Raw genomic sequence first — 72,089 nt, forward strand, 5'->3', positions numbered from 1 at the left:
ATCAGCCACCACAGGAGAAGCCACCATTGAGTTACTTTGACCCCTGCACCCAGGAAGAGGAGAGAGGCCCCACAGCACATATTCTGGCATCATACTAACCACCACAGGAGAAGCCACCATTGAGTTACTTTGACCCCTGCACCCAGGAAGAGGAGAGAGGCCCCACAGCACATATTCTGGCATCATATCAGCCACCACAGGAGAAGCCACCATTGAGTTACTTTGACCCCCGCACCCAGGAAGAGGAGAGAGGCACCACAGCACATATTCTGGCATCATATCAGCCACCACAGGAGAAGCCACCATTGAGTTACTTTGACCCCTGCACCCAGGAAGAGGAGAGAGGCCCCACAGCACATATTCTGGCATCATACTAACCACCACAGGAGAAGCCACCATTGAGTTACTTTGACCCCTGCACCCAGGAAGAGGAGAGAGGCCCCACAGCACATATTCTGGCATCATATCAGCCACCACAGGAGAAGCCACCATTGAGTTACTTTGACCCCCGCACCCAGGAAGAGGAGAGAGGCACCACAGCACATATTCTGGCATCATATCAGCCACCACAGGAGAAGCCACATTGAGTTACTTTGACCCCCGCACCCAGGAAGAGGAGAGAGGCACCACAGCACATATTCAGGCATCATATCACACACCACAGGAGAAGGCCTCTTTCAGTGATTTAGGCCTTTGGACCCAGACAGAGGAGAGAGGCACCACAGCACATATTCTGGCATCATATCAGCCACCACAGGAGAAGCCACCATTGAGTTACTTTGACCCCTGCACCCAGGAAGAGGAGAGAGGCCCCACAGCACATATTCTGGCATCATATCAGCCACCACAGGAGAAGCCACCATTGAGTTACTTTGACCCCTGCACCCAGGAAGAGGAGAGAGGCCCCACAGCACATATTCTGGCATCATACTAACCACCACAGGAGAAGCCACCATTGAGTTACTTTGACCCCTGCACCCAGGAAGAGGAGAGAGGCCCCACAGCACATATTCTGGCATCATATCAGCCACCACAGGAGAAGCCACCATTGAGTTACTTTGACCCCCGCACCCAGGAAGAGGAGAGAGGCACCACAGCACATATTCTGGCATCATATCAGCCACCACAGGAGAAGCCACCATTGAGTTACTTTGACCCCTGCACCCAGGAAGAGGAGAGAGGCCCCACAGCACATATTCTGGCATCATACTAACCACCACAGGAGAAGCCACCATTGAGTTACTTTGACCCCTGCACCCAGGAAGAGGAGAGAGGCCCCACAGCACATATTCTGGCATCATATCAGCCACCACAGGAGAAGCCACCATTGAGTTACTTTGACCCCCGCACCCAGGAAGAGGAGAGAGGCACCACAGCACATATTCTGGCATCATATCAGCCACCACAGGAGAAGCCACATTGAGTTACTTTGACCCCCGCACCCAGGAAGAGGAGAGAGGCACCACAGCACATATTCAGGCATCATATCACACACCACAGGAGAAGGCCTCTTTCAGTGATTTAGGCTTTTGGACCCAGACAGAGGAGAGAGGCACCACAGCACATATTCTGGCATCATATCAGCCACCACAGGAGAAGCCACCATTGAGTTACTTTGACCCCTGCACCCAGGAAGAGGAGAGAGGCCCCACAGCACATATTCTGGCATCATATCAGCCACCACAGGAGAAGCCACCATTTAGTTACTTTGACCCCTGCACCCAGGAAGAGGAGAGAGGCACCACAGCACATATTCTGGCATCATATCAGCCACCACAGGAGAAGCCACCATTTAGTTACTTTGACCCCTTCACCCAAACAGAGGAGAGAGGTTCCACATCAGAGAATCAGGCATCATATCAACCACCACAGGAGTAGGCCACAATTTAGTTTATTTGACCCCTGCACCCAGGAAGAGGAGAGAGGCCCCACAGCACATATTCTGGCATCATATCACACACCACAGGAGAAGGCCTCTTTCAGTGATTTAGGCCTTTGGACCCAGACAGAGGAGAGAGGTCAGAGATTAGCTTCATATCCCCCAGCACAGCAGAAGACCGCTTTATTTGACTTAGGCCTCAGCACCCAGACAGAAGACAGAGGTAGCATGGCAGAGGTTATGGCTTCATGTCACCCGTTAGTTTAACCGGCCACTTTCATCTGGTTAGGCCCCGGCGCCCAGACAGAGAAGAGTTTCATTCAACTGTGGGTTTCATAAAATTTGTATCAAATAAAGAAGTGGCCCGTAGCACAACAAGACATGTTTTAGGCAGTTAATAAGGACTACTCTGCACAAGGGAGGGACAGGTCCTGTGGGATCCATGCCTGGTTCATCTTTATGAAGGTCAGCTTGTCCACGTTGGCTGTGGACAGGCGGCTGCGCTTGTCAGTAATGACGCCCCCTGCCGTGCTGAATACGCGTTCAGATAAAACGCTGGCCGCCGGGCAGGAAAGCACCTCCAAGGCATAACATGCTAACTCTGGCCACGTGGACAATTTCGAAACCCAGTAGTTGAATGGGGCCGAACCATCCGTCAGGATGTGGAGGGGTGTGCAGACATACTGTTCAACCATGTTAGTGAAATGCTGCCTCCTGCTAACACGTTCCGTATCAGGTGTCGGTGCAGATAGCTGTGGCGTGGAGACAAAACTTTTCCACATTTCTGCCATGCTAACCCTGCCCTCAGATGAGCTGGCCGTGACACAGCTGCGTTGGCGACCTCTTGCCACTCCTCTGCCTTCACCTTCCACCTGTTCCCCTGTAACATGTGGGAATGCTCTCAAGAGCGCCTCTATCAGCGTGCGCTTGTACTCGCGCATCTTACGGTCGCGCTCCAGTTCAGGAATTAAAGTGGGCACATTGTCTTTATACCGGGGATCCAGCAGGGTGGCCACCCAGTAGTCTGCACACGTTAAAACGTGGGCAACTCTGCTGTCGTTGCGCAGGCATTGGAGCATATATTCGCTCATGTGGGCCAGGCTACCCATGGGTAAGGACAAGCTGTCCTCTGTGGGAGGCGTATCGTCATCGTCCACCGTATCCCCCCAGCCACGCACCAGTGATGGGCCTGGGCTGCCACCCCGCTGTGAACTTGCGTCATCCTCGTCCCCCTCCACCTCCTCCTCCTCATCCTCCTCGTCCTCCAGTACAGTGCCTTGGCTGGCGACTTGTGAACCTGTCCTCTGCTGCTTAAACAAACCTCCCTCTGAGCCACTTCGAACAGACTGGCCCGAAAGTGTTAGAAACGAGCCCTCATCCTCCTCCTCCTCCTCCACCTGGGCCACCTCCTCTAACATCATTGCCCTAAGTGTTTTCTCAAGGAGACATAGAAGTGGTATTGTAACGCTGATAACAGTGTCATCGCCACTGGCCATGTTGGTGGAGTACTCGAAACAGCGCAGCAGGGCACACAGGTCTCGCATGGAGGCCCAATCATTGGTGGTGAAGTGGTGCTGTTCGGCAGTACGACTGACGCGAGCGTGCTGCAGCTGAAACTCCACTATGGCCTGCTGCTGCTCGCACAGTCTCTCCAGCATGTGCAAGGTGGAGTTCCACCGGGTGGGCACGTCGCATATGAGGCGGTGAGCGGGAAGGCCGAAGTTCCGCTGTAGCGCAGACAGGCGAGCAGCGGCAGGATGTGAACGGCGGAAGCGCGCACAGACGGCCCGCACTTTATGCAGCAGCTCTGACATGTTGGGGTAGTGGTGAATGAACCTCTGCACCACCAAGTTCAGCACATGCGCCAGGCAAGGGATGTGCGTCAAACCGGCTAGTCCCAGAGCTGCCACGAGATTTCGCCCATTATCGCATACCACCAGGCCTGGCTTGAGGCCCACCGGCAGAAACCACTCGTCGGTCTGTTGTTCAATACCCCGCCACAACTCCTTTGCGCTGTGGGGCCTGTCCCCCAAACATATGAGTTTCAGAATGGCCTGCTGACGTTTACCCCGGGCTGTGCTGAAGTTGGTGGTGAAGGTGTGTGGCTGACCGGATGAGCTGGTGGAAGCAGTGAAGGAGGAAGCCGAGTAGGAGGAGGAGGCTACAGGAGGCAGAGAATGATGCCCTGCGATCCTAGGGGGCGGAAGGACGTGCGCCAAGGAACTGTCCGCCGGGGGCCCAGCCGCCACTACATTCATCCAGTGTGCAGTTAGTGAGATATAGCGTCCCTGGCCGTGCTTACTGGTCCACGTATCTGTGGTTAGGTGGACCTTGCCACAAATGGCATTGCGCAGTGCACACTTGATTTTATCGGACACTTGCATGTGCAGGGAAGGCACGGCTGTCTTGGAGAAGTAGTGGCGGCTGGGAACCACATACTGCGGGACAGCCATGGCCATCAGCTGTTTGAAGCTGTCTGTGTCCACCAGCCGGAATGACAGCATTTCAAAGGCCAGCAGTTTAGAAATGCTGGCGTTCAGGCCAAGGGCTCGAGGGTGACTCGGGGGGAATTTGCGCTTCCTCTCTAAGGTTTGAGATATTGAGAGCTGAACGCTGCTGTGTGATATAGTGGAGACGCTAGTTGACGGTGGCGGTGGTGGTGGTGTCGGTGGCACATCCTCTGTTTGCTGCTCGGCAGGTGGCAACATTCCTCTCGAGGCGGAAGCCGAGGCAGCAGCGGTAGAGGGAGCAGGGGGAGCCTCAGCGAGTGCCTGGTTTTTAAGGTGTGTACCCCACTGCAGTTCATGCTTTGCATGTAGATGCCTGGTCATGCAGGTTGTGCTGAGGTTCAGAACGTTAATGCCTCGCCTCAGGCTCTGATGGCAGAGCGTGCAAGTCACTCGGGTCTTGTCGGTAGGACATTGTTTAAAGAAGTGCCATGCCAGGGAACTCTTTGAAGCTGCCTTTGTGGGGCTGGGTCCCTGTTGGCGATGTCCAGTAGCAGGCGAACTCTGGGGGCGGCGGCTCGTCTGCTTTGGCCCCCTGCTCCCTCTTTGGCTTCGCTGTTGTCTCGGTCTCACCACTACCTCTTCCTCTGAACTGTGAAAGTCATCGCCACGACCTTCAGTCCATGTGGGGTCTAAGACCTCATCGTCCTCTGCATCGTCTTCCACCCAGTCTCCCTCCCTGACCTCCTCCTGTTCAGTCTGCACACTGCAAAAAGACGCGGCAGTGGGCACCTGTGTTTCGTCATCATCAGAGAGTCGGTGACTCTGCTGTGGTGGTATTCCCATGTCCTCTTCATCTGGAGACATAAGTGGTTGTGCGTCAGTGCATGGTATGTCTTCCTCCACTGGGGAAGGGCTAGGTGGACGCCCCTGGGAAACCCTGGAAGCAGAGTCTTCAAACAGAAGAAGAGACTGCTGCATAACTTGTGGCTCAGACCGTTTCCCTGATATGCTTGGGGGTGATGTGACAGACTGATGGGCTTGGTTTTCAGGTGCCACCTGTGCGCTTTCCGCAGAAGACTGGGTGGAAGACCATGTGGTGAACGTGCTGGAAGCACTGTCGGCCACCCAATCGATTAATGCCTGTACCTGCTCAGGCCTTACCATCCTAAGAGCGGCATTGGGCCCCACGAGATATTGCGGTACATTCTGCCGGCTAGTTGAGGGAGTTCGTTCCCTACTGTGTGCGCCTGGGGCCGAACGGCCACGTCCTCTACCAGCAACAGAGGCTCCACGGACACCACCACGACCGCGTCCTCGTCCCTTAATAGTATTTTTCTTCATTGTTGCGATTCAACTCGCACCACAATGAAATATATTATTTTTTATAAGCAAAATCCCCTCACTGGAATACTTTCAGTCTTTTGACTGTATGGATTACAGATGGAATGACTGTTATATGTGAGTACCGCTTTCTTTGACAGATTCTAGTATGGGTACATATATGTTTTCCCAACCCCAGCACATTAGTTTGCTAATTCCAGATGTATGAAACGCAGGCCTAACTGTATCTAGGATATTGAACGCCAGATAAACTAACCTGGCCTTTTTTAAATAAAAAAAAAATTCCCTCACTGGAATACTTTCAGTCTTTTGACTGTATGGATTACAGATGGAATGACTGTTATATGTGAGTACCGCTTTCTTTGACAGATTCTAGTATGGGTACATATATGTTTTCCCAACCCCAGCACATTAGTTTGCTAATTCCAGATGTATGAAACGCAGGCCTAACTGTATCTAGTATATTGAACGCCAGATAAACTAACTTGGCCTTTTTTAAATAAAAAAAAAATTCCCTCACTGGAATACTTTCAGTCTTTTGACTGTATGGATTACAGATGGAATGACTGTTATATGTGAGTACCGCTTTCTTTGACAGATTCTAGTATGGGTACATATATGTTTTCCCAACCCCAGCACATTAGTTTGCTAATTCCAGATGTATGAAACGCAGGCCTAACTGTATCTAGTATATTGAACGCCAGATAAACTAACTTGGCCTTTTTTAAATAAAAAAAATCCCCTCACTGGAATACTTTCAGTCTTTTAACTGTATGGATTACAGATGGAATGACTGTTATATGTGAGTACCGCTTTCTTTGACAGATTCTAGTATGGGTACATATATGTTTTCCCAACCCCAGCACATTAGTTTGCTAATTCCAGATGTATGAAACGCAGGCCTAACTGTATCTAGTATATTGAACGCCAGATAAACTAACTTGGCCTTTTTTAAATAAAATAAAAATTCCCTCACTGGAATACTTTCAGTCTTTTGACTGTATGGATTACAGATGGAATGACTGTTATATGTGAGTACCGCTTTCTTTGACAGATTCTAGTATGGGTACATATATGTTTTCCCAACCCCAGCACATTAGTTTGCTAATTCCAGATGTATGAAACGCAGGCCTAACTGTATCTAGTATATTGAACGCCAGATAAACTAACTTGGCCTTTTTTAAATAAAAAAAATTCCCTCACTGGAATACTTTCAGTCTTTTGACTGTATGGATTACAGATGGAATGACTGTTATATGTGAGTACCGCTTTCTTTGACAGATTCTAGTATGGGTACATATATGTTTTCCCAACCCCAGCACATTAGTTTGCTAATTCCAGATGTATGAAACGCAGGCCTAACTGTATCTAGTATATTGAACGCCAGATAAACTAACTTGGCCTTTTTTAAATAAAAAAAATTCCCTCACTGGAATACTTTCAGTCTTTTGACTGTATGGATTACAGATGGAATGACTGTTATATGTGAGTACCGCTTTCTTTGACAGATTCTAGTATGGGTACATATATGTTTTCCCAACCCCAGCACATTAGTTTGCTAATTCCAGATGTATGAAACGCAGGCCTAACTGTATCTAGTATATTGAACGCCAGATAAACTAACTTGGCCTTTTTTAAATAAAAAAAAAATTCCCTCACTGGAATACTTTCAGTCTTTTGACTGTATGGATTACAGATGGAATGACTGTTATATGTGAGTACCGCTTTCTTTGACAGATTCTAGTATGGGTACATATATGTTTTCCCAACCCCAGCACATTAGTTTGCTAATTCCAGATGTATGAAACGCAGGCCTAACTGTATCTAGTATATTGAACGCCAGATAAACTAACTTGGCCTTTTTTAAATAAAAAAAATTCCCTCACTGGAATACTTTCAGTCTTTTGACTGTATGGATTACAGATGGAATGACTGTTATATGTGAGTACCGCTTTCTTTGACAGATTCTAGTATGGGTACATATATGTTTTCCCAACCCCAGCACATTAGTTTGCTAATTCCAGATGTATGAAACGCAGGCCTAACTGTATCTAGTATATTGAACGCCAGATAAACTAACTTGGCCTTTTTTAAATAAAAAAAATCCCCTCACTGGAATACTTTCAGTCTTTTGACTGTATGGATTACAGATGGAATGACTGTTATATGTGAGTACCGCTTTCTTTGACAGATTCTAGTATGGGTACATATATGTTTTCCCAACCCCAGCACATTAGTTTGCTAATTCCAGATGTATGAAACGCAGGCCTAACTGTATCTAGTATATTGAACGCCAGATAAACTAACTTGGCCTTTTATAAATAAAAAAAATTCCCTCACTGGAATACTTTCAGTCTTTTGACTGTATGGATTACAGATGGAATGACTGTTATATGTGAGTACCGCTTTCTTTGACAGATTCTAGTATGGGTACATATATGTTTTCCCAACCCCAGCACATTAGTTTGCTAATTCCAGATGTATGAAACGCAGGCCTAACTGTATCTAGTATATTGAACGCCAGATAAACTAACTTGGCCTTTTTTAAATAAAAAAAATTCCCTCACTGGAATACTTTCAGTCTTTTGACTGTATGGATTACAGATGGAATGACTGTTATATGTGAGTACCGCTTTCTTTGACAGATTCTAGTATGGGTACATATATGTTTTCCCAACCCCAGCACATTAGTTTGCTAATTCCAGATGTATGAAACGCAGGCCTAACTGTATCTAGTATATTGAACGCCAGATAAACTAACTTGGCCTTTTTTAAATAAAAAAAAAATTCCCTCACTGGAATACTTTATGGCTTTTCACTGTATGGATTACAGGTGGACTGGTATTAGTAGGGGTGACACAAGCACACCCAAGTCCCTGATGTAGGATTTCTATGGCACAGACCACTATTACAAGTGATTAATGGACGTTGGGAGAGATTGTGCTGCAGCACTAGTCCCAAGATGGCCGCCGCCTATCAGCCCAGTAACATGTGCCACAAAATGGTCTGCACAACCTTTAAAAAAAATAGCCTTGGACTGTGCTGCTAAATCGCTATTGGTCTGAATCCCAGGTGTAGATGTCTGACTTGTTTGGAGCTTTGGAATGCACACTGTGGCAGCTTCTGCTGCAGCACTACAAGTCGCAAAATGGCGGCCGGCGGTCAGCCCAGGTACATGTGGATGGAAAAATCACTCTGGCCACTCTAAAAATAGCCAATCCCTATCAAAAAAGCAGCTCAGCTGCAGTTGTTCAGATGAATCACAGGTGGAGGAGAGAAATTTGCTTCCAGTTATTCAATTATCCCTGCCTATTCTCGCCCTAGCATCAGCTGCGTCTATCCCTGTTCTATTCACATCGGGAGTGAGCACGTCCCGACGTGCGCACAAGCTTATAAAGAGGCTGAGTCACATGCTGCACTTGGCCAATCACAGCCTTGCCAATAGTAGGCATGGCTGCGATGGCATCTTAGGGCAAGTAGTATGATGCATGTTGATTGGCTGCTTTGCAGCCTTTCAAAATGCGCCAAAATACATGCCGAACGACGAACCCGAACCCGAACTTTTACGAAAAAGTTCGGGTTCGGGTCCGTGTCACGAACACCCCAAAATTCGGTACGGACCCGAACTATGCTCGAACTGTTCGCTCAACACTAGTTCTATGTTTTGCGGAGCTGCGGACCTGAAGATCTGAAGATCGGGGCCGCGCTCCGCAAATGCGGATGCTGACAGCACACTGTGTGCTGTCCGCATCCATTCCGTCACCATAGAAAATAAATGGGTCCGCACCCATTCTGCAAAATTGCGGAACGGATGCGGACCCATTTGCGGACGTGTGAATGGAGCCTTATGCCTATCCTTGTCCGCAAGCTAGAAAAAAATAGGACATGCACTATTTTTTTTGCAGAGCAACGGAGCGGACATACTGATGCGGACAGCACACAGTGTGCTGTCCGCATTTTTTTGCGGACCCATTGAAATGAATGGGTCCGCATCCTATCCGCAAAAAAAACGGAACGGACATGGAAACAAAATATGGTCGTGTGCATGAGGCCTTAAAGCGATTTTTTCTCTTTCTGAAATTGACACTGCATATCTGACAGTCAAATAAAACCAGTAAATACTGCTGTTACATTGTCGGTTGACAAATTCCCATTTTTTGCCCTAGAAAGGAAATATTTTGGCCTACACTGCATTTCTGGAAGTCCAATAAAACCAGTAAATACTGCTGTAACATTGTTAGTTGAAAAAAAAAATCACACTTTTTGTGCTAGATAGTACATTTGCAGCCGCCACTGCATTTCTGACAATACTGCTGTTACATTGTCGGTTGAAAAAAACTCATTTTGTGCTAGATAGTACATTTGCGGCCTGCGCTGCATTTCTGACAGTGACGACAAGACACAAGTGGTTTGTACGCTGTGCAATCAGAGCCTGAAGCGAGGCAAAAACATTCTAAACCTGAGCACAACCTGCATGACCAGGCATCTAAGTACAAAGCACGAGCTGCAGTAAAATGGTCACCTCAAAAACCAAGAAAGGTCTCTGGCTCCCCCTGCTTCCTCTTCTGCTACAGTCTCGGCCTCTTCATCTCCCTCTGGAGTGACAGTGGCACCTGCCACCACGCAAACAGTGGATGTGACAGCAACGCCACCACCTTGGTCTTCAAGCATTTCCACAGAGTCCCATGGAAGCTTTCAGCTGTGTATCTCCCAAACATTGGAGCGAAAGAGGAAGTACCCCCCTACCCACCCGCGATCCCTGGCCCTGAATGGCAGCATTTCCAAATTCCTGGCCTTTGAAATGCTGTCATTCCGTATGGTGGACACAGACAGTTTTAAGAATCTGATAGCGGTGGCTGTCCCACAGTCTGTTGTGCCCCGCTGCCACTACTTTTCCAGGTGAGCCATTCCTTCCCTGCACAAACAAGTGGGGGGAAAAATCAGGTGTGCACTGCACAACACCATCTGTGGCAAGGTCCACCTAACTACGGATATGTGGACCAGTAAGCACGGTCAGGGACTTTATATCTTCATAACAGCACACTGGGTAAATGCAGTGGCAGCTGGGCCTGAGGTGGATAGCAGTTTGGCGCATGTCCTTCCACCACCGAGGATTGCAGGGTGTTTCTCTTTGCATCCTGTTGCTTCCTCCTCCTACTCCGCTTCCTCATCCTCTACCGCCTCCTCATCTGGTCAGCGTAACACCTTTACCACCAACTTCAGCACAGCCAGGGGTAAACGACAGCAGGCAATTTTGAAACGTATCTGTTTGGGGGACAAACCCCACACCACGCAGGAGCTGTGGACAGGCATGGAACAACAGACCGATTAGTGGTTGGTGCCAGTGAGCCTCAAGCCCAGCCTGGTGGTGTGCGACAATGGGCGAAATCTCGTAGCAGCCTAGCCAGTTCGACGCACATCCCTTGCCTGGTGCACGTGCTGAATTTAATTTAATAACTTTACCCACCCTCTCCTCCCAATCAGATTTCAGCCACTGACCTACCTTTGATGTGGTATCCCTTTCTCAGGCTCCCTCTCCGGAATGGAACCCGTGATCATCATGATAGGCGCATAAAAGAACAACAAGAAAGTTGATAGAGAAATTATCCAATTGGATCGTGTACGTCACGGTGACGTGCGACATGGTGGAGCAGTATACAGTGGGGGAAATAATTATTTGACCCCTCACTGATTTTGTAAGTTTGTCCAATGACAAAGAAATGAAAAGTCTCAGAACAGTATCATTTCAATGGTAGGTTTATTGTAACAGTGGCAGATAGCACATCAAAAGGAAAATCGAAAAAATAACTTTAAATAAAAGATAGCAACTGATTTGCATTTCATTGAGTGAAATAAGTATTTGAACCCTCTAACAAAAAAAGACTTAATACTTGGTGGAAAAACCCTTGTTTGCAAGCACAGAGGTCAAACGTTTCTTGTAATTGATGACCAAGTTTGCGCACATTTTAGGAGGAATGTTGGTCCACTCCTCTTTGCAGATCATCTCTAAATCCCTAAGGTTTCGAGGCTGTCTCTGTGCAACTCTGAGCTTGAGCTCCCTCCATAGGTTTTCGATTGGATTAAGGTCCGGAGACTGACTAGGCCACTCCATGACCTTAATGTGCTTCTTCTTGAGCCACTCCTTTGTTGCCTTTGCTGTATGTTTTGGGTCATTGTCGTGCTGGAACACCCATCCACGACCCATTTTCAGTTTCCTGGCAGAGGGAAGGAGGTTGTCGCTCAGGATTTCACGATACATGGCTCCGTCCATTTTCCCGTTTATGCGAATAAGTTGTCCTGTGCCCTTAGCAGAAAAACACCCCCAAAGCAAAATGTTTCCACCCCCATGCTTGACGGTGGGGACGGTGTTTTGGGGGTCATAGGCTGCATTTTTCTTCCTCCAAACACAGCGAGTTGAGTTAATGCCAAAGAGCTCTATTTTGGTCTCATCAGACCACAGCACCTTCTCCCAGTCACTCTCTGAATCATTCAGGTGTTCATTGGCAAACTTCAGACGGGCCTGCACATGTGCCTTCCTGAGCAGGGGGACCTTGCAAGCCCTGCAGGATTTTAATCCATTGCGGTGTAATGTGTTTCCAATGGTTTTCTTGGTGACTGTGGTCCCTGCTAATTTGAGGTCATTAACTAACTCCTCCCGTGTAGTTCTAGGATGCTTTTTCACCTTTCTCAGAACCATTGACACCCCACGAGGTGAGATCTTGCGTGGAGCCCCAGAGCGAGGTCGATTGATGGTCATTTTGTGCTCCTTCCATTTTCGAACAATCGCACCAACAGTTGTCACCTTCTCTCCCAGCTTCTTGCTAATGGTTTTGTAGCCCATTCCAGCCTTGTGCAGGTCTACAATTTTGTCTCTGACATCCTTGGACAGCTCTTTGGTCTTTCCCATGTTGGAGAGTTTGGAGTCTGCTTGATTGATTGATTCTGTGGACAGGTGTCTTTTATACAGGTGACTAGTTAAGACAGGTGTCCTTAATGAGGGTGACTAATTGAGTAGAAGTGTCTAACCACTCTGTGGGAGCCAGAACTCTTAATGGTTGGTAGGGGTTCAAATACTTATTTCACTCAATGAAATGCAAATCAGTTGCTATCTTTTATTTAAAGTTATTTTTTCGATTTTCCTTTTGATGTGCTATCTGCCACTGTTACAATAAACCTACCATTGAAATGATACTGTTCTGAGACTTTTCATTTCTTTGTCATTGGACAAACTTACAAAATCAGTGAGGGGTCAAATAATTATTTCCCCCACTGTATATGCACATGCCTACACGTACTGACTGATGGGTCTGCTCCTTTCAACTTCTGGGTCTCCAAATTGGGCACATGGCCTGAGGTTGCCCTTTACGCGTTGGAGGTGCTGGCCTGCCCTGCAGCCAGTGTATTGTCTGAACGTTTGTTTAGCATGGCAGGAGGGGATTATCACAGACAAGCACAGCCAATGTGGACCAGCTCACATTCATTAACCACCTCCCGTCCGCCCATAGACTATAAACGTCCGGGAGGTGGTTCTCTATTTCTAAATGGACGTTCCAGAACGTCCGTTCAGAAACTGCAGCTGCACTCTAGTCGTGCAGCTGCTGATCGGGTTGCCCGCTGTCAGTGACAGCAGGGCAACCCAGAGAGAAGGCAGGGACAGTGCCCAGGTGTCCCTGCCTTCTGGATCGCTGCATACACAGCGCTCACCGAGCTATGCGCTTCCTGTTCCGGCCTGGCGGTCATGTGACCGCCGGGACCGGAGAGTGCCGGAGCTGTGTGAGGTCTTTCACAGACCTCGATCAGCCCTGCACTGAGGCTGTACAGTGCAGTATATCGCTGTACATACTCTCTGGGCGGTGCATTTCTCCTGTAACTGGGGATACTATGTCAGCCCCAGTTACAGGAGAAATCAACAGTGAAAAAAAAAAGAAAGAAAAGTGAAGTAAATGTCCCCCAGAGGTCTTGTATGACCTTATGGGGGACAAAAAGTGTAAAATAAAAAATTAAAAAATAAAGTGTTAAAAAAATAAAATAGAAAAAAGGTTTCACATGTAAAAAAAAAAATTCCCCAAGTAAGGAATAAAAAAAAAAGTTAAAAATAGAAAAAATTAAATAAAATAGACATATTTGGTATTGCCGCGTCCGTGACGGTCGGCTCTATAAATATATCACATAATTGACCCAGTCCAATAAACACCATAAAATTAAATAACTGTCAAAACAAGCAATTTTTGTCACCTTACATCACAAAAAGTGCAACACCAAGTGATTAAAAAGGCGTATGTCCCACAAAATGGTACCAATAAAACCATCGCCTCATCCCGCAAAAAATGAGCCCCTACATAAGAAAATCTCTCTCAAAAAAATAAAAACTATAGCTCTTAGAACATGGAGACACTAAAACATAATTTTTTGGGTTTCAAAAATGCTATTATTGTATTAAAGGGAAATAAATAAAAAAAGTATATATTTTAGGTATTGCCGCGTCCGTAAAAACCAGCTCTATAAAAATATCACATGACCTAACCCCTCGGGTGAACACCGTAAAAAAAAAAAAAAAAAATGTCATAACAAGCAATTTTTGTCACCTTACATAACAAAAAGTGCAACATCAAGTGATTAAAAAGGCGTATGTCCCACAAAATGGTACCAATAAAACCGTCACCTCATCCCGCAAAAAATTAGCCCCTACATAAGAAATTCTCTCAAAAATAAAAAAAACTATAGCTCATAATTTTTTTGTTTCAAAAATGCTATTATTGTGTAAAACTTTAATAAATAAGAAAAAGTATACATATTATGTATCGCCACGTCCGTAACAATCTGCTCTATAAAAATGTCACTTGACCAAACCCCTCAGGTGAACGCTGTAAAAATAAATAAATAAAAACTGTGCTAAAACATCCAATTTTTTGTTCACCTTGCCCCATAAAGTGTTATAATGAATGATCAAAAAATCATATGTACCCAAAAATAGTACCAATAAAACTGGCACCTTATCCCCTAGTTTCCAAAATGGGATCACTTCTTGGGAGTTTCTACTGAAAGGGTGCATCAGGGGGGCTTCAAATGGGACATGGCATTTAAAAACCATGTGGAGTTCCTTTTCTTCTGCGCCCTGCCGTGTGCCCATACAGCAGTTTATGACCACATGTGTGGTGTTTCTGTAAACCGCAAAATCTGGGTAATAAATATTGAGTTTTGTTTGGCTGTTAACCATCGATGTGTTAAAGAAAAAATTGGATTAAAATGGAAAATCTGCCAAAAAAGTGAAATTTAAAAATTTGATCTCCATTTTCCTTTAATTCTTGTGGAACGCCTAAAGGGTTAACAAAGTTTGTAAAATCGGTTTTAAGTACCTGGAGGGGTGTTGTTTCTACAATAGGGTCATTTATGAAGGCCCCACAAAGTGACTTCAGACCTGAGCTGGTCCTTAAAAAGTGGGTTTTGGCAATTTTCTTAAAAATTTTAAGAAATGCTTCTAAACTTCTAAGCCTTCTAGCGTCCTAAAAAAATAAAATGACATTTCCAAAATGATGCCAACATAAAGTAGACATATTGGGAATGTTAAGTAATAAATATTTTATGAGGTATCACTTTCTGTTTTAAAAGCAGAGAAATTGAAATTTAGAAAATTGTGAATTTTTCTAAATTTTTGGTAAATTTGGGATTTTTTCATAAATAAAGGTGAAATATATTGACTCAAATTTATGACTATCATGAAGTACAATATTTCACGAGAAAACAATCTCTGAATGACTTGGATAAGTAAAGGCGTTCCATAGTCATTACCACATAAAGTGAGATATGTCAGTTTTGCAAAATTAGGCCTGGTCAGGAAGGGGGCAAATGGCCCAGATGGGAAGTGGTTAAAATGAACCAGGCAGGCATCCCACAGGACTTTTCCGTACCTTGTCTAGAATAGGCATGTATACCGGTCTCACACAGCCATTGTTGTACTCTAACACACTTTATCTTTGTTTTATTTTTTATATTTCCTAATGTTTTGGGGTTTACCCAAATTTAAACCAAAAAAAGTTAATAAAATAAAAAACAAATACCAGTGTTGGCTACCTCCTCCACCGCCGCTTCCACCTACACCGCCACATCCACCGCCTCCTCAACCTCCTATTCCATATGGACCTCCTCCTCCTAGATCAAGAATATTTTTTTCATTTTTACGTATTTTATGTTATTTTAAATCATTTCCCTATCCACATTTGTTTTCAGAGCACTTGCCATGCTCCTAACCAAAGTTTTCTGCCTTTTGCAGCCCTCTAGCCCTTTCCATTACTTTTTTAGAGCCATTTTAGTGCTCCAAAGTTCGGGTCCCCATTGACTACAATGGGGTTCGGGGTTAAGTTCGGGTCCCAAACTCAAATTTTTTTGCGAAGTTCCAGGTGTCCGCTTAACTCTTATACTGACTGGTTTTCTGACCCCTCCCCCCCCAGTAAGGCAAAACTGTGCACATTTCAGAGTGGTCTTTTATTTTGTGCAGTCTAAGGCCCACCTATGCAATATTCATGCTGTCTAATCAGCACCTTGATGTGCCACACCTGTGAGGCGGGATGGATTACATTGGCAAAGGAAAAGTGCTCACTAACACAGATGTAGACAGATTTGTGAACAATATTTGAGTGTAATGGGTCTTTTGTGTATGTAGAAAATGTTTCAGATCTTTGAGCTCAGCTCATGCAAAATGGGAGCAAAACCAAAAGTGTTGAGTTAATATTTTTGTTTAGTGTATATATGAATGCATTTTAAGCGGAGATATTCTTTCATATATGAATTTGCTATTAATAACAACTGCCAGAAAAAAATTTGAGGATTGTTATAAATTACTAAGAAATAACTTACATCTATTATAGTTTCTTAGTTTTACTAACTACTTACATTCTCAATGTGAAAACAATTCAACCATTAATTGTGGTGTGTCCCTTCACAATCTGCTATGGCAGCATTGATTGGACAGTGTCCTAATGTAAAGGGAAACTAGTAAGACCCATTTGGACCTTTATTGCAGACTGTTTCTTTTATATAATTCTAAAATAAAAAATTAAGTAATGACACAACATACAGTTATATAAAAAGAACTCCAGAATTGTTTAAAAAAGGAATGCATGTTGTTACCAAACCAGGCATGTCAGGATAAGTAACAGGTCCTCTTTAATACCAAAGTTTATTGCTAACGCGTGTTCTTATTGCATACTAAAGACCATTTTCTTTCTGTGTTATAGCATGATGAATTGTTTGAATGCATTGTTGTAGACATTTCTGAATTTTTTTTTTTTTTTTTTTTTTTTTTTTTTTGAACAATAGTTTTTATTAACTTTTTCAACAGTAGGTTACAAATGAATGCATTCAGTCACATGTAAAAAGTTATATGAAATCTTTTTAAAGCTCTTGTTATGATGTTAATGGTGGTCATTAGCAAAGTAATTTGAAAAAAGCTCTAACATAAAGTTTTACTGTTATTCTTACTATAAAGATAGTATGCAAAGTTACAGCAAGCCACAGACAGTTAGAAATTATGGAAAGGAATAAAAGTTATTGCTGCATTTCTATAGTTTTGTTGTATAGATAAATACTGTATGTTCCTGACTAATATGCTGGTGCTGTAGTCTTTTCCACCTTAAGGACCAGGCCATTTTTTGCAAATCTGACATGTGCCACTTTATGTGGTGATAACTTTAAAATGCTTTTACTTATCCAAGCCATTCTGAGATTGTTTTCTCATCACATATTGTACTTCATGACAGTGGTAAATTTCAGACAAAATATTTCATTTTTATTTATAAAAAAAATACCAAATTTACAAATAATTTGGAAACATTAGCAATTTTCAAAATTGTCACTTTTCTGCTTTTAAAACAGATAGTGATACCTCCTAAATAGTTATTACTTTACATTTTCTATATGTCTACTTCATGTTTGGATCATTTTGTAAATTACATTTTCTTTTTTTTGGGACGTTAGAAGGCTTAGAAGTTTAGAAGCAAATCTTAAAATTTATAAGACAATTTCCAAAACCCAATTTTAAGAACCGGTTCAGGTCCGGAGTCACTTTGTGGGGCTTACATAATAGAAACCACCCAAAAATGAACCCATTTTAGAAACTACACCACTCAAGGTATTCAACACTGATTTTACAAACTTTGCTAACCTTTTTTCTAATCCACAAGAATTAAATGAAAATGTAGATGAAATTTCAGAATGTCACTTTTTTGGCAGATTTTCCATTTTAACCCCTTTTTTTACGCTAACAAAGCAAGGGTTAACAACCAAACAAAACTCAATATTTATTACCCTGAATCTGTAGTTTACAGGAACGCCATATGGTTTTTGGAAGGCAGATTTCACTGGGATAATTTTAAGTTGTCATGTGATTTGAAGACCCTAGTGTTGATGCACCCCTAGAGTAGAAACTCCAAAAAAGTGACCCCATTTTGGAAACTACAGGATAAGGTGGCAGTTTTGTTGGCACTATTTTAGGGTACACATGATTTTTGGTTCCTCCTTTTTGTGAGGCAAGGTATAAAAAAAACAGCTGTTCTGGCAGAGTTTTTTTTTTTTTTTTTACAATGTTCATCTGACAGTTTAGATCATGTGCTATTTTTATAGAGCAGGTTGTTACGGATGCGACAATACATGTTTCAGTTTTACATAATAATGCATTTTTTAAAATATATATTTTAGTGTCTCCATATTCTGAAAGCCATAGTTTTTTGTTAGGGGCTCATTTCTTTTGGTATAAGATGACGGTTTGATTGGTACTATTTTCAGGTGCATATGACTTTTTGATCGCTTGGTATTATACTTTTTGTGATTTAAGGTGAAAAAAATGTCTTTTTTGACAAAGTTTTTTTATAATTTTTTTTTACGGTGTTCACCTGAGAGGTTAGGTCATGTGATATTTTTATATAGCAGGTTCTTATGGATGCAGCGATACTGAATATGTATATTTTTTTATTTATTTAAGTTTTACACAATAACAGCATTTTTGAAACTAAAAAAAAATCATGTTTTACTGTCTCCATATTCTGAGAGCCATAGTTTTTTAAATTTTTTGCCCTATTGTTTCATTTAGGGGTGCATTCTTTGCGGGAAGAGGTAACGGTTTGATTGGTACTATTTTGGGGGGAATACGCATTTTTGATGGCTTGGTGTTGCGCTTTTTGTGATGTAAGGAGACAAAAAAATTATTGTTTTAGCAGTTTTTATTTAATTTTTTCTACAGCGTTCAGGTGAGTGGGTGGATCATGTGATATTTTTGTAGAGCCGGTCGTTACGGAGTCGTCAATACCCAATATGTCAGGTTTTTGGGGGTTTTTTCAATTTTTTTAAAATAATTTTATATGTTTTATTTGGGGATTTTTTTTTTACTTGAAACTTTATTTTTTTGTTATGAAAAACTTTTTAAACTTTTTTTTTACTTTTTATTTTTGTCCTACTCTGGGACTTCTGGGGTCTGATCCCCTCTGCAATGCATTACAATACAACCTGTATTGTAATGCATTGGCTGTCAGCTTTTATGCTGACAGCCTGCCTGTGAGACCCAGCCTAAGGTCTGGATATCACAGGATTCCAGAGAAGGCAAGCTTCGATGATGCCTTCTCTGCCATTGGGTCCCCGCCACTGCAGCGTGGTGATCCAAAGGGGAAGCGGAGGGCTTCTTATTGTGGGAAGTCTAAGGCACTTTTGTGCAATATTCATGCTGTCTAATCAGCTCCTTGATATGCCACTTCTGTGAGGTGGGATGGATTATCTCGGCAAAAGAGAAGTGCTCACTAACACAGATTTAGACAAATTTGTGAACAATGTTTGAGAGTAATGGGTCTTTTGTGTATGTAGAAAATGTTTCAGATCTTTGAGTTCAGTTCATACAAAATAGGAGCAAAACCAAAAGTGTTGCATTTATATTTTTGTTCAGTGTATTAAAATCTATCTCTACAGCACCACCTGCTGTTTGCTCGTTGTCTTATTTTTGTGTATACCTTGCTGAGGTGGACTTACATGCAAAGTTCCATCCTTTAACTGCTACCAGCTTCATCTACTATTAGGAGTTGTTAGAAGGAGAGAGCTGCAGCATAAAAAAACATGCCTTCAAGCTGTGATAGGCAGAGCTGCAGCAGAAAGGACACCAACTAAGCTACCAGCTTGAAATAAATCTAGTAGAGCAATTGCAGCAATGATTGGGGAGCTCTCTGGATTCATGTCAGTTACATGGATGGTTTGAGCTTTATTAGAAAGAGATTGTCGTACTATGGGGGAGATTTATCAAGACCAGTGCTTTTGCTCCTAAAACCCCATCCTCCAGCAGTCCATGCGCCTAAACAGAAATCTACAACATCTCAGAGCTTTCGCAGATTTCTGGCTTAATTTGCACCAGAAACCTGGCATAAATGAAGATAAATTTGAAGTTAAACAGCGATTGATTGGGGAGCTCTCTGGATTCATGTCAGTTACATGGATGGTTTGAGCTTTATTAGAAAGAGATTGTCGTACTATGGGGGAGATTTATCAAGACCAGTGCTTTTGCTCCTAAAACCCCATCCTCCAGCAGTCCATGCGCCTAAACAGAAATCTACAACATCTCAGAGCTTTCGCAGATTTCTGGCTTAATTTGCACCAGAAACCTGGCATAAATGAAGATAAATTTGAAGTTAAACAGCGATTTTTTAAAGCCACTTTTGTGGTACAACGGAGATGATAAATCTCCCTCTATATGTCAAATATTTTTTTAAATATTATTAATCATGGGATATCCCCTTTAAACACTAGAAGAGGAAGTTACAGCTCACTGTATATAGGGGAGGTGCTGGTAATAGGTTCCCGAACTCCTATGCATAACTAAAGAACAGAAGTGGACAACAGAAGTAACATAACTCCATGTTGAGTTCTGTATACCTAGAATTATCATTAGTTAACTGCCCATTGCATTACATTGTATTGCATTATTAAAAGTCCAGCTCACCTGTCCATATTTCTAGCACGTGCATGGGAAGTTGCAGGAACAAGTAATAAACCTATTCAGTGTAGAAAGGGGTACAGGAAAACTTTACTCCATCAGCTTAAAACATACTCCAGTATCATAAACAGTGTACTAGAATTACTAAGCAATTCTAGCACAGTGCTATCCTTGACAATGTTTTAAGCTGTTGGAATGAAATGGAAGTTTTACTGGACTCCTTCTCTGTGCGGGATATGTTTATTAATTGCATTGTGTTACGTATTGCATTGCAATATATTGCAATTTAGTACATTAGATATCTTATAAAAACTATGCTTAGATTTCATTATGTGTGTGTGTTGAATGTAGAATTCACAGAGGATTAGTATAATACTTCCAGATATAGAAGAAATGCCTTTAAACTATTTAAAACCTCCTGCTGATGCACCCTCTGACTCAGAGTCTAAGTGCACGGCACAGGAAGCATGGTACCTTTCATTAACACTTGCTTAAAATAGGCTACCATTATTTCAGATACAATTTAATGCAAGGCATAGGTGGAGATAGAAAGCAAAAATCTGAAAATCCATACTACAGCTTTTCATAAAAGGTGAGTTACTAGTTAAAATGGGTCAATGGTTGTTATTTTAACAGAATAAATCAATGAAAGTTGCTTTTATATTTTTTTGTATTTCACATTTGTTAAAATAGTAAAAAAAATAACAAAAAGGTATTCTTTGGATTAATCTATGCTATATTACAGAAATGATATCTTTCATTTGGATATAAATCAGGAAAACTGGATATCTGGGTGCTGAAGATGCTTCATAGAGCTGAAACTGCAAATACAAAAAGTCCATTAGTGTTATCCTGCTGCCTGCTTTATACAGAATTAAAATAAAAAGAGAAGGCACAGCATATGTAACACATGTAGTAAGTACAGACTGATCAATGGATTAAAATAATTGGGTGTTTATTTGTACGGTATATATGCATATTCCTATAGATAATTGTTGTCCTAATTAGATCCATAGTGTAGCACTTGTGTATGGATCCTATGACCCACTTATCAAAGTTTAAAATATGTACATCTGCAATTTTAAATCAAAGTAATTTTATTTGGTAACTATACATTTGACATAAATATTTGTAAAGGCTGAGCACTCACCACCTGGGCCACAAGGAGAATAAAAGTTGCCTGAGTGATAGTTAAACACCTGAGTGGTTTATTATTAAAAAATGCATATATATGACATAAATTGATAAATATTCAAAAACATAAAATACACAAAAAATTACAATAAATATAGTGTAATATAAAATCTCAAATAAAGCTGAGGTAGTTTATAGCAGCAGTATATATTGACAGTGTGGAATTGATGAGCATGAATTAAATCACTGCTTCATTGTGGAGCAGTGTATGTATTCCAATTTATTATTGGATTGTTCAGTTCTGAGACATCGATGTTAGATGGTAATTGTGATCGTGACTTATATCACATATAGTATTGCCAGCTTTGTTATTTACCATCAATATGATAGCAATAGAGGATCAGGCATAAGATCACTGACTTGTATATTGTAGTTACACTTCTCAATGCATATTTTGAGTGTGACTCCAAATCCAGACCTCCATGGGTTGAAAATTTTGATTTCCATTTTTTTTATTTTTGTGTGATTTTGTTGTCAGCACATTCAACTATTTCAGAAGAATATTTAATTAACTCAGATCTAGGATGTGTTATTTTTGTGTTCCCTTTATTTTTTTGAGCAGTGTACTATAAGAACATAAAGGAACATCACTGAAACCCACTATATCTCTAACATGTCAAACAAGTATACCATATTATTTTTTTTGCTTCAAAAATGTATTAGAAGCAAGAGCTATACCTACTTCACATTTCCAAATCTTGACTATTAAAAACCTGGAATAATATTGTTTCAAATTATCTGGAAAACAGATTTGATTAGGATTAGAGATGAGCAAATCCATTCGTAATGAACCAGGTTCATTACAAACTTCCCCAAAATTAATCCACAAAATGAACCTACAATTTTTCAGTCCACTTCGAACAAATCCAGTAAAATGGAATGGAGCACCATATTACTGCACATGTCCGCTGGAAAAAGCACAAAGAAGAAGGATGCTCACATGACCCTAAGAGGAAATGGGGTAAGGGCTTGCCCTGATAGATCACAGTAGGCAGACAGCCTAGATGACCCAATCACTGCTGCAGCAGGCAGGGAAATGCTCATGCAGAACGAGCAGAATATCATTCTGTGCTGGGCTGTGAATGAGGGTGGATTGGTCTATGCAGTTTCTGACAGAAAATGATCTTAGACACAGTATGCAGTCACAAGCTTCTATTCTATTTTCAGGGACAGTTTAGATAAAGGCTAGAAAGAAGAATAATTGTGTAGAATAGGGAAAGGCAGGGAAAGCTTTTAGCCAGGGAAGGTTTTTTCACCCCAAAATAGCAAGTGTATTTTAAATCTCAGTGAAAATACCTGAAATAGTATACTGAAATCAGTGACCGGGCATCTCCAGACAGTTCAAGTGTTTTTTGTTTTGTGAAAATAGCAATCCAAGTGTACAACGCATGTTTTACAATTTAAAGAGTAACGTTTTAAACCTCTGAGTAAAAACACTTAAAATAATAGTCTGAAATCTGGGACAGAGCATCTCCAGAGAGTCCAAGTTAAAAAAAAATGAAAATAGCATATGCAATAGCAATGGTAGGGCATCTCCAGACAGTTCAAGTGTTGGTGTGTGTGTGTGTGTGTGTGTGTGTGTGTGTGGGGGGGGGGTAATCGTATAGTAGGTTGACTACATGTGAACCTGTGAATTCTGTTAGTGGTGCCAATACTGCATTATTTCCAAAATAAATTTTCAGTAGCAGGGTGTTTAGTGTCTTTGTAGAAATGGAAGGATATTTTATTGTGCCTCTCTGTCTTTAAGTTCCAGAAGATAGACTAGCAAACCGTTCCATACTTTGTGTAACTGTGTACATTAGGTCAAATGTCTGGAATGTGGAACGTTTCCAAACAAAAGACCGAGGCCAGACCTTGTCCTCCTAGAGCCAGAATGTGGATAGTAGCAGCACTAGCTATACCGCCAGAAGTAGTAGTAGTAGGCTAAAATTCTCTCTGGCTTTGGAAAGGCGCAACATAATTGAGGAGAAAGAGGTTGAGATTGTGGATTGGATGGCTCATTCCTCCTCTCAGTCACAGCATGATGACATAGAAATGACTTCTGAGCCTGACACAATTCCTTGTGCAAGGGGTCACAGCATTCCTTCTGCCCTTCCTCCTCACAGCTTTTTGCATGTTTTTTTTTGGTGAGGCAGCATCCTAGTTAAAGGCCAGGTCCTTTTGACACTCCCATAATTGTGTCAGCCTGGCTTCCAGAGGCACTTATCTGCCTCCTCCACCTCCTTTTCCATGGACACTCTTCTGTCTCGAACAGCACCAGGACACAGCGTTACTCCCACTCCTCCTCTTTCCTATCTTGTGTGTTAAATTAACCACTGGCATTCAGTGTTAGAGCTAATTGGTCTGGGCAAGGGTAGCCACACAGGCAAGCAGTTGCTAAAGTACATCAAGCAGCAAACACCCCTCTGGCTGTCACCCTAAAAAATCCAAATGGGCAAGGTAGTCAGAGACAATGGCCATAATATAGTGGCTGTGTGGAACCTGGGGCAAATAACACATGTTCCCTGCATGGCTCACATAACCTATTTGTGCTAGTACACTGGCTTGGGCAAGGTGCTAGGAAGTTGTGTTAAATTTAGAAGTGCCGATGGATACACCGAAGTTATGTAGAGGCTTCTTCATAACTTCGATTGATTCACCGCCGCTGCAGGGCTTTATTAAGACCGACGTCAAAAATTTCAGTCTTAATAAATATGCCCCTAAGTACTTAAGTAATGATCTTTAAATTGGTTTTAAAACAGAAAAGTTGTCATTCCTCCTTCCTTATCTTCTTTATCTTTATGACTTTTTGGGTTGATACAGTGGGGTGGGGCTTAGTGGAAAGGTCACATCCTATCCTGCTGGATTATTGGAGATAAATGAATGGTTGATAAAGGAAGTAGACTGCAATATGAAAACTTTCAGATGCGTTTCTTTGTTATCTCAACATCTTTCTCAGTGGTATAAACAAGTCTGGGAGTTTTCATATGGCAGACTACTTCATTCTCTATCAAAGGGGTTGTCCGGGTTCAGAGCTGAACCCGGACAAACCTATATTTTAAACCAGACAGCCCTCCTGACTTGAGCATCGGAGCAGTTCATGCTCTGATGCTCTCCTTTGTGCTGCGCTAAATCGCGCAGGGAAAAGGCTCTTTTGTTTACAATAACACACTGCCTGGCAGAGGCTTCCGCCTGGCAGTGTGTTCGGTGACATCACCGGATCTGATGGGCAGGCTTTAGCGCTGCCCTAGCCATTTTACCGGTGACGTCACTGGGCTCCCTGAGCAGCCGTAAGAAGAGGCTTCAGCGCTCCTGCAAGGGACCCGGTATGTCACTGAGTCTAAGAAAAGTTCACTTGCGGCAAAGAATTTCCTATAAGAAAACGGGGCTTCAGAAACATGTGGAAAAGGTAGGACATGGATTTATGTTATTTGTATGTTTGTGTCACGGTGGGGAGTGGGGAAAACCCCCCACCGTACAATGTCACCAATTACTAAGCTATAAGCAGGAAAAAGGGACCTGGTCACCTCCTAAAGCTTCCCTCAATTATCCCTAGTCTCCTAGCTGTATGAGCCGCCTTCAATGGTAAGGGGGCTCATACCCACGAACCTTTAAGTCTAGGAATCCCTGCATCACCCTCAACATCGTGTCAGGGCAGAGACCTCCTGTTCATCCATAGGCGTCTCCAGAGGCCCAGTAGCTGACAGGGAGAAAGACAGAATGCAGCAACTGCACAGCAGGTAAGTACACAGTGAAACAACAGAACACTAGCAACAACCAACACTTACCTGCCGCAGCAGAGATGGAAAGATGGCACCAACATCTACCCGTACCTCCATGCGAACACCGGATGCACAGAAGCTCAAGGCAGCGCTGCATTCAGGCTTATGGTTCACCCCTCCGGTAAACCAGCCCCATTTCGGAGGTATAAACATACAGGGTAACGTATAGCATACATGCAGGGACATGCAACAACAAACAAGACGTACAACAAACCTCCAACTCAAACCTACACCAAAAACAACACACCAGGAGGGGAAGGAAGACAAGGAGGAAACACACAGTATGACATCGCAGATGACATTGCAAAGAACATTGATGTCAAACTTGGATGGCCCTCAGATCTCATCCATGCACAGAGCAAGCATCTCACATGCAAGGCAGACCAAAACTGATCTCAGTCTCCAAGCCAAAGTATATAAAGAGATCTGAGACCACATCCAACTCACCACTTTGCTCCAGCCAGTGTATTAACCCCACACACACCACACAGCAGGGAAACAATACTTAAAGGGGAATTGCACACACAAGCAAAAGGCAACAGGTTGCCGCAGACAACAGGATGCGTGGCCAGCAAGCCACGGCACACACAGCAAAACCCGTCACACTGCCACAACATGCCAAAACAACATGTTGCCACCAGCAACAGCAAGCGTGGCAACAGTGTCACGGCGTACACTATAGGCAGTGACAGTCTGTCTTGTACTAATGTAACAAAGTCCTCAATCCCAGACAACCCCTTTAAGAGAAATACAAGGATGCTGCTGCACTTTACACTGCTAAAAGACAGAGATCTTTATGACCAAAAGCCGGCTGCTGGAGGTCAGGATACTTACAGACAAACATGGCTTATTTACTCTTACCAGCAACAAAAGGACTAGAAGCAAGTGGCCCCAGCTACATTGGCCTTCAATAACATCAGAACATGAGTACGCGGCGATACAGCCACAGGGACTGTTCAGCTACACCACAAGCAAATTAGCTACTCTGTTACAGCATATTTGAATCTATAAGATACATTGTAAGCTGAGCAGCACTTTGTTCACAACCAAAAAAAAAACTGTCACTACTATTGAAAACAAGCAGTGCTCTAGTAATATTTATTAAATAACTGTGCCATCAAATAGCTAGACCTTGTTGGTGGTACTATTTAAATCTACATATATAGCATTAGACATAAAAATGTACTTATGGATGGACATGAATATTGAAAACTATATAAACTAAGTGGACTACTTTTTATTGATGTTTATATTTATATTTGTTTTTAACTATATTTTTTACATATATTGGGTACACATCTATTTTTTTCTATTATTTTTTCCATTTCCTCTAATTTTTCTATTTTACTGCTAGGGCCCAGCGATAATTATCAAAGTGAGGGATCACAAGCCATAACTTTATCTTTCATTCCTTTATCATCTAATCTATCAGTAATTCTGAACTAATGCTTTAATAAATACAATATTTTTATATAAAACGTACCATATGTGTGAAAGTGCCAACTTTATTCTTCATGCACTTATCTATTGCAATACTTGGCCTTTTGGAAAGCTTAGAGCACCCACGTTTTACATTTTTGCAATAACATTGAGCTGCTATTCAATGTTGGGTAATATATTTGTATCAGTTATCCATTACATTATAATCTTAACCAACTGTAAATAATTTCAATAATATAAACATCCTTTATGTTTTAAACCCTTCTACCCAAGGCCAGTTTTCAGCTTCCCGACCAGCCCATTTTTTACAAATTTGCCATGTGCCACTTTATGTTGTAATAATTTTGGAAACACTTTTACTTGTCTAAGCCATTCTGACTTTGTTTTCTCATGACACATTGTGCTTCATGACAATGGTGAATTTTAGTCAATATGTTTCAGCTTTATAAAAAAAAAAACTCTCAAAAGAGTGGATGAATTATCAATGAAATTTTTTTATTTCTCTGCCTTTAAAAAAGTTAGTGATACCTTATAAAATAGTTTTTTCTTTACAATCTCCCTTTGTCTACTTTAAATTGGCATAATTTTATAAACTTAGGATGTTAGATGGTTTAGAATTTTAGATGCAATTTTTTAACTTTTTAAGAAAATTTCCAAAGCCAACTTTTCAAAAGGACCAATACCTATAAATTACTTAATGAAAAACACCCATAAGTGACCCTACTTTGGAAACTACAACCCTCAAGGAATTGTTAAAGGGGTGTCCTGAGCACTTGGACCCAACAAATGTTTAAAAGAATTTAGAAACCCTTGGCCGTGAAAATGAAAAATTATATATTTTTTTTACTAGAAAATCATATGTCACATATCGAAACCTCATCAAATTTCCTTCCAAATGTCTTTGTCCAAGTGCTTACGTGATTCTATTGAATTGTTTTTCTGCTTTCCACCCTTAAACTACAACAGAGATATTGCCTTTCCAAAAGTCATATTCCTAGACAGTAAGCCTTTTGAGTAATAAATAATTAGTGGTTGCTGCTGGAATAGTGGGCAATAGAGATGAGCAAATCAAAGCTGAGGTGGAACATTTTGAATTTTAGGAAAAATTTGATTTGCAGCGAATGCGAATTTCCTCGCGCTTCGTGGTAACGAATCACAATTTTCTCAAAATTGCGGCTACACGTGTGAGGACTAAAGACATGGGGCATGGAACTCTGGGAAGGCGGGATCTCCCAGATTGACATGCCTGCATGCAGCCATTCAGCAGCCAGCCAGCTCTGTGATGTCACAGCCCTAAACGGCAGCCATTTTAGATTCTGCCATTTTTCAACGTTCAGAGTGCAGGGACAGACGTGTGAATGAAGGATTTATGAGTGCAGGTAAAAGAGAAATAATTTCACAGCATCTTAGCGCAGGGAGAGACGTCAGAAGGCGCTAGGGACATTGATAGGAAAGTGATTTACAAGTGCAGGGAACAATTATTTGGGGATCCAAATAGTCATTAGACCAGGGGTGTTGCTAGGGTCTGAAAACATCCGGGGCACAAGCCCACTGTGTTTAAAATGCACATTAAAGGCATGCTTAAATGGGTGCTCATTCACACAAATGAAGTGCAGTACTGCAGACATTATATAATACAACATTCGGTAACTTTCCAATATGTTATGTTTCATTTCCTCACCACTGCCGAAATCTTTGCTTGGGCCCTTTAATATTTATGGGAGTGGACCCTGGGCAACCCCACAGATCATCCCCCGCCCCCCTTGCACTTGTTCCGCTGAACCGCTACTTGCATGCTGTGTGAGCATAAGTTCAGTCACTTCGGTGCGCAATCCCGTCCTGCGGCGCGTGATCCTGCGAGACCCGTGACCTCCCTCGGCGCAGGACGGGATTGCGCACCGAAGTGACTGAACTCATGCCTGCAGAGCCCGCAAGTAGCAGATCAGCAGAACAAGTACAAGGGGGGTGGGGAGTGGCTTGCCCAGGTCCAATCAATATTAAAAGGCTTGTTTTGACCTAACAATGCCCCTGCATTAGACAGCTCTGTCATTCCAGCTTTTTGTTATTGGGCTGCAAGTGTTATGTTGGAAAGCCTTTAGTGGCTTATATCTTAGTATCCTATTCAATACGACAAGAAAAATATATGCCCATTTCAATTCTGCAGTTATTTCTGTTGAAAGCGTATAGGGGCATATTACAGTATAACAAGAAATATATATACACTGCTCAAAAAAATAAAGGGAACACTTAAACAACACAATGTAACTCGAAGTCAATCACACTTCTGTGAAATCAAACTGTCCACTTAGGAAGCAACACTGAGTGACAATCAATTTCACATGCTGTTGTGCAAATGGGATAGACAACAGGTGGAAATTATAGACAATTAGCAAGACACCCCCAATAAAGGAGTGGTTCTGCAGGTGGTGACCTGACCACTTCTCAGTTCCTATGCTTCCTGGCTGATGTTTTGGTCACTTTTGAATGCTGCCGGTGCTTTCACTCTAGTGGTAGCATGAGACGGAGTCTACAACCCACACAAGTGGCTCAGGTAGTCCAGCTTATCCAGGATGGCACATCAATGCGAGCTGTGGCAAGAAGGTTTGCTGTGTCTGTCAGAGTAGTGTCCAGAGCATGGAGGCGCTATCAGGAGACAGGCCAGTACATCAGGAGACGTGGAGGAGGCCGTAGGAGGGCAACAACCCAGCAGCAGGAACGCTACCTCCGCCAGAGCCCTGCAAAATGACCTCCAGCAGGCCACAAATATGCATGTGTCTGCTCAAACGGTCAGAAACAGACTCCATGAGGGTGATATGAGGGCCCGACGTCCACAGGTGGGGGTTGTGCTTACAGCCCAACACCGTGCAGGACGTTTGGCATTCGCCAGAAAACACCAAGATTGTCAAATTCGCCACTGGCGCCCTGTGCTCTTCACAGATGAAAGCAGGTTCACACTGAGCACATGTGACAGACGTGACAGAGTCTGGAGACGCCGTGGAGAACGTTCTGCTGCCTGCAACATCCTCCAGCATGACCGGTTTGGCATTAGGTCAGTAATGGTGTGGGGTGGTATTTCTTTGGAGGGCCGCACAGCCCTCCATGTGCTCGCCAGAGGTAGCCTGACTGCCATTAGGTACCGAGATGAGATCCTCAGACCCCTTGTGAGACCATATGCTGGTGCGGTTGGCCCTGGGTTCTTCCTAATGCAAGACAATGCTAGACCTCATGTGGCTGGAGTGTGTCAGCAGTTCCTGCAAGACGAAGGCATTGATGCTATGGACTGGCCCGCCCATTCTCCAGACCTGAATCCAATTGAGCACATCTGGGACATCACGTCTCGCTCTATCCACCAACGTCACATTGCACCACAGACTGTCCAGGAGTTGGCAGATGCTTTAGTCCAGTTCTGGGAGGAGATCCCTCAGGAGACCGTCCGCCACCTCATCAGGAGCATGCACAGGCGTTGTAGGGATGTCATACAGGCACGTGGAGGCCACACACGCTACTGAGCCTCATTTTGACTTGTTTTAAGCACATTATATCAAAGTTGGATCAGCCTGTAGTGTGTTTTTCCACTTTAATTTTGAGGGTGACTCCAAACCCAGACCTCCATGGGTTAAAAAATTTGATTTCCATTTTTTTTTTTTGTGTGATTTTGTTGTCAGCACATTCAACTATGTAAAGAACAAAGTATTTCAGAAGAATATTTAATTAATTCAGATCTAGGATGTGTTATTTTTGTGTTCCCTTTATTTTTTTGAGCAGTGTATATATATATATATATATATATATATATATATACGCACTGCACTGTTGCAGTTATTTCTGGTGAAAGCATATAGGGGCATATTTCAGTAAAATAAGAAAAATATATATGCACTGCACTGTTGCAGTTATTTCTGGTGAAAGCGTATAGGGGCATACAGATGCATCCTCTCCTACATGATTTCCAAACTGGAAGTGGTGTCAATTTTGTCCTGACAGCAAAACAACATCATATTGCGAGACTGCAACTAAACTTTAAAAAGCTGCAATACACATCACAACCAATAGGCGGTGAGTGCTCCACATTTAGCTTATTGCTTAAGCTACAGAGAAGGTAGTCTCAAATGTGAGGTATTTTGTGGCAGACCTAGCTAAATTTGGTAAGATCTATTGAGAATATTAAATGTGCGAAAGTCAAACACATGAGAATAAAGAAACACTAAATCCAGAATTAAAATATCATGTGTGATACTGCCTGCTTAGCTGTCTATCTAATCATATCATGTGTGATACTGTCTGCTCAGCTGCGTATCTAATCATATTATGTGTCATACTGCCTGCTTAGCTGTCTATCTAATCATATCATGTGTGATACTGTCTGCTCAGCTGCGTATCTAATCATATTATGTGTGATACTGCCTGCTTAGCTGTCTATCTAATCATATCATGTGTGATACTGTCTGCTCAGCTGTGTATCTAATCATATTATGTGTCATACTGCCTGCTTAGCTGTCTATCTAATCATATCATGTGTGATACTGTCTGCTCAGCTGTGTATCTAATCATATTATGTGTGATACTGCCTGCTTAGCTGTCTATCTAATGTATGATACTGTCTGCAGAGTCGTGTATCTAAGCCTATTGTGTGTGATACTGCCTGCTGAGTTGTGTATATAATCATATCATGTGTGATACTGCCTGCTGAGCTGTCTATCTAATCATATCATGTGTGATACTGTCTGCTCAACTTTGTATCTAATCATATTATGTGTCATACTGCCTGCTTAGCTGTCTATCTAATCATATCATGTGTGATACTGTCTGCTCAGCTGCGTATCTAATCATATTATGTGTGATACTGCCTGCTTAGCTGTCTATCTAATGTATGATACTGTCTGCAGAGTCGTGTATCTAGGCCTATTGTGTGTGATACTGCCTGCTGAGTTGTGTATATAATCATATCATGTGTGATACTGCCTGCTGAGCTGTGTATCTAATCCTATCAGGTGTGATACTTTTTGCTGAGCTGCAAATCTAAGCATATCATGTGTGATACTGTCTGCAAAGCTGCATATCTAATCATATCATGTGTGATACTGTCTACTAAGCTGTGTATCTAATCCTATCATGTGTGATACTGTCTGCTAAGCTGTGTATCTTATCCTATCATGTGTGATACTTTCTGCTGAGCTGTGTATTTAAAACCAACATTTGTGTTGCTGTCTGCTAAGCTGCGTATCTAATCCTATCATGTGTGATACGCTTTGCTAAGATGTTTATCTAAACCTGTCGTGTGTCATAATTTCTGCTGAGCTGTGTATCTGATCCTATCATGTGTGATACTGCCTGCTGAGCTGTGTATCTAATCATATTCTGTGTAATACTGTCTGCAGTCATGTATCTAAGCCTATTGTGTGCGACACTGCCTGCTGAGTTGTGTATCTAATCATATCATGTGTAATACTGTCTGCTGAGCTGTTTATCTAATCATATCATGTGTGATACTGCCTGCTGAGCTGTGTATCTAATCCTATTCTGTGTGATACTGTCTGCTAAGATGCATATCTAATCCAATTATATGTGATACTGCCTGCTGAGCTGTGACTCTAATCCTATCATGTGTGATACTTTCTGCTGAGCTGTGTATCTAATCCTACCATGTGTGATACTGTCTGCAAAGCTGCATATCTAATCCTATCATGTGTGATACTGTCTGCTAAGCTGTGTATCTAATCCTATCATGTGTGATACTTTCTGCTGAGCTGTGTATCTAATCCTACTCTGTGTGATACTGTCTGCTAAGATGCATATCTAATCCTATTGTGTGTGTGATACTGCCTGCTGAGTTGTGTATCTAATAATATCATGTGTAATACTGTCTGCTGAGCTGTGTTTCTAATTCTGTTATGTGTAATACTGTCTGCTGAGCTGTGTATCTAAACCTATCATGTGTGCTACTGTCTGCTAAACTGCGTATCTAATCCTATCATGTGTGATATGTTTTGCTAAGATGTGTATCTAATCCTGTCGTGTGTGATACTTTCTGCTGAGCTGTGTATCTAATCCTATCATGTGTAATACTGCCTGCTGAGCTGCGTATCTAATCCTATTATGTGTGATACAGTGGCTCATTTTACATTCCCAGGTTTTTCTGTCTCTATCATTCTTACAATTCCTTCTAGAGAGGAAGGTTTATGTTAAGGAGCAGATACAGTATGAGCAGGAGGTCAGATGGAGGGAGAGATAAAAAGTTCCTTAATGGGTGCAGGGGTTTTCGGCAGTGCAGGAAAATAAGGGTAAGAGTTGTGAAAAGCAGAAACATTGTTTGCATTAGTTACAATTCTGGTATAATTAGATTTTGTGCGCTTTTTGGATGAAGACCAATGTCTCAGAAGAACTAAAGCCTTACATTTACACTTCTAGGTGTGAACAATAGAGGAGGGGTTGTATTTAACTTAATCAAAGAACAGCTGGACTAATCAAAGGGAATAATCAAAGAACAGCTGGATACAATGGTGAATAGTTAGAGCAAACAAACAGCTAATAAAGAGACAGGGCATGGAGACTGGAACCTTGACATAAGCAGTAAATATGAGGCCTGGACACTTAGATGATGGTAAATTTGTGAGAAGCTATAATGTTAAATGCTAACATAGTGATAGAAACGAAAGGGCAAGCCACTGGCATGTAACATTCTGTATCACTAAAGCTTTTCATGTTAGCCATGGAAAAGTAAAGGGCAGACCTACTGTAGATCCATGATGTGGTCCTGGACTACAGCTGCACGATTGTAATTCATTGGGATTGGAACATGTTGTAAATGAAAATGGTGCAATTGTTATTTTCTGCATTATACCCATAATTAAAGTTTATTAAAAATTAAACCCTGAATCAGGAGTACTCAAGCATTTTTTGTAAAGGTCCACATACCTGGGTCTGCCACTGGGTGAAGGCCCAAACCGCCCAAAAAAATAAGAAAGGAGGACAAAAGCAATGGCATGTAGTGCTCTGTGGAAAGTGTTTTATTTTTATTTTTTTCTAAAAATAAGCACCGCCTCAGGGACCCAAGACAATAAGAATGTTTTGTGTTATATTTTACAATATCAACATGAATAGGCTTCTATAACTTATTTAACTTGTAATCAGGCCTCATCCACAAGACAAGGAAATTCAGGGACTGAAATACTGTACATCAGCACCTCCCCCACCACCTCTCTTTTCTCAGCAGTGGCTGGAGTGTGTAGTATGTACACAAAGCAGAGCTCCTTATCTCTATATCTGTATAACACTCTATACACATACATATAATAGCTTCATAAACAGTATCACACTTAATAGGATTAGATACACAGCTCAGCAGACAGTATCACACATAACAGAATTAGAAACACAGCTCAGCAGACAGTATCACACATGAAAGGATTAGATACACAGCTCAGCAGACAGTATCACACATGAAAGGATTAGATACACAGCTCAGCAGATAGCATCACACATGGTAGGTTAGATACGCAGCTCAGTACACATTGGGTGTCAGTATATACCGCAATTTTTGCATGACACTTAAAATACTTATTGATTATTGATTGTCTGCTGAGCTGTGTATCTAAACCGTCATGTGTGATACTGTCTTCAGAGTTGTGTATCTAATCCTATTATGTGTAATACTGCCTGCTAAGCTGCTTATCTAATCCTATTAGGTGTGATACTGCCTGTTGAGTTGTGTATCTAATCATATCATGTGTGATACTGTCTGTTGAGCGGTGTATCTAATTTAATCCTGTGTGATACCACAGTGTTTATCCCAGCCCTCACTCAGCTCTTCAACCTATTACTAACCTCTGGTGTCTTCTTCCCCTCTGCTTTTAAACATGCTACCATTACACCCATCCTCAAAAAGCCTTCACTTGACCCATCTTCTTTGTCCAGTTATCGCCCCATATCACTTCTTCCGTATGCCTCAAAGCTACTTGAACAACATGTCCATCCATTCGGAACTGTCCTCTAAACTCTCCTCCTGCTCCCTCTTTGACCGGCTACAATCTGGGTTGTGACCCCACCAGACTGAGACTGCCCTTACCAAAGTCACCAATGACCTACTAACAGCCAAAACCAAAAAACATTACTCTGTCCTTCTTCTCCTTGACCTGTCCTCTGCATTCTACACTGTTGACCACTCCTTTCTGTTGCAAACTCTCTCATCTTTTGGCATCACTGACCTGGCCCTCTCCTGGATCACTTCATACCTCACAGACCGGACGCTTAGCGTCTCCCACTCTCGCACCACCTCCTCGTCTCATTCCCTCTCTGTTGGTGTCCCGCAAGGCTCTGTCCTAGGACACCTGCTCTTCTCTATCTACACTTTTGGCCTGGGACAGCTCATAGAGTCCCATGACTTTCAGTATCACTTTTATGCTGATGACACACAAATCAACCTCTCTGGTCCAGACATCACCACCTTACTATCCAGAATCCCACAATGTATATCTTCTATATCATCCTTCTTCTCCTTTCGCTTTCTAAAACTTAACATGGATAAAACAGAATTCATCATCTTTCCCCCATCTTGCTCAACCCCCCCTTACAGACCTATCTTTTACAATCAATGGCTGCACACTCTCCCCGGTCAACCAAGTCCGCTGCTATGGCGTGACCTTGGATTCTGCCCTCTCCTTCCGACCGGACATCCAAGCCCTTTCCACCACCTCCTGCCTCCAACTCAAAAACATCTCCCGCATCCGCGCTTTCCTTAACCTTGAATCTTCAAAAATGCTTGTACATTTGTACGCCTAGACTACTGCAACATTCTCCACTGTGGCCTTCCATCTAACACTCTTGCATCCCTCCAATCTATCCTCAACTCGGCTGCCCGACTAATCCACCTCTAACTCTGTTACTTCTCTGCCTCTCCCCTCTGCCAATCCCTTCACTGGCTCCCCATTGCCCAGCGAATTCACTTCAAAGTAATAACAAATACATACAAGGCCATCCACAACCTGTCCCCTCCCTACATCTCTGAGCTACTTTCCCAATACATCCCCACACGCACTCTCCAATCCTCACAAGACCTCCTTCTCTCCTCTTCTCTTATCACCTCTTCCCACAATTGCCTCCAAGATTTCTCCTGTGCTCCACACTCTGGAACTCACTACCCCAACATACCAGACTCTCAACGACAATGGAATCCTTCAAAAGAAACCTGAAAACCCACCTCTTCAGACAAGCCTACAACCAGTGACCCCGCTGCCTTATACCGCCATGACCAGCTTCACCCTCACCTACTGTGTCCTTCTCCCATACCATGTAGATTGTAAGCCTCGCGGGCAGGGCCCTCTCTCCTTCTGTACCAGTTTGTAACTTGTCTTGTTTATGATTAGTGCACCATCATAAACATCATGGAATGAATGGAGCTTTAATAATAATAATAATAATAATAATAATAATACACAGCTCAGCAGACAGTATCAAAAACAATAGGCTTAGACACACGACTCTGTAGATAGTATCACACATGATAGGATTATATACATGACTCTGCAGACAGTATCACGCATGATAGGATTAGATACACAGCTCAGCAGATAGTATCACACATGGTAGTATTAGATACCCAGATTAGCAGACAGTATCACACATGGTAGGATTAGCTATGCAGCTCAGCAGGCAGTATCACACATGATAGGATTAGATACACAGCTCAGCAGACAGCATCAAACACAATAGGCTTAGACACACAACTCTGCAGACAGTATCACACATGATAGGATTAGATAGACAACTCAGCAGGCAGTATCACACCTAATAGGATTAGAAAAGCAACTTAGCAGGCAGTATTACACATAATAGGATTAGATACACAACTCTGAAGACAGTATCACACATGATGGATTAGATACACAGCTCAGCAGACAATCAATAATCAATAAGTATTTTAAGTGTCATGCAAAAATTGTGGTATATACTGACACCCAATGTGTCTGAATTGTATTATGTATATTTTTATAACATATAATGGGACTGTTAAAAGTATATAATAATCTCTGGATAAAACTGTTGTTGGTGTGTGTTATTTTAAATATAATAAATATAATACTATACTAGCACTGCATACTGACACCAAGTGTATGTAAATCATAGTATACAGCATATAGAATTGTAGTGAAAAATGGCACAGGTCAAAATATATGGTAATCTTTGCATTGTAAAAAAAAAAAAAAAAGAGCATTTGTTGGAAGGATTTGTTTAATGTATACAATATATTTATTATATACAGTGGGATGCGAAAGTTTGGGCAACCTTGTTAATCGTCCTGATTTTCCTGTATAAATCGTTGGTTGTTACGATTAAAAATGTTAGTTAAATATATCATATAGGAGACACACACAGTGATATTTGAGAAGTGAAATGAAGTTTATTGGATTTACAGAAAGTGTGCTAGAATTGTTTAAACAAAATTAGGCAGGTGCATAAATTTGGGCACTGTTGTCATTTTATTGATTCCAAAACCTTTAGAACTAATTATTGGAACTCAAATTGGCTTGGTAAGCTCAGTGACCCCTGACCTACATACACAGGTGAATCCAATTATGAGAAAGAGTATTTAAGGGGGTCAATTGTAAGTTTCCCTCCTCTTTTAATTTTCTCTGAAGAGTAGCAACATGGGGGTCTCAAAACAACTCTCAAATGACCTGAAGACAAAGATTCTTCCCCATCATGGTTTAGGGGAAGGATACAGAAAGCTGTCTCAGAGATTTCAGCTGTCTGTTTCCACAGTTAGGAACATATTGAGGAAATGGAAGACCACAGGCTCAGTTCAAGTTAAGGCTCGAAGTGGCAGACCAAGAAAAATCTCGGATAGACAGAAGCGACGAATGGTGAGAACAGTCAGAGTCAACCCACAGACCAGCACCAAAGATCTACAACATCATCTTGCTGCAGATGGAGTCACTGTGCATCGTTCAACTATTCGGCGCACTTTACACAAGGAGATGCTGTATGCGAGAGTGATGCAGAGGAAGCCTTTTCTCCGCCCACAGCACAAAAAGTGCCGCTTGAGGTGGGCTAAAGCACATTTGGACAAGCCAGCTTCATTTTGGAATAAGGTGCTGTGGTCTGATGAAACTAAAATTGAGTTATTTGGCCATAACAAGGGGCGTTATGCATGGAGGAAAAAGAACACAGCATTCCAAGAAAAACACCTGCTACCTACAGTCAGGGCTGGTGCAAGGATTTTTGCCACCCTAGGCGAAAGCAAATTTTGCCACCCCTTGACTCCGCCCACTGACCATGCCCCTTTACCCGCCCCCTTTTTCGGACACCTATTCCATGCAACATTGTGCACTGTCTGTGGGGGTAGTATTACTTAGTGGGGGCAAATTACGTAATGGGCACTGCCCATTACGTAATTTGCCCCCCAGTGCCCCAACAAAGTAATACTAACTGCCCCCACAGATAGTGCACAACTGCACACTGCCCATTACGTAATTTGCCCCCCAGTGTCCCCACTAAGTATTACTAACTGCCCCCACAGACAGTGCACAACTCACTGCACACTGCCCATTACGTAATTTTCCCCCCAGTGCCCCCACTAAGTAATACTGAACTGCCCCCACAGACTGACACTGTGCACAGTCACACTCCAGCCAGGCTCCATTATGTAATTTGAAATTGCCGCCCCCCTGAACAAACGCATGCCCGCGCAGGCTCGCAGGGGCAGCACAATTCACCATGATTCGGCCGGCCAGCAAGTACAGGAACAGCCGAACAGGAGGAGTCAGATGGATGACAGCCAGGTAGGGGGCGTGGCGCGGGGGCGGCGGCTAGGAATCGGGAGAAGATGTTAGAACTTAGATGGATGGATCACAAGTAGGGGGCGTGGCGCGGGAAGAGGCTAGTTGGGAATCGGGATTACGACTCCAGAGCGCCGGCGCCCCCAGGCAGAGTGCGCTCTACGCGGTGGACTACTCTGCTTATGGGTGGCGCCGGCCCTGCCTACACTAAAATATGGTGGTGGTTCCATCATGCTGTGGGGCTGTGTGGCCAGTGCAGGGACTGGGAATCTTTTCAAAGTTGAGGGACGCATGGATTCCACTCAGTATCAGCAGATTCTGGAGACCAATGTCCAGGAATCAGTGACAAAGCTGAAGCTGCGCCGAGGCTGGATCTTTCAACAAGACAACAACCCTAAACACTGCTCAAAATCCACTAAGGCATTTATGCAGAGGAACAAGTACATCGTTCTGGAATGGCCATCTCAGTCCCCAGACCTGAATATAATTGAAAATCTGTGGTGTGACTTAAAGAGAGCTGTCCATGCTCGGAAGCCATCAAACCTGAATGAACTAAAGATGTTTTGTAAAGAGGAATGGTCCAAAATACCTTCAACCAGAATCCAGACTCTCATTGGAACCTACAGGAAGCGTTTAGAGGCTGTAATTTCTGCAAAAGGAGGATCTACTAAATATTGATTTCATTTCTTTTTTGTGGTGCCCAAATTTATGCACCTGCCTAATTTTGTTTAAACAATTATAGCACACTTTCTGTAAATCCAATAAACTTCATTTCACTTCTCAAATATCACTGTGTGTGTCTCCTATATGATATATTTAACTGACATTTTTTATCGTAACAACCAACGATTTATACAGGAAAATCATGACGATTAACAAGGTTGCCCAAACTTTCGTATCCCACTGTAGGTATGCTAAATGTAAGACAAAGATCTCATGTGAACCCGGCCAAATTTCACAAATGTAATTCCATTACCAGGTATTTACCTTAAGTTCAGGTATTTACCGTATTTTTCGCTTTATAAGACGCACCTGATGATAAGACGCACCTAGGTTTTTGAGGAGGAAAATAAGAAAAAAATATTTTGAACCAAAAGATGTGCTTTTGGTAGCTTTTGAACTAATGGTGGTCTGTGGATGACACTGTTATGAGGGGTCTGTGGATGACGCACTGTTATGGGGGGATCTGTGGATGACGCACTGTTATGGGGATCTGTGGATGACGCACTGTTATGGGGGGATCTGTGGATGACGCACTGTTATGGGGGATCTGTGGATGACGCACTGTTATGGGGGGATCTGTGGATGACGCACTGTTATGGGGATCTGTGGATGACACTGTTATGGGGGATCTGTGGATGACGCACTGTTATGGGGGATTCTGTGGATGACACACTGTTATGGGGATCTGTGGATGACGCATTGTTATGGGGGATCTGTGGATGACACTGATGGGGGATCTGGGGATGACACTGATGGGGGATCTGTGGATGACACTGATGGGGGATCTGTGGATGACACTGATGGGGGATCTGTGGATGACACTGATGGGGGATCTGTGGATGACACTGATGGGGGGATCTGTGGATGACACTGATGGGGGGATCTGTGAATGACAGAGGGGGGATCTGTGCATTACACTGAGGGGGGATCTGTGCATGACACTTATGGGGCTCTGTGGATGACACTTATGTCATCCACAGATCCCCCATCAGATGCATCAGTGTGGAGGGAGGAGGCGGGGCCCGGTGTAGTGACTCTACTCTAATACACCGGGCCCCGCAACTGTTAAACATTCAATCTGATAGTATATGCTCTGTACGGGCGGCTCTTACTATAGTACCGTAAGTATAGCGCAGACCGGCATCTCCACCGGTCATGCGCCATCTGCCGCAGCTCCCTCTGTCATTCGCCATCTGCTCCAGCTCCCTCTGTCATGCGCCGCCTGCCCCAGCTCCCTCTGTCATGGCCTGCCTGCCTGCTTATCTCACTTTATGAATGAATAGGCAGGCGGCGCATGACAGAGGAAGCTGGAGCAGACGGCGCATGATGAAGGAGGTGCGGCAAGCGGCGCATGACCGATGGAGATGCTGGTCTGCGCTATACTTACGGTACTATAGTAAGAGCCGCCCGTACAGAGCATATACTATCAGATTGAATGTTTAACAGTTGCGGGGCCCGGTGTATTAGAGTAGAGTCACTGCACCGGGCCCCGGGCTCCCTCCACACTGTCACTGATACTTCGCTGGCCGCGAAGTATTCGCTTTATAAGACGCACGGCCATTTTCCCCCCACTTTTGGGTGAAAAAAAGTGCGTCTTATAAAGCGAAAAATACGGTAGCTAGTAAAACAATGCGCCACTTGCTGTCTGAACGTTGTATAGCTAGTAACACAAAGCGCCACCTGCTGTCTGAACGTTGTATTGCAATTTATCCAATTTAGATATAACGTAATTTCTTGACACACATCTCAGGACATGTTGAGAACAACGTTTAACAAACGAGGCAGTGGAAAAAATGGCACAAGGGTCATTGAAAGAGGTTTAGGCGGAAACCCCTCTGTCCTGTGTGAGGGGCCTGGTTTGATCTTTGCTATGGGGCCCTTACCTCTCTATGTACGCCACTGGTATAGGGGCATATTTCATAAAAAAAAGACAAATATATACGCACTGCACTGTTGCAGTTATTTCTGGTGAAACCAGATAAGGTCGTATTTCAGTAAAATAAGAAAAATATATACGTACTGCACTATTTTATTGTTTTTTGGTTAAAGCGTATAGTGGCCTATTTCATTCCAATAAGAAATATATTTTTTCAGGTAACTTCTGCAGTTATTTCTGGTGAAAGCGTATAGGGGCTATGGGGTTTTGCTTTGGTAGACAGGTTAGCGGACGCAGTATAGAGGCAAGGAACCAGGTTTTAAATCAACTTCAGTGTTTTATTCACACGCAGCAAAAACACAACAGTCTTGGTGCTTGTTCACACACATCAAAACAATGGTCACCTGGAAACCTAGGTCCAAAGAAAACACAGACGGCACTCCGTTGTTCTCAGTGGCGTGGTGCACGTGTCAGGAGTCAACCTCCCATACGCATACCAAGAGATAAGACCGGCACTCACTGGATAGCAATTATTTTTCTTTATTATTCACATACGATAAAATTGTGACGCGTTTCGGCTCTAATAATGAGCCTTTCTCAAACTGACATAACAAAATGAAATACAGAGATTTAAATAGCCCGCTAAATGCAGGATATGACGTCAGGTTGCCATGGTTACAGTATACACAAAACATCGGATGCCAATGTCGCCGGTCAATTCCCAAAGTAAGTAACAAATGCTGAAATATAGCGTGCTACATGCAGACAAAACTATAATTATACTCAATAATTGAAAAGCAATATCAATCAAGAATATTTGGAAGAGACAAAGGCAAGGAAGCAACATGCATTTTCAATGGCTTGACCGATAGGCAATCACATTTTCTGTGAAAACAAAGGAAAAAGAAACAATGTTAATAACCAAAATGGGAAGTGTTTGCTAAAGAGACTACATTAAAGGAAACTATACAAATCATAATCCCGGTTTAACCCTTTGGGTTCCAAGGTCTGCAGTCTATGAATCCAAAAGGCCACGCGTTTTTAGAGGGATTTAACCCTATCACCCCCTCTCCGTAGGCAGGGCACTTGCTCTATTATTTGAAAGCGCAGTTGCGATATGTTATGTCGGCATTTATCAAAATGATAAGGTATGGGGAGTAGTAAGTTCTTTTTTCTTATTGTAGATTTATGTTTACAAAAATGGTCTTTCATTCTGGTAGATGTTTTTCCGACATATATCAGTCAGCACGGCCATTTAAATAAATAGATGACAAAGTTACTGTTGCATGTGAAGAACTTTAGGATTTTTGGACCCCGAACCCAAATATTTCAGTAAAAGTTTGGGTTTGGGTTTGCTGTTTGGCGAGTTAATGGCGCTTTTTGAAAGGCTGCAGAGCAGCCAATCAACAAGTGTTTAACTCGTGTGACCTTAGAAGCCATCACAGCCATGCCTAATAATGGCCTCTATATAAGCTGGAGTCACGTAGCGCTGCACTTCACTCTGCTCTGATTAGTGTAGGGATAGGATGCTGCTGCTGTGAGGGAGAGAATATGACAGAATCTTTAATCAGAAGTGCTTGTAAATTCAGCGATCTAGCTAGATTTTGTTTTGTGGGTGCAGTGCACTATCTTCTTACCCAGCCCTGAGCACAGTGACCCAGAAAAATAACTTTTATCCGTCTGTTAGTTAGGTGGGTGGCGGCCATTTTATGCATGTTCTGTGCAACAGCACAGCATATGTGCATTTGTGACAGTCAAATAGAAGCTTGAACTACTGCAAATATATTCTGGGTTTAAAAAAAATCACCCATTTTTGGAAAGACCCTACATCTGTGTCCTTTGCAGCATTAGTCAGTGTGCAATTTAAGCTAGAAATACAGCAATAATTTTCTGGGTTCTAAAAAACACCCTTTTTGGGCAAAATACTAAATTTTACAGCCCTTGCTGCATCTCTCAGTGTGAAATTCAAGCGTTATATACTGTTGTCATATTCTGTTATTAAAAAAAACACATTTTTGGCAAAGTACTTAATATTGCAGCCTTTGCTACATCTGTGATTGTTAAAAACAAGCTTGAAATACTTCAATAATTTTCTGGGTTTTAAAAAACACCCATTTTTGGCAATACCCTCCATCTGGGGCCTCTGCCGCATTAGTCAGTGTGAAATTGAAGCTAAAAATACAGCAATAATTTATCTGGGTTTTAAAAAACACCCTTTTTGGGCAAAATATGAAATTTTACAGCCCTTGTTGAATCTTTTAGTGTGAAATACAAGCATTATATACTGCTGTCATATTCTGTTATTTAAAAAAAATAACTTTTTGGGCCAAATACTTAATTTGCAGATTTGTCGGCATCATTCAGTGTGAAATTCAAGCATTATATACTGCTGTCATAATCTGTTATTAAAAAAACACCCATTTTGTGCAAAATACTTAATATTGCAGCCTTTGATGCATCTGTGATTTTTAAAACTTTGAAAATTATTGAAGTATTTCAAGCTTGTTTTTAACAAACACCCATTTTTGGCAATACCCTCCATCTGGGGCCTCTGCCTCATTAGTCGATGAGCAATTTAAGCTAGAAATGCAGCAATATTTTCTGGGTTTTAAAAAACACCCTTTTTGGGCAAAATACTCAATTTTACAGCCCTTGCTGCATCTGTCAGTGTGAAATTCAAGCATTATATACTGCTGTCATATTCTGTTATTAAAAAAACACCCTTTTTGGGCAAAATAATAAATTTTACAGCCCTTGCAGCATCTCTCCTTGTGAGATGCACGCTTTAAATACTGGTGTTCTATTCTGTTATAAAAAAAACACCCATTTTGGGCAAAAAACTAAATTTGCAGCCTTGTCTGCATCTGTCAGTGTGAGATACAATCTTGAAATAGAGCAATAATATTCTGTGTTTAAAACACCCCACTAATTATGGCCAAAGTACTTAAAATTTCCGCCCTTGCTGCATTTGTCATTGTGAGATACACGCGTTAGATACTAATGTTCTATTCTGCTATTACACAAACACCTATTTTGAGCAAAAAACTAAATTTTGCAGCTTTTGCTGCATCTGCCATTGTGAGATACACCCTTTAGAAACTGTTGTTCTATTCTGTTATAAAAAAAACACCCATTTTGGGCAAGATCCTAAATTTGAGAAATATGAGGAGAGCGTCAAATAAGGGACGTGGCCCCGGTCGTGGTGCTGCCGGTGGAGCTCCTGTTGCAGGGAGAGGACGTGGCGATCTGTGCCAGCTACACGCACAAGTGAGACACCTTCCTCAGGTGCGAATAGGCGACAGAACCTTCAGCGGTATTTGGTCGGGCCTAATGCGGCTCTACGAATGGTGATGCCAGAACAAGTACAGGCGATAGCAGATTGGGTTGCTGACAGTGCCTCTAGTTCCTTTACATTGTCTCCCACCCAGTCTCCTGCTGAAAGATCAGAGTTGGCACCTGCAGCCGATGTCCATCAGTCTTTCACCTCCCCCCCTTGCAAATCAGCCAAGCAGTCTGAGCCCCCTTGCAAGTCATGCAGCAGTCTCTTCTGCCATCCACATAGCCCTGCCCCAGAAGTGGAAGAGATTGAGTGCACCGATGCCCAACCACTTATGTTTCAAGATGAGTACATGGGAGGAGAAACACAGGTGCCAACTGCAACGGCTTTCGAAAGTGTGAAGACCGACAAGGAGGGCAGGGGTGAAGACTGGGTGGAAGATGATGTGGAGGACAATGAGGTCCTCGACCCCACATGGAATCAAGGTCATGCGAGTAACCTGTGTAGTTCGGAGGAAGAGGCGTTGGTCGCACAGAGCCACCAGCACAGTAGAAGTGGGAGCAGGGTGCAAAAGCGGAGCGGCCGTCCCCTAGACAGTATGCCTGCTACTGCCCACCGCAGCAAGGAACTGAGCACACCAAAGCTAGCTCCAAGGAGTTCCCTGGCGTGGCAGTTCTTCAGACAATGTGCTGACGACAAGACAAAAGTGGTTTGCACACTGTGCAATCAGAGCCTGAAGCGAGGCATAAACGTTCTCAAACTGAGCACAAACTGCATGACCAGGCATCTAAGTGCAAAGCACGAGCTGCAGTGGAGTAGACACCTCAAAAACCAAGAAAGGTCGCTGGCTCCTCCTGCTTCCTCTTCTGCTGCAGTCTCTGCCTCTTCATCCATCTCTGGAGTGACAGTGCCACCTGTCACCCCGCAAACAGAGGATCTGCCAGCAACACCACCACCTGGGTCACCCAGCATCTCCACAATGTCCCACGAATGCGTTCAGTTCTCCATCTCCCAAACACTGGAGCGGAAGAGGAAGTACCCCCCTACCCACCCAAGATCCCTGGCCCTGAATGCCAGCATTTCAAAATTACTGTCCTTTGAAATGCTGTCATTCCGTCTGGAGGAGACGGAGAGTTTTAAAAGCCGTATGGCGGTGGCTGTCCCACAGTACGTCATGCTCCGCCGCCACTACTTATCCAGGCGTGCCATCCCTTCCCTGCACAACCAAGTGGGGGACAAAATCAGGTGTGCACTGTGCAACCAGTAAGCACGGTCAGGGACGTTATATCTCCCTAACACCACACTGGGTAAATGCAGTGGCGGCTAGGCCTTAGATGGATAGCAGTTTGGCGCATGTCCTTCCACCACCGAGGATTGCAGGGCGTCTCTCTTTGCCTCCTGTTGCTTCCTCCTCCTACTCCGCTTCCTCATTCTCTACTGTCTCCTCATCTGGTCATCATAACACTTTCACCACCAACTTCAGCACAGCCATGGGTAAACGACAGCAGGCAGTTTTAAAACGTATCTGTTTGGGGGACAAACCCCACACCACGCAGGAGCTGTGGACGGGCCTTGAACAACAGACCGATGGTGCCAGTGAGCTTCAAGTCTGGCCTGGTGGTGTGCGATAATGGGCAAAATCTCGTAGCAGCTCTGGGACTAGCCGGTTTGACGCACATCCCTTGCCTGGCGCATGTGCTGAATTTGGGGGTGCAGAGGTTCCTTAAAAATTACCCCAATATGTCAGAGCTGCTGCATAAAGTGCGGGCCGTCTGTGCGCGCTTTCGGCGTTCTCACCCTGCTGCTTGCCTGTCAGCACTGCAGCATAACTTCGACCTTCCCGCTCACCACATCATATGCGACATGCCCACAAGGTGGAACTCCACCTTGCACATGCTGTCCAGACTGTGCGAGCAGCAGCAGGCGATAGTGAAGCTTCAGCTGCAGCATGCACGGGTGAGTCGCTCAGCGGAAGAGCACAACTTCACCACCAATGACTGGGCCTCCATGCGAGACCTGTGTTCCTTGTTGCGCTGTTTCGAGTACTCCACCAACATGGCCAGTGTCGATAACGCTGTTCTCAGCGTTACTATACCACTTCTATGCCTCCTTGAAAAAATGCTGCTGGCGATGATGGAAGAGGATGTGGCACAGGAGGAGGAGGAGGAGGAAGAGGGATTTCATAGGGTTTCCAGCCATTCATTCACAAGTAGCTCCGAGGGTGGGTTCCTGCACCCACAAACACCAGGTACACAATTGTCCAGCCAGAGCTCAGTTCTGGAGGATGATGAGTTGGAGGATGAGGAGGAGGATATGGAGGAAGAGCAACCGTGTTCACAGCAGGGTGGCACCCAGACCAGCTCATGGCCATCACTGGTGCGTGGCTAGGGGGATACAGAGGACACAGACAATACACCTCGCACAGAGGACAGCTTTTCGTTGCCTCTGGGCAGCCTGGCACACATGAGCAATTACATGCTGCATTGTCCCTGCAACGACCCACATTCTAACTTGTGCTGATTACTGCGTGGCCACGCTGCTGGATCCCCGTTACAAGGACAATGTACTGTCCTTAATACCGTCACTGGAGCATGATCATAAGATGCGCCAGTACAAGCGCACACTGGTAGACGCGCTGCTGGTGGCATTCCCGCCTGACAGCTGGGGCACAGTGGAAGCACAAGGCGAAGCCAGAGGAGGAGGAAGAGGTCGCCAACGCAGCTGGGACACCACCAGAACCTCAGAAGGCAGGGTTAGCATGGCCAAAATGGGGAAAAGCTTTGTCAGCACGCCACAACAATCAGCACCACCAGCTGATATGGAACATTTTAGCAGGAGGCAGCATTTCAGCAACATGGTGGAGCAGTATGTGTGCACACACATACACGTACTGAATGACGGGTCTGCCCCCTTCAACTTCTGGGTCTCCAAATTGGGTACATGTCCTGAGCTTGCCCTTTACGCCTTGGAGGTGCTGGCCTGCCCTGCAGCCAGTGTATTGTCTGAACGTGTGTTTAGCATGGCAGGGGATGTTATCACAGACAAGCGCAGCCGCCTGTCCACAGCTAATGTGGACAAGCTCACCTTCATTAAAATGAACCAGGCATGGATCCCACAGGACTTGTACGTACCTTGTGCAGAATAGACATGTATACCGGCCTTAACCAGCCATTGTTATACTACAGCGCAATTGCTCATTGTTTTATTCTGAATATTTCACACTCTTTTGGAGTTTACCCTAATAAAAAAAATATAAAGAAATAAAAACCAGTGTTGGCTACCTCGTCCTCCTCCACCGCTGCAACCAACTACACCTCTACGTCCACCGCCTCCTCAAACTCCTACTTCATATTTATAGTTTTGTCTGCAAGTAGCACGCTATATTTCAGTATTTGCTACTTACTCTGGGATTTGACCGGCGACATTGGCTTCCGATGTTTTGTGTATACTGTAGCCATGGCAACCTGACGTCATATCCTGCATTTAGCGGGCTATTTAAATCTCTGTATTTCATTTTATGTCAGTTTTGAGAAAGGCTCATTATTAGAGCCGAAACGCATCACAATTGTACCCTATGTGACTAATAAAGAAGAATAATTGCTATCCAGTGAGTGCCGGTCTTATCTCCTGGAATCCTAGGTGTCAGTTTACACCCGGCTGAATGCTCAGCCACAGAAAAGTTCACTGGCCCCTTCCAGGCAGCCTGCATGCCTGTTTGCAGTCTTCAGCTTTCAGCACAGAGGCTCCACAGCTTCACTGTCAGATGGAGGTAAAATCCACACAGCTAAGACTGCTTTCTGGGTTTTTATATCCCAGCCAAAACCTGGCCTGGAGCGTGGGGAGAAGCCACCCACCATGAACTTTGGGTGCTCCCAGTAAGAGCCGGCCCGGATCGGCTTTACAGCGATACTAAACAACAAATAGTGTCAGTCAGCACTAACTGCCGCTGACACTTAAAATTACCGGCTCTTACCTCAGAGAGGCCGGGAATCTCGGTGATACATACCTTGCGTCAATGACGGACCCTTGCGCCTTCCTTCCTCGTATTTCATTAAAAAAAGACAAATATATACGCACTGCACTGTTGCAGTTATTTGTGGGGAAAGCATATGAAGGCACATTTCAGTAAAATAAGAAAAATATATACGCACTACACTATTTAATTGCTTTCTGGTTAAAGCGTATAGCGGCCTATTTCATTCCAACAAAAAATATATATTCTCAGGTCACTTCTGCAGTTATTTCTGGTGAAAGCGTATAGGAGCGTATTTCATTAAAACAAGACAAATATATACGCACTGCACTGTTGCAGTTATTTTTGGTGAAAGCGTATAAGGGCGCATTTCAGTAAAATAAGAAAAATATATGCGCACTCCAATATTTAATTGTTTTCTGGTTAAGGCGTACAGTGTCTTATTTAATTCCAACAAGAAATATACACTCACCTAAAGAATTATTAGGAACACCTGTTCTATTTCTCATTAATGCGATTATCTAGTCAACCAATCACATGGCAGTTGCTTCAATGCATTTAGGGGTGTGGTCCTGGTCAAGACAATCTCCTGAACTCCAAACTGAATGTCAGAATGGGAAAGAAAGGTGATTTAAGCAATTTTGAGCGTGGCATGGTTGTTGGTGCCAGACGGGCCGGTCTGAGTATTTCACAATCTGCTCAGTTACTGGGATTTTCACGCACAACCATTTCTAGGGTTTACAAAGAATGGTGTGAAAAGGGAAAAAAACATCCAGTATGCGGCAGTCCTGTGGGCGAAAATGCCTTGTTAATGCTAGAGGTAAGAGGAGAATGGGCCGACTGATTCAAGCTGATAGAAGAGCAACGTTGACTGAAATAACCACTCGTTACAACCGAGGTATGCAGCAAAGCATTTGTGAAGCCACAACACGCACAACCTTGAGGCGGATGGGCTACAACAGCAGAAGACCCCACCATGTACCACTCATCTCCACTACAAATAGGAAAAAGAGGCTACAATTTGTACGAGCTCGCCAAAATTGGACTGTTAAAGACTGGAAAAATGGTTTCTTGAACATGACAATGAGTTCACTGTACTAAAATGGCCCCCACAGTCACCAGATCTCAACCCAATAGAGCATCTTTGGGATGTGGTGGAACAGGAGCTTCGTGCCCTGGATGTGCATCCCTCAAATCTCCATCAACTGCAAGATGCTATCCTATCAATATGGGCCAACATTTCTAAAGAATGCTATCAGCACCTTGTTGAATCAATGCCACGTAGAATTAAGGCAGTTCTGAAGGCAAAAGGCTGTCCAACACCGTATTAGTATGGTGTTCCTAATAATTCTTTAGGTGAGTGTATATTCTCAGGTCACTTCTGCAGTTATTTCTGGTGAAAGCGTATGGGCGTGTTTTATAAAAAAAGACAAATATATACGCACTGCAATGTTGCAGTTATTTCTGGTGAAAGCGTATAGTGGCCTATTTCAGTCAAACAAGAAAAATATATACGCATTTCACTGGTGCACTTAATTGTGCCAAAAGCGTTCAGTGATGAAGCTGATTGCACTTGGCAGCCGGGTACAGAAGGGGCTTCATCATCATCCGGAGATGAGGGTGGCAGCTTGCCCGTGAGGCAATGGTGGAGCAAGCAAGGTGGTAGCATGACTGGGAGTCAGCAGGGTGGCTGCAATGGGAGGTCGGGAGCCAAACGTGCCCGGGGTAGACCACCTGCTTCGCAGCAGCCCACCTGGCCGGGAAGTAGTGGTGCAAGAGTTCACGAAAATAGCGGCTGTAGCAGTCAGTCAGTGCGGCGGTTATATGTGTTATTTTGTATTTCAGTACAAAAAGAAAAATGCATTCTCAGTTCACGTCGTCGGCGGTTATATGTATTGAAAGCGTTTAGTGGCCTATTTCAGTACAAACAGAAAAATGCATTCTCAGTTCACATCGGCGCTGGTTAGATGTGTTGAAAGCGTTTAGTGGCCTATTTCAGTACAAACAGAAAAATACATTCTCAGTTCACGTCGGCAGCGGTTAGATGTGTTGAAAGCGTTTAGTGGCTTATTTCAGTACAAACAGAAAAATAGTAACATAGTATATAAGGCCGAAAAAAACACATTTGTCCATCCAGTACGGCCTGTTATCCTACATTCTCAGTTCAGGTTGGTGGCGGTTATATGTGTTGAAAGCATGGCTGGGGTTCAGCAGTGTGGCAGCAGTGGGAGGTCGGGAGCCAAATGTTCCTGAGGTAGACCACCTGCTTCGCAGCAGCCTACGTACCTACCCGGGAAGTAGCAGGGGTTCATGGAAGTAGCGGTTGTAGCAGTCAGTCAGTGCGGTGGTTATAGTGGGGCAAAAAAGTATTTAGTCAGCCACCAATTGTGCAAGTTCTCCCACTTAAAAAGATGAGAGAGGCCTGTAATTTTCATCATAGGTATACCTCAACTATGTGAGACATAATGAGAAAAAGAAATCCAGAAAATCACATTGTCTGATTTTTAAAGAATGTATTTGCAAATTATGGTGGACAATAAGTATTTGGTCAATAACAAAAGGTCATCTCAATACTTTGTTATATACCCTTTGTTGGCAATGACAGAGGTCAAATGTTTTCTATAAGTCTTCAATAGGTTTTCACACATGCAGATCTTCTCTAGAGCAGTGATGTTTTGGGGCTGTCCTGGGCAACACAGACTTTCAACTCCCTCCAAGGTTTTCTATGGGGTTGAGATCTGGAGACTGGCTAGGCCACTCCAGGACCTTAAAATGCTTCTTACGAAGCCACTCCTTTGTTGCTCGGATGGTGTGTTTGGGATCATTGTCATGCTGAAAGACCCAGCCACGTTTCATCTCGCGATAAATGGCCCCATTCATTCTTTCCTTTACACGGATCAGCCGTCCTGCTCCCTTTGCAGAAAAACAGCCCCAAAGCATGATTTTTTCACCCCCATCCTTCACAGTAGGAATGGTGTCCATTGGATGCAACTCAGCATTCTTTCTTCTCCAAACACGACGAGTTGAGTTTTTACCAAAAAGTTTTACTTTGGTTTCATCTGACCATATGACATTCCCCCAATCCTCTTCTGGATCATCAAAATGCTCTCTAGCAAACTTCAGATGGGCCCGGACATGTATTGGCTTAACCCCATAGGGACCGAGCTCATTTTCACCTTAAGGACCAGGCCATTTTTTGCAAATCTGACCAGTGTCACTTTATGTGGTGATAACTTTAAAATGCTTTGACTTATCCAGGCCATTCTTAGATTGTTTTTTCATCACATATTGTACTTAATGACACTGGTAAAATGGAGTAAAAAAAAAATCATTTTTATATATAAAAAAATACCAAATTTACCAAAAAGTGGAAAAATCTGCAAATTTCCAAGTTTCAATTTCTCTACTTGCATAATACATAGTAATACCTACAAAAATAGTTATTACTTTACATTCCCCATATGTCTACTTCATGTTTGGATCATTTTGGGAATGACATTTGCTTTTTTGTGGATGTTACAAGGCTTAGAAGTTTAGAACCAAATCTTGAAATTTTTCAGAAATTTTCAAAAACCCACTTTTTAAGGACCAGTTCAGGTCTGAAGTCACTTTGTGAGGCTTACATAATAGAAACCACCCAAAAATGACCCCATTCTAGAAACTACACCCCTCAAAGTATTCAAAACTGATTTTACAAACTTTGTTAAGCCTTTAGGTGTTCCACAAGAATTAATGGGAAATAGAGATACAATTTCAAAATTTCACTTTTTTGCCAGATTTTCCATTTTAATATTTTTTTTCCAGTTACAAAGCAAGGGTTAACAGCCAAACAAAACTCAATATTTATGGCCCTGATTCTGCAGTTTACAGAAACACCCCATATGTGGTCGTAAACTGCTGTACAGGCACACGGCAGGGCACAGAAGGAAAGGAGTGCCATACGGTTTTTGGAAGGCAGATTTTGCTGGACAGTTTTTTTGACACCATGTCCCATTTGAAGCCCCCCTGATGCACCCCTAGAGTAGAAACTCCAAAAAAGTGACCCCATTTTAGAAACTACAGGAAAGGGTGGCAGTTTTTTTGGTACTATTTTAGGGTACATATGATTTTTGGTTGCTCTATATTACACTTTTTGTGAGGCAAGGTAACAAGAAATAGCTGTTTTGGTGCGGTTTTTATTTTTTGTTATTTACAACATTCATCTGACAGGTTAGATAATGTGGTATTTTTATAGAGCAGGTTTTTGGTTGTTTGTTTCAGTTTTACATAACAAACATTATTTTTTTTTTAATGATTCTTTAGTGTCTCCACATTCTGAAAGCCATAGTTTTATTTATTTTTTGGGCGACTGTCTTGTATAGGGGATCATTTTTTTCAGGATGAGATGACGGTTTGATTGGCACTATTTTGGGGTGCGTATGACTTTTTGATCGCTTGCTATTACACTTTTGTGATGTAAGGTGACAAAAAATTACTTTTTTTACACCGTTTTTATTTTTATTTTTTACGGTATTCACCTGAGGAGTTAGGTAATGTGATATTTTTATATAGCAGGTTATTACGGATGCGGCGATACCTAATATGTATACTTTTTTTATTTACTTACTTTTTTTTTGGGGCGATTGTCTTAGATAGGGGCTCATTTTTTGCGGGATGAGGTCACGGTTAGATTGATACTATTTTGGTGGGCATACGCCTTTTTGATCGCTTGTTGTTGTACTTTTATTGATGCAAGGTGACAAAAAAAAGGTTTACTTAGCACAGTTTTTATTTTATTTTATTTTTTACGGTGTTCATCTGAGGGGTTAGGTCATGTGATATGTTTATAGATCCGGTCGATATGGTCGCGGCGATACCTAATATGTAAAAAAAAATTTCCCCTATTTTTTACCAACATGAAACTTTTAATTTTGGAGGGGGGGGATTTTAATTTTTCAACTTTTTTATTCACTTTATTTTTTTGTAACAATTTGGGATTTCAACTTTTGGGGTCTGATCCCCTTTACAATGCATTCCAATACTTCTGTATGGGAATGCATTAGCTATATGAGTAATACAGCTTACTCATACAGCTTCCTGCCTGTGAGATCCAGGGGGCTGGATCTCACAGGCTCTTCACCGGAAGGCAGTGCTGATGTCTAAGGAAGGCATCGCGCTGCCTTCCATGCCATCGGGTCCCCATTACAGCAGCACGGGGATTCGATGGCACCGCCGATCCCCGGTGGAACGATCCGTAAACGCCGCAAACCGCAGGTCTGAATTGACCTGCGGTTTGCGGCGATCGTCGTTACGGGGGGATTTCAGCAGGCTCCCAGTTCCGATCACCGCCCGCCACGCGGCTGTTATCAGAACTACACATGACGTACCGGTACGTCATGTGTCCTTAAGTACTTGGACATCATGTCATACAGGTACGTCATGTGTCCCCAAGAGGTTAAGCAGGGGGACACGTCTGGCACTGCAGGATTTGAGTCCCTGGTGGTGTAGTGTGTTACTGATGGTAGCCTTTGTTACTTTGGTCCCAACTCTCTGCAGGTCATTCACTAGGTACCCCCGTGTGGTTCTGGGATTTTGACCCCACGGGGTGAGATCTTGCGTGGAGCTTCAGATCGAGGGAGATTATCAGTGGTCTTGAATGTCTTCCATTTTCTAATAATTGCTCCCACAGTTGTTTTCTTCACACCAAGCTGCTTGCCTATTGCAGATTCAGCCTTGTGCAGGTCTACAATTTTGTTTCTGGTGTCCTTTGACAGCTCTTTAGTCTTGGCCAAAGTGGAGTTTGGAGTGTGGCTGTTTGAGGTTGTGGACAGGTATCTTTTATACTGATAACAATTTCAAACAGGTGCCATTAATACAGGTAACGAGTGGAGGACAGAGGAGCCTCTTAAAGAAGAAGTTACAGGTCTGTAAAAAGCCAGAAATCTTGCTTGTTTGCAGGTGACCAAATACTTATTTTACCAAGGAATTTATCAATTAATTCATTAGAAATCCTACAATGCGATTTCCTGTATTCTTTCCCCCATTTCTGTCTCTCATAGTTGAAGTGTACCTATGATGAAAATTACAGGCCTCTCTCATCTTTTTAAGTGGGAGAACTTGCATAATTGGTGGCTGACTAAATACTTTTTTGCCGCACTGTATACAGTACAGACCAAAAGTTTGGACACCCCTTCTCATTCAAAGAGTTTTCTTTATTTTCATGACTATGAAGGCATCAAAACTATGAATTAACACATGTGGAATTATATACATAACAAACAAGTGTGAAACAACTGAAAATATGTCATATTCTAGGTTCTTCAAAGTAGCCACCTTTTGCTTTGATTACTTCTTTGCACACTCTTGGCATTCTCTTGATGAGCTTAAAGAGGTAGTCCCCTGAAATGGTCTTCCAACAGTCTTGAAGGTGTTCCCAGAGATGCTTAGCACTTGTTGGCCCTTTTGCCTTCACTCTGCGGTCCAGTTCACCCCAAACCATCTCGATTGGGTTCAGGTCCGGTGACTGTGGAGGCCAGGTCATCTGGCGCAGCACCCCATCACTCTCCTTCATGGTCAAATAGCACTTACTTTCAAAGTTTTCCCAATTTTTCGGCTGACTGACTGACCTTCATTTCTTAAAGTAATGATGGCCACTTGTTTTTCTTTACTTAGCTGCTTTTTTTTTCCTGCCATAATACAAATTCTAACAGTCTATTCAGTAGGACTATCAGCTGTGTATCCACCTGACTTCTCCTCAACGCAACTGATGGTCCCAACCCCATTTATAAGGCAAGAAATCCCACTTATTAAACCTGACAGGGCACACCTGTGAAGTGAAAACCATTTCAGGGGACTACCTATTGAAGCTCATCAAGAGAATGCCAAGAGTGTGCAAAGCAGTAATCAAAGCAAAAGGCTTTGAAGAACCTAGAATATGACATATTTTCAGTTGTTTCACACTTGTTTGTTATGTATATAATTCCACATGTGTTAATGCATAGTTTCAGTGTGAATCTACAATTTTCATAGTCATGAAAATAAAGAAAATTCTTTGAATGAGAAGGTGTGTCCAAACTTTTGGTCTGTACTGTATGTGGTAAAATCTTTATTAAAGTATTCGGTCGAAAAACAAAATGTATCCAGCGTTCAGCGCTGCGGTTATATGCAGTTAAATCTCCATGATGTGTCCATGATAAATCTGCAGCGTGGGGGCCCCATGTGGCTTCTACACACTTTCAAAATAATCCTTTAGCAGAGCGAATAGATGCCGAAATATCGGGACCCTCCATGACCTTCCCAGGAGCTGCTGTCGGGAGCAGCGGTTCATTTCTGAAACATCCGTATAGTGCGGGGGGAATCCGAAGGCCCTTTCCATCTCCGTGCTCCGTTATATGTGGTAAAATCTTTATTGAAGTATTTTGGTGAAAAAATAAATTTTATTCAGCATTCAGCGCTGCACTTATATGCATTAAAAACTTTTGTGACTTATTTAGGTGGGAATTTTTTTTTTATTCAGCGTTAAGCGCTGCACTTATATGCAGTAAAATCTTTAGTGACTTATTTCGGTGGAGAAAAAAATAGTATTCAGCGTTAAGCACTGCATGCGTTAAAATCTTTTGTGACTTATTTCGGTGGAAAAACAAATTGTATTCAGCGTTAAGTGATACACTTATATGCGGTAAAATCTTTTGTGAATTATTTTGGTGGAAAAACAAATTGTATTCAGTATTAAGCGCTGCACTTATATGCAGTAAAATCTTTTGTGAATTATTTTGGTGGAAAAACTAAATTTCATGCAGCGTTCAGCGCTGCATTTTGTGAGGCAGTGACAGGAGTCATTTATGATGGGAGTTATGTGTCACCCAGAATAACTGCAGGAAGCATTCTAAAAGAGGTTTTGTTTGCACCGTGAAATTGTCACCAAGGTACCCGGCCTTGGTGGAGTAAAGGCCCCTAGATTAGGTGTCCACTAAGGTAGTTGGTGGACACCATGATAGATAGCATAGCTGGTTCCAGCTAGTCCAGGTCGGGCTTTTACTGGGAACAGGCAATGTGCTGGGTGGGTGCCTGTTCCCCATGCTCCAGTCCGGGACTTGGGGCATGCTCATGTCCAGGGATTCTATTTAATCCTGATGCTGGACTTAGGTGTGTCTCAGTCTGGGGAAGAAGGTAGACAGTGTGAGGCAACACTGTCAGTGTGTTCTTTGTTTGTTGGACCCGGCTGTGATCCAGATTTATCGGCTGTACGTATTTGGACAAGCCTAAGGCCTCTTTCACACTTGCGTTGTCCGGATCCGTCGTGCACTCCATTTGCCGGAGGTGCCCGCTGGATCCGTAACAACGCAAGTGAACTGAAAGAATTTGAAGACGGATCCGTCTTCAAAATGGGTTCAGTGTTACTATGGCAGCTAGGACGCTATTAAAGTCCTGGCTGCCATAGTAGTAGTGGGGAGCGGGGGAGCAGGATACTTACAGTCCGTGCGGCTCCCGGGGCGCTCCAGAATGACGTCAGGGCGCCCCATGCGCATGGATGACGTGATCCATGCGACACGTCATCCATGCGCGTGGGGCGCCCTGACGTCACTCTGAAGCGCCCCGGGAGCCGCACGGACGGTAAGTATACTGCTCCCCCGCTCGCCACTACACTTTACCATGGCAAACAGGACTTTAGCGTCCTGGAAGCCATGGTAACCATTCAGAAAAAGCTAAACGTCGGATCGGGTAATGCGCCGAAACGGCCTTTCAATGGGCATTAATTCCGGATCCGGCCTTGCGGCAAGTGTTCAGGATTTTTGGCCGGAGCAAAAAGCGCAGCATGCTGCGGTATTTTCTACGGCCAAAAAACTTTCCGTTCCGGAACTGAAGGCATCCTGATGCATCCTGAACGGATTTCTCTCCATTCAGAATGCATGGGGATAATCCTGATCAGGGTTCCTCCTGGCATAGAGCCCCGACGACGGAACTCTATGCCGGAACACAACAACGCAAGTGTGAAAGAGCCCTAAATAAAGAAGACTTTGATGAACTTTGTGGTGTCCCTGCCTCTGTACACTGGTCAAGTGAGTATACGGTTCCTTACATTTGGTGGAGGATGCGGGCAAGCGACCAGTGAGGCAAACACAAGGGTGCATGTCCCATATAAAGCCGCCCAAGTTTCGCCTTTAGCCAGTGGATCAAATGGAGGCAATATTACAGCAGCTGGTCCGGGCTAATGCCCAACAAGCCGAGTGCAATGCACAACAGCAAGCAGCGAACGCCCAACAACAACAGACTAACAGTCTGTTGATTCAACAGATTGCGGCCCTGCAAGAGACCCTGCAAGCGTCCTAGCAAGGGACCCCACCTGCGGTGACCCCGTTTCCGTCTGCCGCCCGGGACAAAGTCCGGTCAGCGCTGAGGAAAATGAGTCCGGAGAACAACAGGGAGGCCTTCCTCATGGTATTTGAAAGAAAGGCTGAGCAGGAAAACCTGCCGTCCGACCAGTGGGCTGAGGTGGTGGCACCGTTCCTGGTAGGAGATGCCCAGAATGCCTACTTTGACCTCAGCCATGAGGACGCCCAGGACTATGAGAAACTTAAAGGTGAGGTCTTGGCCCGGATGGGGGTTAACATGTATGTGCAGGTGCAAAGGGTGTACCAGTGGGCCTTTTCAGAGTCCCGGCCAGCCAGGTCTCAGGCATATGACTTGTTGCACCTGGCTCCAGCCTGAGACCTTGAGCCCTGCCCAAATGATTGAAAGGGTGGTAGTTGACCGTCTTTTGCGCACACTGCCGGTGGCCATACAGCCTAGGGAGCCTGGAAAATGGTCCTGACTTCCTATGGGGGGTAATGCAAACCATGCTCCTGTTTGGTGAGTCATGGGACCCACGAGGCCACTGTGATTCGGTGCTGGTGCTGCCAAGGCCCGGGACATGTGGCTGCTACCTGCCCCTTGACTTTTGAACCCATGGACTGCGGGTTCTCTCACCGATCCTCGTTCTATGCCCAACCGGTATGTATCGTTGACCCCTTGCTGGCCGCTGATACGACTCCCTTGTGTCAGGTCTCTGTTAACGGGTACCAGTTCAAGGCACTGCTGGATTCTGGGAGCCTGGTGACCCTCGTGCATGAGTCACTGATTTCAGAAGAATTCCCAGGAAAACCAAAATTTGCCATAGTCTGTATCCATGGGATACATGCAGCACACCTTCACCAGTAGCTCAGGCAAATTGGGGTAGGTTTTGAGAAACCGCTGAACAACTAGGTTGAACACGTGGGCTAGGCATGTTATGTGTGTGAGCTTGCCGAGCTCCGAAGCCACCTCCAAGTTACGGCCATTATCAGACATAACCATGCCTGGTTTCTTGGGAATAATGGAGTTTTTTTTATGTTCCTATGAGTTGGTGGTGTTCCTAACGTTGTACCTTGTGCACTTCAGATTTAGGTATCCATGGAATCAGCTTGTCTTGTGCTTCCTACATCAAGACATCTAGTGCTATGGTCTGTGGGTGGGTGGCTGGGTATTTGCGCTTTCGTTCAAAGGCCTGGGGTATAGACATCTGTACACTTCGCTGGGACACAGAAGTGGATGTGCTAGCTGATGGTGCTTGTGAAGGTCCAGATGCATGGCGGGAGGCATCTGGGCCTGCATTTTGGACAGGGGATTGGCCAGCACGTAACACAGGGGAAGAGGAGGCAGTGGTGTGACCCACAGACACCGGTTGTAGACCCAAGTGTTCGGCCCACCTATTAGGGTGCTTTGATGCCATGTGGCGGATCATGCTGGTGGTATTGAGGTTGCTAGTGTTCACTCTCCTGCTCATTTTGGTACGGTACAGGTTGCAAATGACAATTCTTTTATCGTCTGCACTTTCTTCTGCTGTACTGCTGTCTTAGCTCGGCTTGCCACCTTCCCAGGTTGGGTCAGTGATTTCATCATCCAGCACCTCCTCTTCCACTTCCTTACTCTGGTCATCCTCCTGACTTGTTGACCTAACAACAACCTCAGTTATTGACAACTGTGTCTCATCCTCATCATGAACCTCCTGAGACACTAATTGTGGTTGACTTATTGGCAACTGTGTCTCATCATCATCATCCACCTCGTAAAACACTAGTTGCTGTTCCACACCGTCATCTTCTTCTGACTGTGGATGCTCCAGAGTTTTGGTATCAGGGCACAAGATCTCCTCATGTCCCTCTTCAAGCGGGCTTGGCGAGAGGCCTAAATGAAGGAATGGCAATGAAAAAAGCTCCTCGGAATATCCCAGTGTGGGATCACTTGTTTGCCAAGACTCTCCATGGTGGGTGGAAGGAGTATCAGGGTGAGGATTCTGTTGACCAGACTCTTGGCTACTGAGACTGGACTTTGTGGAAGACAGGGTGGTGCTTAACTGACTGGAAGCATTATCTGCTGCAATCCAACCGACCACCTGGTAGCACTGGTCTGACTTCGAGAGTGGTGTCCTGCTCCGCCCTGCAAACTGATGACTGGGACATGAAGCTAGGTATCGTGGATGAGTGTGTTTCTTTTGCTCTGGCAGCAGGTACAGTTTCACAGCGCCCAGGGCCACGGCCTCTACATGCACCATCAGCAGCACTTCCCTGTCCATTACTGCTCGCCTTGCGCATATTAAATGGTATATATGCTTGCAAGTATGTCACATGTAAAGTAGTGCAGGTTTTGTAAGTGTATGCACAAATAAAGTACACAGAATGTCACAGATATTTTTAGGATGCACACACGTTAAATAGAAGGTATAGCGCAAGTAATGTCGCTGTCACCACCGCCTAATAAAAAATTACACTGAATGAATGTCACTGATATTTAGGATGCGCACACGTTAAACAGGAGGTATATCGCAAGAAATGTCGCAATCACCACCGCCTAATAAAAATTACACTAAATAAATGTCACTGATATCTAGGATGCACAAACGTTATACAGGAGGTATAGTGCAAGTAATGTCTGTTAAATAATATGTGATATAATATTAATTGGTATTTAATATGAAGTATATATTACACTACACAGTGACATAATTTATAGTGATACACAAATGTGATGGGAGGTCTGTATGAGGACGTCAAGAATTTGAAGTCTATTATATACAGTATTGAAGAAAACCACAGAAATAAGATAATAATGCACTTAGTAAAGTAGATGCAAGCATTATATATGGACAAAGTCTTCACTCTGATATGATAATCTCTGAGACACTTAGTCAATATATTTTGATCAAAACACATCTAAGCCCGCCTACCAAGCGCCAAGGTGGTCTCAGGTCAGGCGGGTTCTACGCTAAACCTACCTAAGCCATTGGGCTTCTATGTTCAGGAGCGCAGACGCCGCACATATGGTGTGCTGCTCCTAGTCACCTCCATGTACATCAAGCAACCAATTGTAGGAGGAGCCAGCACATCTATTTGTACCACCTAATCAAGGCGCTCTATTGGATAGGAAGGGCAAAAGTGCAGAGGAATGCTACTCCCAAGATAAAATAGGTGCGCATTCACACTTGAAGGAGCCACTCCCTCAAGCAAATACTACATAGACAAAAAAAATCACAGAAAAAACTAAGATAAAAACATCCTGCACGGTATGATATACAAATGTGCGGATGTCCCTGGCCATATTATTGAAGAAAACCACAGAAATAAGATAATAATGCACTTAGTAAAGTAGATGCAAGCATTATATATTGACAAAGTCCTCCATTGGTTGCTTGATGCACATGGAGGTGACTAGGAGCAGCACACCATATGTGCGGCGTCTGCGCTGCTGAACATAGAAGCCCAATGGCTTAGGTAGGTTTAGCGTAGGACCCGCCTGACCTGAGACCACCTTGGCGCTTGGTAGGCGGGCTTAGATGTGTTTTGATCAAAATATATTGACTAAGTGTCTCAGAGATTATCATATCAGAGTGAGGACTTTGTCCATATATAATGCTTGCATCTACTTTACTAAGTGCATTATTATCTTATTTCTGTGGTTTTCTTCAATAATATGGCCAGGGACATCCGCCCATTTGTATATCATACCGTGCAGGATGTTTTTATCTTAGTTTTTTCTGTGATTCTATTATATACAGTATGACAATGTATAAATCCATACATTAGTAAAGACACGCCTGTATCTATGGTATAAATGACTGACAGGGAGAGACAAGGGGTGGTCTTCTTACACTCACTCTCAAGTCTGTTGGGGGTTGTGGTTGCTGAAGAAGATGAAGAGAAGATACATGGAGCCTTGAGAGGAGGATTCTTGACCTTCAACAAGGATACTTCAAGTACTATCAACATTCACTCATGGACAATAGATTAAGACTTTTCCTAAACTATTTCTGTAAGTAATCAACTCTTATAAAGACTGAAAATTAATCACATTATTCATTTTTTATATAACTCTTGTTGAATCCTTGTGATGAGTCCTCCGGGTGTTCTTTACTTCAAATAAGCATACACTAGATTTGGAGAGGATTGCCAAATCAGGTTGATATATTTTACATACATAAATATTTTACATTTGGAGACATATTACAATTAGCGAGCTACCATACCGATATACAGTATATTCAAGCTTGAAGAGGGGGAAGAGTGAACTCAAAAAAATTATCAAGCTTTAATAAATCGGAGAATCTAAGAATAATCTTCTGAAGGAGGACAAGTGCCAGACGTACCAAGACGTGCTGATGACAGATGCCCAGCCTTGAATCTACTGAGTTTGTGAGTATGGAAATAATACATTCTATTGCTGATAAGAGTAGATTACAATTTAGGTTTATTCCTAGTGAAAAATATGATCTGCAGGAAATATGGTTAGATTTATATGCAGAATGTGAACAGGAAAATAAGAAAATAGAGTTTAAGCATATTTTAGTCAGAAAAGAGACAGAGAAAATAAGAAATATTTTCCATATGCTGAAGGTCTTTCAGAGACTAGTGTCAGATAGATCCATGTATAATTGTACTAATGAAGTTCCAACCACAGATGCTGCGATCTGTTAAGATGCATCAACTGAGGGTGGAAATGGCAATAAAGTAGAGGAAAGTAAGAATAATGACGATTTGAGAACTCAGCAGGATGAGATGAAACGTATATGTATGATCTCTGCTGAAAGTGACCTTAATCGTATAGATGAGGAAGGGTCAGTACAGCTAGAGAAGACATTGCAGATCTCTGCTGAAGGTGACTTTATGTCAGTAGACAATGACAAGTCTATACACCAGCAGATATTGCATATTAAAGAGACCAGCTTAAAATTAAAATTGCAGAAGCAATTAATGAAAACATGCAAAGAAATCCCAACATATGATGCAAACCTTCATGTGTGCAGGAATTCTGAGATTTTTGAGAGCCACACAGACAGATTTGAATTATCAAATGAACAAAGGAATAGATTATTTAGATTGTGGCTTCCTGTTAATTTTTCTAGGAGTCTAGCAATGAAACAGGTTGATGATAATGATTCAAAAGAATGAATTTTTCATAATGATGTACAAAGATTAAAAGAGCTGATTTGGTGCACTAGAAGTGACACCATGCCCACATATGAAATTCTAAAGGAATAAAAAATTGGCAGAAAGGAATTCACATTTGGATTTATGTCTATGTTTGAACGGACATACAAAGGGGTTATTGAGAATGCCAAACCTTCACATATCATTCACATGTTTGTCAGAAAGTTCCAATTTTTAGAACCTTCTATATTAGTGTTGGCATCAGAGAAACAAACATTATTTCAGACTGCAAAGTTTCTGGACATTATGAGGAAAAATATGAAGCAGTCACCATCACATACAAAGGCAGATGTAAAAATAGATAGAATCCGGCCTAAGAAGACTCAAATAACATATACATGTAAAAGAATCAAACATAATTAGAGTTGAGAGGACACCTGGATGTTCGGGTTCGACGAGTTCGGCCAGACTTGAAAAAAAAGTTCGGGTTCGGGACCCGAACTTGACCCCGAACCCGAACCCCATTGAAGTCAATGGGGACCTAAACTTTTGGGCACTAAAAAGGCTCTAGAATAGTCCTGGAAAGGGCTAGAGGGCTGCAAAAGGAATCAAAATGTGTTTAAGAGCATGGCAAATGTTCTGCAAACAAATGTGGATAGGGAAATTACTTAAAATAACATAAAATACAGAAAAATTAAAAATAACAATCTGGATCTAGGAGTAGGAGGTTGAGGAGGCGGTGGATGGGTGGATGTGGTGGTGTAGGTTGACGAGGCGGTGTAGGTGGAAGCAGCGGTGAAGGAGGAATAGGTAGCCAACACTGATTTGTGTTATTTTTTATTTTTTAATTGGGGTATCCCCCAAAATATTGGGACATATAACAAAATAAAACAAAGAATAAGTGCACTTGAATACAAGAATGGATGGTTGAGGCTGGTATAAATGTCTATTCTGCACAAGGTACGGACAAGTCCTGGGGGATCCATGCCTGGTTCATTTTAATAAACGTAAGCTTGTCCACATTGGCTGCGGCCTGTAATAATGCTCTCTGCCATGCTAAACACATGTTCACACTATATACTGGCTGCAGGGCAGGTCAGCACCTCCAAAGCTGACAAAGCTTTTCCACATTTTGGCCATGCTAACCCTGCCAGGTTCTGGTGGTGCCCCAGCTGCGTTGGCGACCTCTTCCTCCTCCTCTGCCTTCGCCTTGTGCTTCCACTGTGTCCCCGCTGTCAGGTGGGAATGCTATCATCAGCGTGTGCTTGTAGTCGCGCATCTTCCGATCAGTAACAGATGTTTTCACAAAATTTAGTTCCCTGTCAGCAATGCAGAGCAGGGGTTCATTCACGGCAAAAGTGGGTTCTTGTCACCCAGCAATACAACAGACGATTTTGAGAGATTTAGGCCCCTGTCACCCAGGCACAGCAGGGGTTCATTCACGGCAAAAGGGGATTCTTGTCACCCAGCAATACAACAGATGATTTTGAGAAGTTTAGGCCCCTGTCACCCAGGCACAGCAGGGGTTCATTCATGGCAAAAGGGGGTTCATGTCACCCAGCAATAGAACAGAGGATTTGAGAGATTTAGTCCCCTGTCACCCAGGCACAGCAGGGGTTTATTCAGGGCAAAAGGGGGTTCTTGTCACCCAGCAATACAACAGACGATTTTGAGAGATTTAGGCCCCTGTCACCCAGGCACAGCAGGGGTTCATTCTCGGCAAAAGGGGGTTCATGTCACCCAGCAATAGAACAGAGGATTTTGAGAGATTTAGGCCCTTGTCACTCAGGCACAGCAGGGGTTTATTCACGACAAAAGGGTGTTCATGTCACCCAGCAATAGAACAGAGGATTTTGAGAGATTTAGGCCCCTGTCACTCAGGCACAGCAGGGGTTCATTCACGGCAAAAGGGGGTTCTTGTCACCCAGCAATAGAACAGAGGATTTTGAGAGATTTAGGCCCCTGTCACCCAGGCACAGCAGGGGTTTATTCAGGGCAAAAGGGGGTTCTTGTCACCCAGCAATACAACAGACGATTTTGAGAGATTTAGGCCCCTGTCACCCAGGCACAGCAGGGGTTCATTCTCGGCAAAAGGGGGTTCATGTCACCCAGCAATAGAACAGAGGATTTTGAGAGATTTAGGCCCTTGTCACTCAGGCACAGCAGGGGTTTATTCACGACAAAAGGGTGTTCATGTCACCCAGCAATAGAACAGAGGATTTTGAGAGATTTAGGCCCCTGTCACTCAGGCACAGCAGGGGTTCATTCACGGCAAAAGGGGGTTCTTGTCACCCAGCAATAGAACAGACGATTTTGAGAGATTTAGGCCCCTGTCACCCAGGCACAGCAGGGGTTCATTCACGGCAAAAGGGTGTTCATGTCACCCAGCAATACAACAGACGATTTTGAGAGATTTAGGCCCTTGTCACCCAGGCACAGCAGGGGTTCATTCAAAGCGTAAAGGGGGTTCATGTCACCCTGCAATAGAACAGAGGATTTTGAGAGATTTAGGCCCCTGTCACCCAGGCACAGCAGGGGTTTATTCACGGCAAAAGGGGGTTTATGTCACCCAGCAATAGAACAGAGGATTTTGAGACATTTAGGCCCCTGTCACTCAGGCACTGCAGGGGTTTATTTACGGCAAAAGGGGGTTCTTGTCACCCAGCAAAACAACAGACGATTTTGAGAGATTTAGGCCCCTGTCACTCAGGCACTGCAGGGGTTTATTCACGGCAAAAGGGTGTTTATGTCACCCAGCAATACAACAGACGATTTTGAGAGATTTAGGCCCTTGTCACCCAGGCACAGCAGGGGTTCATTCAAGGCAAAAGGGGGTTCATGTTACCCTGCAATAGAACAGAGTATTTTGAGAGATTTAGGCCCCTGTCACCCAGGCACAGCAGGGGTTTATTCACGGCAAAAGGGGGTTCATGTCACCCAGCAATAGAACAGAGGATTTTGAGAGATTTAGGCCCCTGTCACTCAGGCACTGCAGGGGTTTATTCACGGCAAAAGGGGGTTCTTGTCACCCAGCAATACAACAGACGATTTTGAGAGATTTAGGCCCCTGTCACTCAGGCACTGCAGGGGTTTATTCACGGCAAAAGGGGGTTCATGTCACCCAGCAATACAACAGACGATTTTGAGAGATTTAGGCCCTCGTCACCCAGGCACAGCAGGGGTTCATTTAACCCCTTAAGGACACAGCCTTTTTACACCTTAGGACCAGGCCATTTTTTGAAAATCTGACCAGAGTCCCTTTAAGTGCTGATAACTTTAAAACGCTTTGACTTATCCAGGCCGTTCTGAGATTGTTTTTTCGTCACATATTGTACTTCATGACACTGGTAAAATGAAGTCAAAAAAATTATTTTTTTTGCACCAAAAAATACCTAATTTAACAAAAAATTTGGAAAAATTTGCAAATTTCAAAGTTTCAGTTTCTCTACTTCTGTAATACATAGTAATACCCCCAAAAATTGTGATGACTTTACATTCCCCATATGTCTACTTCATGTTAGAATTGATTTGGGAATGATATTTTATTTTTTGGGGATGTTATAAGGCTTAGAAGTTTAGAAGCAAATCTTGAAATTTTTCAGAAATTTACAAAAACTCAATTTTTAGGGACCCGTTCAGGTCTCAAGTCACTTTGCGAGGCTTACATTATAGAAACCACCCAAAAATGACCCCATCTAAGAAACTACACCCCTCAAGGTATTCAAAACTGATTTTGCATACGTTGTTAACCCTTTAGGTGCTGCACAAGAGTTATTGGCAAATGGGGAGGAAATTTGAGAATTTCATTTTTTTGTCTAATTTTTCATTTTAACCCATTTTTTCCACTAACAAATCAAGGGTTAACAGCCAAACAAGACTGTATCTTTATTGCCCTGACTCTGCCGTTTACAGAAACACCCAATATGTGGCCGTAAACTACTGTACGGCCACACAGCGGGGCGTAGAGTGAAAGGTGCGCCGTATGCTTTTTGGAGGGCTGATTTTTATGGACTGGTTTATTTACACCATGTCCCATTTGAAGCCCCCTGATGCACCCCTAGAGGAGAAACTCCCTAAAAGTGACCCCATCTAAGAAACTACACCCCTCAAGCTATTCAAAACTGATTTTACATACATCGTTAACCCTTTAGGTGTTGCACAGGAGTTATTGGCAAATGGCGATGAAATTTGAGAATTTCATTTTTTTGCCTAATTTTCCATTTTAACCCATTTTTTCCACTAACAAAGCAAGGGTTAACAGCCAAACAAGACTGTATCTTTATTGCCCTGACTCTGCTGTTTACAGAAACACCCCATATGTGGCCGTAAACTACTGTACGGGCACACAGCGGGGCGTAGAGTGAAAGGTGCGCCGTTTGGTTTTTGGAGGGCTGATTTTGCTGGACTGTTTTTTTGGCACCATGTCCCATTTGAAGCCCCCCTGATGCACCCCTGGAGTAGAAACTCTATAAAAGTGACCCCATCTAAGAAACTACACCCCTCAAGGTATTCAAAACTGATTTTACAAACTTTGTTAACCCTTTAGGTGTTGCACAAGATTTAATGGAAAATAGAGATACAATTTCAAAATTTCACTTTTTTGGCAGATTTTCCATTTTAATATTTTTTTTCCAGTTACAAAGCAAGGGTTAACAGCCAAACAAAACTCATTATTTATGGCCCTGATTCTGTAGTTTACAGAAACACCCCATATGTGGTCGTAAACTGCTGTACGGGCACACGGCAGGGCGCAGAAGGAAAGGAACGCCATACGGTTTTTGGAAGGCAGATTTTGCTGGACAGTTTTTTTTTACACCATGTCCCATTTGAAGCCCCCCTGATGCACCCCTAGAGTAGAAACTCCAAAAAAGTGACCCCATTTTAGAAACTACGGGATAGGGTGGCAGTTTTGTTGGTACTAGTTTAGGGTACATATGATTTTTGGTTGCTCTATATTACACTTTTTGTGCGGCAAGGTAACAAGAAATAGATTTTTTGGCACGTTTTTATTTTTTGTTATTGACAACATTCATCTGACAGGTTAGATCATGTGGTAATTTTATAGAGCAGGTTGTCACGGACGTGGCGATACCTAATATGTATACTATTTTTTTTATTTATGTAAGTTTTACACAATGATTTCATTTTTAAAACAAAAAAAATGTTTTAGTGTCTCCATAGTCTAAGAGCCATAGTTTTTTCAGTTTTTGGGCGATTATCTTAAGTAGGGTCTCATTTTTTGCGGGATGAAATGACGGTTTGATTGGCATCTATTTTGGGGTGCATATGACTTTTTGATTGCTTGCTATTACACTTTTTGTGACGTAAGATGACAAAAAATGGCTTTTTTTACACCGTTTTTATTTTAATTTTTTTACGGTGGTCATCTGAGGGGTTAGATCATGTGATATTTTTATAGAGCCGGTCGATACGGACGCGGCGATACCTAATATGTATACTTTTTTTTTTATTTATGTAAGTTTTACACAATGATTTCATTTTTGAAACAAAAAAAATCATGTTTTAGTGTTTCCATAGTCTAAGAGCCATAGTTTTTTCAGTTTTTGGGCGATTATCTTGGGTAGGGTATGATTTTTGCGGGATGAGATGACGGTTTGATTGGTACTATTTTGGCGTACATGCGACTTTTTTGATCACTTTTATTACCTTTTTTGGGAAGTAAGGTGGGCAAAATTTCAATTTCATCATAGTTTTTTATTTTTTATTTTTATGGCGTTCACCGTTCGGGTAAAGTAACATAACCGTTTTATAGATCAGGTCGTTACGGACGCGGCGATACCAAACATGTGTAGGGAATTTTATTTTTTTCATTTTTAATCAGTGATAAATGTGTTTTTTGATTTTTACTTTTTTTTCACTTTTTTTAACTTTTTTTTTTACCCAGACCCACTTGGTTCTTGAAGATCCAGTGGGTCTGATGTCTGTATAATACAGTACAGTACAATATATATTGTTCTGTACTGTATTTTACTTACACTGAACAGATCTATGCTTTCAGCACAGATCTGTTCAGCACCATGGACAGCAGGACGCCTGAGAGGCGTCCTGTTGCCATGGGAACCTTCCCCGTCTGCTCAGAACTGCGCAGACGGGGAAGGGTAAGCACAGGGCTGAGGGGGGCTCTCTGGGGGCTCTCTCCCTCTCCCATCGGGGGGCTGCAAAGGCACAGCAGCCCCCCGATGGGAGAGGGAGGGAGCTCCCTGCGCTGTTAACCTTTTCCATACAGCGGTCCGTACGGACCGCTGTATGGAAAGGGTTAACGGCTGACATCGCATCGCAGATGTCAGCCGTTTATACCAGGGTGCCAGCAATGTGCTGGCACCCTGGTATACCCACTAGAAACCAACGATTATACAAGGGGAGGCGGGCGGGGGATCGCGATCCCGCCTGCCGCACCGCCCGCCTCCCGCACCGCCCGCACTGCCCGCAACCCTCCCCCTGCACCTCCCACCGGGCTAAAATCACTCGGGGGGTGCAGGGGGAGGGATACAGATCTATTTTAGGAATACTAAAGTTTCTGATCCCCGCGGTCAGGGACCGCAGGGATCAGAAACTGCAGAAATCGCAGCAAACCGCAGGTCTGAATTGACCTGCGGTTTGCCGCGATCGCCGACATGGGGGGGTCACGGGACCCCCCCGCGCATTTAGCCTAGGTGCCTGCTCGATGATTTGAGCAGGCACCGGGTTCCGATCACTGCCGGCCGGGCGGCAGTGATCGGAACAACACATGACGTACCGGTACGTCATGTGTCCTTAAGTACCAGGACATCATGACGTACCGGTACGTCATGTGTCCTTAAGAGGTTAAAGCAAAAGGGGGTTCATGTCACCCTGCAATAGAACAGAGGATTTTGAGAGATTTAGGCCCCTGTCACCCAGGCACAGCAGGGGTTTATTCATGGCAAAAGGGGGTTCATGTCACCCAGCAATAGAACAGACGATTTTAAGAGATTTAGGCCCCTGTCACCCAGGCACAGCAGGTGTTCATTCATGGCAAAAGGGGGTTCATATACCAATGACAGGTGAACCTAGTCTGGAGGTTCCAAATGACAAAAAGGATCCACCGGACGTGATTCAAAAAAGAGAGAACACTGTAAAAGGCGCCTCTCCCATAGATGTGTAGAAATTGGATGTGGTGGTTAGTACCCCCTTAGGCCGGAGGATAATATATTGTGATATATAGTGAATACAAAAAGGATGTAGAATACTCTCCAAAGGGGAGATTCCTGTTGATGAAAGCTGGAGTACTCACTTCACAGGGGGGGTAGTCACAGGATAAAGCTCAAGACACCTGTGGCCAACTGCCCCCCTCGCCGGGATCTCATGTAGAATGATTTCAATTGATGGCAGCCAACGACAAGGCTTCTGATCAATGCAGTTTATTACAATAAAATAGCCCAACGCGTTTCGGAGGTATTATAATCCTCCTTCTTCAGGGGTATTAAGAGAACAAAAAAAGGTTTTCTCAGACATACAATATGGTTAAATCAACTGGATACACAGAGGTGTACACAATGGAGTATATGGAAAATGTATGAAAATATATGAAAATATATAAATATATAAATAGCATAAAAAAATATATAAATACATAGTCATGAATAGAATATGGACATAATAAATAAATAAATAAATAAATACACATTCACATGTCTCTATCAAAAAACCTTGTGATATATAAAAGACACTTGTGATATAAAGAAGAGGGTCAAACTGTTATATCTTCCACTTATAAATAGTGCTCCATCATATTTACTCAATGAAACATTCAGAACAGGTTTGAGTTCCATTATGCAATACACTAAAACATTATTTACCTTCAGGGGTCTTTTCACAAGGGTCTCCACTGCTTCAAAAAAGGACTGGTTCCTTTTTGGTGCGCTTCCCCTTTAATGGATATTTAAATAGCACATGGAGATGGCGTGCAGGATGAGCAGGGCCCAAACCGGAAGTTCAAGTCCCTCCCAGCTTAAACCCAGCTAGTCGCCACAGTCGGCAAACGGATGTCACAATTGGCTAGCCCCAGATATATAAGTAGGTACATATTCATCGCCATGTATGCTGGCGTGAAACTATAGTAATATGCCCTAAACTAGCCGGATTGCCGTGCGTTCCAGTGTGGAATGCACCGCGACTTCCGGTGAGCGGCCCGCATATCAACTTCCTGTGCGTTCCAGGATGGAACGCACAGTATTTTCTAGTGAGCGGTCCGCGCATCACTTCCTGTGTAGGGATGAGCGAACCCGAACTGTATAGTTCGGGTTCGTACCGAATTTTGGGGTGTCCGTGACACGGACCCGAACCCGAACATTTTCGTAAAAGTCCGGGTTCGGGTTCGGTGTTCGGCGCTTTCTTGGCGCTTTTTGAAAGGCTGCAAAGCAGCCAATCAACAAGCGTCATACTACTTGCCCCAAGAGGCCATCACAGCCATGCCTACTATTGGCATGGCTGTGATTGGCCAGTGCAGCATGTGACCCAGCCTCTATTTAAGCTGGAGTCACGTAGCGCCGCACGTCACTCTGCTATGATCAGTATAGGGAGAGGTTGCAGCTGCAACGTTAGGGCGAGATTAGGCAGATTAACTCCTCCAAAAGACTTCATTCTGTGATCGATCTGCAGCTGTGGATCATTAAAGTGCTATTATTGACTTGCTCACTTTTTTGAGGCTGCCCAGAGCGTTTTTTGGTCACTTTTTTTCTGGTGTGATCGGCGGCCATTTTGTGACTTGTGGTGCGCCAGCACAAGCTATCACCAAGTGAATTTAACCATCGATAGTGTGGTTATTTTGTGCTATATCCTACATCAGCTGCAGGCTGAGCCTGTGTCACCGAAGTGCATTTAACCATCAACAGTCTGGTTATTTTTTGGCCATATACTACATCAGCTGCAGGCTGAGCCTGTGTCACCGAAGTGCATTTAACCATCGACAGTCTGATTATTTTTTGGCCATATACTACATCTGGTGCAGGCTGAGCCTGTGTCACCCAAGTGCATTTAA

The sequence above is a fragment of the Bufo bufo genome, chromosome 1 (assembly GCF_905171765.1).
Source record: "Bufo bufo chromosome 1, aBufBuf1.1, whole genome shotgun sequence".
NCBI classification, from domain to species: Eukaryota; Metazoa; Chordata; class Amphibia; order Anura; family Bufonidae; genus Bufo; species Bufo bufo.